At 59.2% G+C, this 71,699-nt stretch overlaps 1 protein-coding gene across 1 annotated transcript; it reads right to left on the bottom strand.

The window, feature by feature from the left end:
- Window positions 1-5,020: 5,020 nt before the first annotated feature.
- Window positions 5,021-33,707, bottom strand: cmtr1 (cap methyltransferase 1). Its single transcript, XM_060855370.1, has 12 exons — window positions 33,433-33,707; window positions 32,534-32,688; window positions 31,653-31,811; window positions 23,295-23,387; window positions 22,670-22,741; window positions 22,117-22,211; window positions 21,528-21,600; window positions 19,360-19,558; window positions 14,511-14,629; window positions 9,821-9,917; window positions 7,359-7,491; window positions 5,021-5,204 (listed from the first exon to the last, which is right to left on the bottom strand). Exons 1-12 carry the CDS (start codon window positions 33,560-33,562, stop codon window positions 5,021-5,023), a joined length of 1,509 nt encoding a protein of 502 aa, XP_060711353.1. The 5' UTR covers window positions 33,563-33,707.
- Window positions 33,708-71,699: the final 37,992 nt, after the last annotated feature.

The following is a 71,699-nucleotide window of genomic DNA, read 5'->3' on the forward strand; positions in this document are numbered from 1 at the left end:
CAGCACAGATTTGTGAAGGGTAGGTCTTGCCTTACAAGTCTTATTGAATTCTTTGAGGAGGTGACCAAGCATGTGGATGAGGGTAGAGCAGTGGATGTAGTGTACATGGATTTTAGTAAGGCATTTGATAAGGTTCCCCATGGTAGGCTTATGCGGAAAGTCAGGAGGCATGGGATAGTGGGAAATTTGGCCAGTTGGATAGAGAACTGGCTAACCGGTCGAAGTCAGAGAGTGGTGGTAGATGGTAAATATTCAGCCTGGAGCCCAGTTACAAGTGGAGTTCCGCAGGGATCAGTTCTGGGTCCTCTGAAGTTTGTAATTTTTATTAATGACTTGGAAGAGGGAGTCGAAGGGTGGGTCAGTCAATTTGCAGATGATACAAAGATTGGTGGAGTTGTGGACAGTGAGGAGGGCTGTTGTCAGCTGCAAAGGGACTTAGATATGATGCAGAGCTGGGCTGAGGAGTGGCAGATGGAGTTCAACCCTGCCAAGTGTGAGATTGTCCATTTTGGAAGGACAAATAAGAATGCGGAATACAGGGTTAACGGTAGAGTTCTTAGTCAGGTGGAGGAGCAGAGGGATCTTGGAGTCTATGTTCATAGATCTTTGAAAGTTGCCACTCAGGTGGACAGAGCTTGTAAGAAGGCCTATGGTGTATTAGCGTTCATTAGCAGAGGGATTGAATTCAAGAGTTGTGAGGTGATGTTGCAGCTGTACAGGACTTTGGTTAGGCCACATTTGGAGTACTGTGTGCAGTTCTGGTCGCCTCATTTTAGGAAAGATGTGGAAGCTTTGGAGAGGGTGCAGAGGAGATTTACCAGGATGTTGCCTGGAATGGAGAATAGGTTGTACAAGGATAGGTTGAGAGTGCTAGGCCTTTTCTCGTTGGAACGGAGAAGGATGAGGGGTGACTTGATAGAGGTTTATAAGATGATCAGGGGAATAGATAGAGTAGACAGTCAGAGACTTTTTCCCCGGGTACAACAAAGTGTTACAAGGGGACATAAATTTAAGGTGAAGGGTGGAAGGTATAGGGGCAATGTCAGGGGTGGGTTATTTACCCAGAGAGTGGTGGGAGCATGGAATGCGCTGCCCGTGGGAGTGGCAGAGTCAGAATCATTGGTGACCTTTAAGCGGCAATTGGATAGGTACATGGATAGGTGCTTAAGCTAGGACAAATGTTCGGCACAACATCGCGAGCCGAAGGGCCTGTTCTGTGCTGTATTGTTCTGTATTCTATGTTCTAGCAGCATTTCTCTCTCATGCAGGACAATGTTAGTTTTCTCCTCGACCTGGTCCTCTTGGGGAACATCCTGGTGAGTGCAAGACGACAGCTTTTATCAAAAAGTATGTTTCGCAGCAAATCTCAGACAGGTAGGAAGTTAGGGTGGAGACAGAGATTTAGGTATATATAAATACATATATATTTTAATACTATTTATGTCAACGCTTGGAGTTTTTGATTTTGAAATAGTGACATTTGGGTTTTTCTGTCTGAAAGAATTAATTATTAAAACAGAAATTGGAAAGAAATTTAGATACTGGAAATCAGAAACCAAAATGGGAATTGCTGGAAAAACGCAGGTCTTCGGTATGGCCACTGGACCTGAAATGTAAACTGATTTCCCTCCACATATGACCTTCTGGGTTTTTCCAGTCGTTTCAGAATTAATAATTCACTCATTTGTTTCCTTAGCTATAGTGACTCTTCTGAGAAAATGTTGAAGAGGGCTTATATTTTATTAACCTCAGGAGGGTTTAGGAATTAATAAAGGGAAACAATTGTGTCTCAAGGCTCCTGGTGGAAGTTTTTTAAGCTTGGAGGGAAGACCCTTATCTCATCATGAGACCTTTTAAGTTTTGGTCATACTGCAAACATTTTTATGTTAATGAGGTTCGAATTGATAATGAGATTACTTTGGAGTTAGGAGTTAGTGATAGTCCTAAACCTGAAATATTTGGATAAAACCCTGACAATGCTCTCTGAAGGGGAGAAAGTTTAAGTTGCGGTCTGTGATAGCTCCAGGAAGTTAATTTCAGACATGCTCCAGGCTGGAATTTGGAGTTAAATTACACCCAACTGTGTGATCGAGAAAGGGGTGGTTTGAGTGCTTTCACGGGGTGTTACTGGGTATTGTAGAGGTTTACTTTGGGGTTTGGGGACTAACTGTTCAAAGTAGGTTGTGTGTTTATTATACTTTATCCTTTTGGTTCATAAACTTCTATTTTATTGTTAAAACTGGTTATGTTTTAATGAGAGACCGCCTCATTAAAATCAAAACAAGGTCTGACAAACCAGATTTCAGACTGGGCTCAGCTAGGATAATAACTAAAAGAACGAAAGTACAAAGGGGTATCGACAGGTTAAATAAGGAGGAAAAGATCAATCCAATCGGGAAGGTGGGAGATTGTTCATTTACACACGATGAGGAAAACAACATGGAATTGAAACGGTGAGAGGTTGAACAGCTCAGATGCAGAGGCATCTCGGTGTTCTTCTGTATGAATTACAGGTTAGTCCACAGCTACAGCAGGTCATCAGGAAAGCTGAAGGAATGTGACAGGATATCAAAAAACAAAGACAAAGAAACTTTACAGCCCAGGTCCAGGCCCTTCGGCCCTCCAAGCCCGAGCCGATCCAAACCCACTGTCTAAACCTGTCGCCCGATCCCTAAGCATCTGTATCCCTCTGCTCCCCACCTCCTCATGCATCTGTCCAGACGCATCTTAAATGAATCTCCCGTGCCTGCCTCTACCACCTCTGCTGGCAACGCGTTCCAGACACTCCCCACCCTCTGTGTGAGGTACTTACCGCGTGTATCCCCCTTAAACTTTCCACCTCTCACCTTGAAAGCGTGACCTCTCGTTATGGATTCCTTCTCCCTGGGAAAAAGCTTATCTCTATCCACCCTGTCTATACCCTTCATGATTCTGTAAACCTAAAGCAGGTCCCCCCTCAATCTCCTTTTTTCTAATGAAAATAATCCTAACCTACTCAACCTCTCTTCATAGCTAGCACCTTCCACACCAGGCAATATCTTCGTAAACCTTCTCTGCACCCTCTCCAAAGCGTCCACATTCTATTGGTAATGTGGCGACCAGAACTGTACACTGTATTCAAAATGCGGCCGAACCAATGTCTTGTACAATTTTAACATGACCTACCAGCCCGTCCAATGAAGGCAAGCACACCATCTGCCTTCTTGATCACTCTATCCACCTGTGCAGCAACCTTCAGGGTACAATGGACCTGCACTCCCAGATCTCTCTGCTCATCAACTTTTCCCAAGGCTCTTCATTTCATTGTATAATTCACTCGAGAATTAGACTTTCCTAAATACATCACCTCACATTTGACTGGATTGAACTCCATCTGTCACGTCTCCACCCAACTCTCCAGTCTGTGTATATATATGGAGAGGGGGAATGGAATACTGAGATTAGATTTCAGTGATGTAGACTATCCCATGGGGAGTACTGGGTACAGTATGGTGTTCTTGTTCTAGGTCGGAGTGGAGAGATTTCAGATCAGATGTACGTAGCCAGTACCTGGAATGCCTGGATTATCCTGTCAGCAAACCCAGACTTGGGGGGGGGGGGGGGGGGGGGGGGGGGAGGAGGAGGAGGAGGAGGAGGAGGGTGGACCCACTCCAGTTTTGAAAGTAAGAAGGGACTAGATTGCAACGTGTGAGGCCTTGAGGGGAGAGATGGAGAGGATGCTTCCTCTTCTGGGCAAATCCACAGCGAGTGGGGTCAGGGTCTAAAATTCAGGGGTCACCCTCCGACAAACAGAAACAAGGAGCGCCCGGTCTCTGTTGGAGAGTTGGTTAGGAACCCTGACCAGCTGCTGGAAGCAATGTCCTCGAATATTTTTGAGATGGAGGTGAATAGATTATGCAGGAGAGATAGGAATGTAGATGTGAGTATCCAATTCAGATCAGCCATGATGTTACTGGATGGTTGTTCAAGATGGAGGCCATACATCTCGTTTTGTTAGGGATCCATGGAGGATTGAGTTATTCTTCAATTATTAGCCTTGATTTTATCGATCAAGTGTGGAATGATATTGTATCCTGTTTCAATGGTTGGCTTGTGGAGGAAGGTAGGGTGCAGGGGTTTCATGGCTGACACTGACGGGTGGAGGAATGCGCTGGGGTGATAAGCTGCTCCTCAGACAGACAGCTGGGTTTTCGAGTGGAATGGAAAGGCAGAACATGCTGTGTTCAGTGTCAGCTGGAAGGAGCAACAGTTTACAACTTGTCACCCATGGTTCTCTGATGTTAAAGGATACTGATAAACTTGAAAGTTCGTAAAATACCCAGGATGATGTTTAATGTCTGGAAGGTGGCAGAGATAACAGATTGTAGAAGGGAAGGTACCGCTTGGGGTGACCAGGTGAGGTATTTCCTGAGGGAGTGATTGGAGGAGATAAGGCTTCATTCCGAGCACACACTCAGATTCTCAATCTCGACAGTGCAAAGGCCCATAAGTTGGCACTGACCCTCCCTCGTCAGCCTGTCAGCCTGCACTCTGCATGGTCAATCCACATTGCTGGCCTGTGGGAGGAGACTGGAGCACTGGGAGGAAACCACACAGACACAGGGAGAATGTGAAAACTCCCGACAGTCACCCAAAGCTGGGATCAAACTTAGGGCCTTGGTGCTGTGAGGCAGCAGCACTGAGCCACCACGTCACCCGATCAACCTGCTACTGTGGGAACGGGTTTGGGATATCTGCCTGAGAGAGGGAGAAAAAGGGGGAGAAAGTGAGGGGAAGAGGGGGAGAGAGAGAGAGAGAGAGACAGGACAGGAGAGAGAGGGGAGAGTTTGAAGAGTGGGTTCATACAGAGGGTAACAACGGTGGGGGAGACAGTTCGGAAGAGAAGGCAAGCTGGACCAACGCACTGGGGAAGGAGAGAGACGTGGGACGGCACAGCGGACAGATTGGAGAACATGGAAACTGGGGCGGGGGTGGTTCAAAGACACAAACACAAGGCTCACCGTGTCAGGGAACGGCCTACCTACCGCTCGTTTGATTGCAGCATGGAATTGTAGAAGCTGCTGTCTGATTTGAGAATGCTGAGGGGGACCACACTGCTCACATCCTGCTCACTGGACTTCAGTAAATTCAGCTTCAGATTGACAGTGAAGAGGTAATCACGCACGGCCTCTGTCCCTGACTTCAGCCCGCGGCACACGACGTACCTGCCAGGGAGTGAGTAAAGGGGTTAGAGCAGACCCTTCCCACCAGCACAAGGCACACCCTCAGAAAGATGAACCTGCTGAGTCCCCGTCCAGACTCCCACCTCTCCGAGAACACACGGATACTTACCCACCAGATAAACAACGGAAGGGGAGAAACGGTTGGGACATCTCCTCTGCGATTGATGTGGCATCGTGGAAATTAAGTCAACAAGTTGAAAAGGGGTTGACCTGCTGATGACCAGAAATCAGGTGGCTTTGCTGAAAAGACGAGGGAAGCTTTGAAAGGGCTAAGGGCTCAGGCCTGGGTCTAGGCCGCCACAGAACAGCTGCACAGGACCGTGGTGAGACTACACCTGGAGGACTCAGCGTAGTTCGGGACTCCTGGTCTCAGGAAACAGGTTACTGCCATAGAGGGATTGGAACAAACATCCCCCAGACCAGCTCCTGGGAAGGCACCCTGGCCTTTGGACAAACGGGGCCTGGATTCTCTCATTTCAATCAACGAGAGGCGGCCATACTGAAATGGACAAGATACTGTAAGGGGGAGGCAGAGTAACTGCAGGTAAGGTGTGTGCCCTGGCCAGCGGCTACAGCTGAAACAAGACGAATACCCCCCCCCAGCTCCGAGATAGGGAGAACTGCATTTCCTGAGAGGGCTGGGGTCGTTTGGAATGGGGCTGGAAAAGCACAGCAGGTCAGGCAGCATCCCAGGAGCAGGGGGATCGAGGCTTCATCAGGGATGAGACTGGGAGCCTCTGGGGTGGAGAGATAAATGGGAGGGGGGGGGGTGGAGGTGGGGGGGGGTGATAGGGGGATGGGGGTGGGGGGGTGATAGGGGGATGGGGGTGGGGGGGGTGATAGGGGGATGGGGGCGGGGGGGGTGATAGGGGGATGGGGGGGGGGGGGTGATAGGGGGATGGGGGTGGGGGGGTGATAGGGGGATGGGGGTGGGGGGGTGATAGGGGGATGGGGGTGGGGGGGTGATAGGGGGATGGGGGTGGGGGGGTGATAGGGGGATGGGGGTGGGGGGGTGATAGGGGGATGGGGTGGGGGGGTGATAGGGGGATGGGGGTGGGGGGGTGATAGGGGGATGGGGGTGGGGGGGTGATAGGGGGATGGGGGTGGGGGGGTGATAGGGGGATGGGGGTGGGGGGGTGATAGGGGGATGGGGGTGGGGGGTGATAGGGGATGGGGGTGGGGGGGTGATAGGGGGATGGGGTGGGGGGGTGATAGGTGGATGGGGGTGGGGGTGATAGGGGGATGGGGGTGATAGGTGGATGGGGGTGGGGGTGATAGGGGGATGGGGGTGGGGGGGTGATAGGGAGATGGGGGTGGGGGGGGGGTGATAGGGGATGGGGTGGGGGTGGGGGTGATAGGGGGATGGGGTGGGGGTGGGGGGTGATAGGGGGATGGGGTGGGGGTGGGGGGTGATAGGGGGATGGGGGGGGGGGGGGTGGGGTGATAGGGAGATGGGGGTGGGGGGGTGATAGGGAGATGGGGGTGGGGGGGTGATAGGGGATGGGGTGGGGGGGTGATAGGGGATGGGGTGGGGGGGGTGATAGGGGATGGGGTGGGGGGGTGATAGGGGATGGGGGTGGGGGGGTGATAGGAGGATGGGGGTGGGGGGGTGATGGGGGGATGGGGGTGGGGGGGTGATAGGGGGATGGGGTGGGGGGGTTGATAGGGGGGGTGGGGGTGGGGGGTGATAGGGGGTGGGGGTGGGAGGGGTGGGGGGGGTGATAGGGGGATGGGGGTGGGGGGGGGTGATAGGTGGATGGGGGGTGGGGGGGTGATAGGGGGATGGGGGTGGGGGGGTGATAGGGGGATGGGGGTGGGGGTGGGGGTGGAGTGGGAAGGCAGATAGACGGGTGGGACAGGTCATTGAGGGAGGTGCTGAGCTGGATGGTTGGGACTGGGGTAAGGGGAGGGGAGGAGTGGGTGGGGGGGGGGAGGAGTGGGTGGGGGGGGGGGGGGGGGGGGGGGGGGGGAGTGGGTAGGGGAGGGGCAGTGAGGAAGCCCACACTGATGCCCTGGGGCTGAAGGGTCCTGAGGTAGAAATCCTTTGGAACTCTCTACCAGAGCAGGGTGGGGGGGATGTGGAAGCTGAGTGTTTGGGCACACAGCCCAGGCCAGGCCAGGCTGGCGGGGACTCACCGTTCAGAGTTGGCAGGGCGGCTGGTGACAGGTTTGAAGAGGGAAACGCGCTGAAAACACAGGTACAGCAGGTAGATCAGGCCCACGCTGAACGGGGTGAACAGGTCAAAGGTCTTACACACAAAATGGCCACCTGCAAATGAACAGGAGAAGAGCGAAGGTCAGGGGAGACCCAGTGAAGGAGACGCCAGCAGGGTACGGTCCTGGGAGCAGGCCGGACCGCAGGGATCACACAGTGAGGCAACGGTCCAGAGTCAGGCTCTCAGATACCATACCCAACACCACCCCCAACACCGTGTCCCGCGCACACTCCCCCACCCCCATCACCGAGTCCCGCGCACACTCCCCCACCCCCCCCAACACCGTGTCCCACAGACACACTCCCCCACCCCCGTCACCGTGTCCCGCGCACACTCCCCCACCCACCCCATCACCGTGTCCCGCGCACACTCCCCCACCCCATCACCGTGTCCCGCGCACACTCCCCCACCCCCAACACCGTGTCCCACAGACACTCCCCCACCCCCAACACCGTGTCCCACAGACACTCCCCCACCCCCATCACCGAGTCCCGCGCACACTCCCCCACCCCCAACACCGTGTCCCACAGACACTCCCCCACCCCCATCACCGAGTCCCGCGCACACTCCCCCACCCCCAACACCGTGTCCCACAGACACTCCCCCACCCCCAACACCGTGTCCCGCACACACTCCCCCACCCCCCAACACCGTGTCCCACAGACACACTCCCCCACCCCCGTCACCGTGTCCCGCGCACACTCCCCCACCCACCCCATCACCGTGTCCCGCGCACACTCCCCCACCCCCGTCACCGTGTCCCGCGCACACTCCCCCACCCCCGTCACCGTGTCCCGCGCACACTCCCCCGTCACCGTGTCCCGCGCACACTCCCCCACCCCCAACACCGTGTCCCGCGCACACTCCCCCACCCCCGACACCGTGTCCCGCGCACACTCCCCCACCCCCAACACCGTGTCCCGCGCACACTCCCCCCACCTCCGTCACCGTGTCCCGCGCACACTCCCCCACCCCCAACACCGTGTCCCGCGCACACTCCCCCACCCCCGTCACCGTGTCCCGCGCACACTCCCCCACCCCCGTCACCGTGTCCCGCAGACACACTCCCCCACCCACCCCAACACCGTGTCCCGCGCACACTCCCCCCACCCCCGTCACCGTGTCCCGCGCACACTCCCCCACCCACCCCATCACCGTGTCCCGCGCACACTCCCCCACCCCCGTCACCGTGTCCCGCGCACACTCCCCCACCCACCCCCGTCACCGTGTCCCGCGCACACTCCCCCACCCCCGACACCGTGTCCCGCGCACACTCCCCCACCCCCGTCACCGTGTCCCGCGCACACTCCCCCGTCACCGTGTCCCGCGCACACTCCCCCACCCACCCCATCACCGTGTCCCGCACACACTCCCCCACCCCCGTCACCGTGTCCCACAGACACACTCCCCCACCCCCGACACCGTGTCCCGCGCACACTCCCCCACCCCCGTCACCGTGTCCCGCGCACACTCCCCCGTCACCGTGTCCCGCGCACACTCCCCCACCCACCCCGACACCGTGTCCCGCAGACACACTCCCCCACCCCCAACACCGTGTCCCGCAGACACACTCCCCCACCCCCCCCCATCACCGTGTCCCGCAGACACACTCCCCCACCCCCGTCACCGTGTCCCACAGACACACTCCCCCACCCCCAACACCGTTTCCCGCACACACTCCCCCAACCCCGTCACCGTGTCCCGCAGACACACTCCCCCACCCCCGTCACCGTGTCCCGCAGACACACTCCCCCACCCCCGTCACCGTGTCCCGCAGACACACTCCCCCACCCCCGTCACCGTGTCCCGCAGACACACTCCCCCACCCCCGTCACCGTGTCCCGCAGACACACTCCCCCACCCCCGTCACCGTGTCCCGCAGACACACTCCCCCACCCCCGTCACCGTGTCCCGCAGACACACTCCCCCACCCCCAACACCGTGTCCCGCAGACACACTCCCCCACCCCCATCACCGTGTCCCGCAGACACACTCCCCCACCCCCGACACCGTGTCCCGCGCACACTCCCCCACCCCCGTCACCGTGTCCCGCGCACACTCCCCCACCCCCGACACCGTGTCCCGCAGACACACTCCCCCACCCCCAACACCGTGTCCCGCGCACACTCCCCCACCCCCAACACCGTGTCCCGCGCACACTCCCCCACCCCCGTCACCGTGTCCCGCGCACACTCCCCCACCCCCGTCACCGTGTCCCGCGCACACTCCCCCAACCCCCGTCACCGTGTCCCGCACACACTCCCCCACCCCCAACACCGTTTCCCGCACACACTCCCCCCACTCCCCCGTCACCGTGTCCCACAGACACCCTCCCCCCTTCACCGTGTCCCACAGACACCCACCCTCCCCCCCCCCCATTACCTGTCCGGATGACACTCAGTCCCATCAGGATCTGACACAGCAGCAGCTGTTTGCTGAGGATCTCCTGCAGATTTTCCTGTCCCTCCACCGAGAAACCCTGGACACAGAACAAGCTCATCAGAGAGACCCGACAGTGAGGGTGTCCCCTGTGTCCAACCCCGTACTGTCCCTGTCCCTGTCCTGGGAGGGTGTGATTGGGACAGTGTAGTGGGAGCTGTACTCTGTATCTGACCCCGTGCTCTCCCTGTCCTGGGAGGGTGTGATGGGGGACAGTGTAGTGGGAGCTTTACCCTGTATCTGACCCCGTGCTGTCCCTGTCCTGGGAGGGTGTGATGGGGGACAGTGTAGTGGGAGCTTTACCCTGTATCTGACCCCGTGCTGTCCCTGTCCTGGGAGGGTGTGATGGGGGACAGTGTAGTGGGAGCTTTACCCTGTATCTGACCCCATGCTGTCCCTGGGAGTGGTTGACAGGCCATGAGTTATATTTTAGTGTCAGTTGGGAAGTGCTGAGGGAGTTTTCCTGTGGGGGGGGGGGGGGGGGGGGGGGGGGGGCGGGACAGCTGTGCTGGGGAGTTCCAGAATAAGGGCTCTCCCTGAAACTGGGTCCCAGTGAACATCTGACAGTCCCGGATTGGTGTATGATAGCCCTGGAATATACCCTCCACAACTTCCTGACCAATACGGTGCACCAATAATATCGTTATTTTGTAGAACATGGGAGCCCTTTTTGAACTGCGTTGACAGATATTTTGGCCAGACTGTTCAGGGCTTGTGTTGGCTCTGGCTGGTTCGGGGACCTCCAGGGAGGAGGAATCCCCTATAAATACAACGTTACAAATCCCACCACACCAGGTTACAGGCCCACAGGTTTCATTAGAAGCACACTAGCTTTCGGAGCGACGCTCCTTCATCACGTGATTGTGGAGCTGCGATCCTAACTAATTTATAGCAAGAATTTAGTGTGATGTAACTGAAATTATACATTGAAAAACTGATTGTTAAGCCTTTCCTCTGTTAGAATACAGTGATAGCTTCACTTTCACGTGTAAGTCACAAAACCTTTTTATTTAAACAAGTTGCATTCTCGGGTTAGCTGTTAGCAATGGTGATAGCTGGACAATATGTTGAAGGTGTTAGCCCCCTGTGTTCTCTGTCAATGCCATGATGTTTAGATTGATTGGAATTGACTCGGAGTTTTACAGGAATGTGTGCAGCTTTTGAGCAAAGTGCAATGTAACTCTGCAAGGACAAATTCACCCCACACAATATCTGTGTGTGTGTGTGTGCGTGTGTGCGCGTGTGCGTGTAGGAGTATCTGTCTGTGTGTGTAGTGCAATGGTGGTCACCTGTAATGTGACATGAACCCAAGGTCCCAGTTGAGGCCCTCCCTATGGGTACCGAACTTAGCTATCAGCATCTGCTCGGCCCCTTCCCTCTGCTGCCTGTCCCGAGGTCCACCTTGGGGGATGGTCACCCGAAGGCCCGAGGCTGAATACCCTGGACCACTGAAGTGTTCCCCAACTGGGAGGGAACCTCCTGTCTGTTGATTGTTGTGCCAATCCCCACGAAGATCACACCTAATCTCTGACATTGGGGTTGTTGTCATATTGTTAAGTGGAATTCACAACTGTTGTAATTCTGTTCGCCGAGCTGGGAATTTGTGTTGCAGACGTTTCGTCCCTGTCTAGGTGACATCCTCAGTGCTTGGGAGCCTCCTGTGAAGCGCTTCTGTGATGTTTCCTCCGGCATTTATAGTGGTTTATCTCTGCCGCTTCCGGTTGTCAGTTCCAGCTGTCCGCTGCAGTGGCCGGTATATTGGGTCCAGGTCGATGTGCTTATTGATAGAATCTGTGGATGAGTGCCATGCCTCTAGGAATTCCCTGGCTGTTCTCTGTTTGGCTTGTCCTATAATAGTAGTGTTGTCCAGTCGAATTCATGTTGCTTGTCATCTGCGTGTGTGGCTACTAAGGATAGCTGGTCGTGTCGTTTCGTGGCTGGTTGGTGTTCATGGATGCGGGTCGTTAGCTGTCTTCCTGTTTGTCCCATGTAGTGTTTTGTGCAGTCCTTGCATGGGATTTTGTACCCTGCATTTAGTTTTGCTCACGCTGGGTATCGGGTCCTTTGTCCTGGTGAGTTGTTGTCTGAGAGTGGCTGTTGGTTTGTGTGCTGTTATGAGTCCTAGTGGTCGCAGTAGGCTGGCTGTCAGTTCGGAAATGCTCCTGATGTATGGGAGTGTGGCTAGTCCTTTGGGTTGTGGCATGTCCTCGTTCCGTTGTCTTTCCCTTAGGCATCTGTTGATGAAATTGCGGGGGTATCCGTTTTTGGTGAATACATTGTATAGGTGTTCCTCTTCCTCTTATCGTAGTTCTGGTGCGCTGCAGTGTGCTGCAGAACTATGAAAGCAACCACCCCAACACACACAAACTAAGTTGCATCAGGACACTGTTCCAAAGAGCCACAACACACTGCAGTACACCAGAACTGCAACCACACAAACCAACAGCCACTCTCAGACAACAACTCACCAGGACAAAGGTCCCGATACCCAGCATGAGCGAAACCAATGTAGTGTACAAAATCCCATGCAAGGACTGCACAAAACACTACATAGGACAAACAGGAAGACAGCTAACGACCCGCATCCATGAACACCAACTAGCCACGAAACGACACGACCAGCTATCCTTAGTAGCCACACACACAGATGACAAGCAACATGAATTCGACTGGGACAACACTACTATTATAGGACAATCCAAACAGAGAACAGCCGGGGAATTCCTAGAGGCATGGCACTCATCCACAGATTCTATCAATAAGCACATTGACCTGGACCCAATATACCGGCCACTGCAGCGGACAGCTGGGACTGACAACCGGAAGTGGCAGAGACAAACCACTATAAACGCCGGACAAAAGATCACAGAAGCGCTTCACAGGAGGCTCCCAAGCACTGAGGATGTCACCTAGACAGAGGACGAAACGTCTGCAACACAAATTCCCAGCTCGGCGAACAGAACCACAACAACAAGCACCCGAGCTACAAATCTTCTCCCAAACTTGGAATTCACTGCGTTGTACTATTTTTGCAATTCTGTAAAAAATTTCAAACATCTTTTTCAATAAAAATAGCTACGTAAGAAAAGAAATAGTCCAAAGTAGTGACAGGGCAGAGGCGAGGGGATGGTCATCATTCAGGGGGCTACTGGACAAGGTAAGGGCCCATGGTGTTAGGGGCAAGGCCCTGGCATGGAGAGAGGGGATTGGCTGACTGGCAGAAGGCAGAGAGTGGGGGATAAAGGATGGCAGCTGGTGGCTGGTGGAGTTCCATGGGGTCAGTGTTGGGACCACAGCTCCTCCCATTATACATGAACGGTCTGGACATGGGAACTGAGGGCAGTGTGGCTATGTTCCCAGGAGAGACACAGCTAGGTGGAGGGACAGGTCAGGGTGAGGGAGCAGGGAGGCTGCAGAAGGACTTGGACAGACCAGGAGAGTGGGCAAGGCAGTGGCAGGTGGGATACAACGTGGGAAAGTGAGAGGCTTTACACTTTGGTCGGAAGAATAGAGCGGTGGACCATTCCCTAAATGGGGAAAGGCTTCAGGAATTGAAAGCACAAAGGTCCTTGGGAATCCTGGTTCAGGATTCTCTTCAGGTTAACAGGCAGCTTCAGTTGGCAGGTAGGAAGGCAAATGTAATGTTAGTGTGAATTCCCAGAGGGATACAATCCAAGAGCAGGGATGTCCCGCTGAGGCTGGACCAGGCTCCGGTCAGACCACATTGGGAATATTGTCAGCAGTTTGGGGTCCCGTATCTAAGGAAGGGTGTGCTGGTGTTGGAGGGAGGAGGGTCCACAGGGGGTTTACACCAATGATCCTGGGGGTGGAGGGTTGGTCACACGAGGGGCAGCTGAGGACACGGGGTCTGTACTCGATGGGGGTCAGAGGGATGGGGGGAGGGGGATCTGATTGAAACTTCCCGGACCCTGAGAGACCTGGATCGAGTGGTCATGGAGATGATGTTTCTGCTGTCGGAGAGACTGGGACCCGAGGGCACAGCCTCAGGGTGAAGGGACGGAGAGGAGGAGGGATTTCTTCAGCCAGAGGGTGGGGGTGGGGGGAATCTGTGGGACACATTGCTGCAGGGGGCTGTGGGAGGACAACTCACTGAGTGTGTCTGTGACAGAGAGAGAGAGAGGGAGAGGGAGAGAGAGAGAGGGAGGGAGGTTCCCGATGAGTAAGGGGGTCATGGGGTACAGGGAGGAGGCAGGGGATGGGGGTGAAGAAAGATATCAGCCATGATAGAATGAAGGAGCAGATCTGATGGGCTGAATGGCCACATTCTGTTTCCATACCAGTCCTGGGTGGTGTCAACTCTATGCGCACTTTTAGTTTCAATCTGTATCTGTCCTGCAACTATCTGTGCTGTCCCTGTCCTGGAGGTGATAGATGGGGGACAGTGTAGAGAGAGCTTTACTCTGTACCTGACCCCGTGCTGTCCCTGTCCTGGAGGTGATAGATGGGGGACAGTGTAGAGAGCTTTACTCTGTACCTGACCCCGTGCTGTCCCTGTCCCTGGGAGGGTGTGATCGGGGACAGTGTAGAGGGAGCTGTACTCAGTATCTGACCCAGTGCTGTCCCTGTCCCTGTCCCTGTCCTGGGAGGGTGAGATGTGATCTTTCAGACATACCCCATCAGCCATGAGGAAGTGAACTCCTTTCCAGTCGGTATTCTCCAAGACAAAGCGACGGAATTCCGTGATATTTTCCGGGCGTGTGACATCACCATCACCATCCACACCACCTTCACCTGAGGAGGGGACAGCCAGAGGGAACAGGGAGTCAGAGACAGGGCATATCACAGAGTGACAGGGAGAGGGAACAGGGTATCTGAGAGACAGGACACATACAGGGTGACAGGGAGAGGGAACAGGGTATCTGAGAGACAGGACACATCACAGGGTGACAGGGAGAGGGAACAGGGTATCTGAGAGACAGAGACAGGACACATCACAGGGTGACAGGGAGAGGGAACAGGGTATCTGAGAGACAGGACACATCACAGGGTGACAGGGAGAGATAACAGGGTGTCTGAGAGACAGGACACATCACAGGGTGACAGGGAGAGGTAACAGGGTATCTGAGAGACAGGACACATCACAGGGTGACAGGGAGAGGGAACAGGGTATCTGAGAGACAGGACACATCACAGGGTGACAGGGAGGGGGAACAGGGTATCTGAGAGACAGGACACATCACAGGGTGACAGGGAGGGGGAACAGGGTATCTGAGAGACAGGACACATCACAGGGTGACAGGGAGGGGTAACAGAGTATCTGAGAGACAGGACACATCACAGGGTGACAGGGAGGGGTAACAGGGTATCTGAGAGACAGGACACATCACAGGGTGACAGGGAGGGGGAACAGAGTATCTGAGAGACAGGACACATCACAGGGTGACAGGGAGGGGTAACAGGGTATCTGAGAGACAGGACACATCACAGGGTGACAGGGAGGGGTAACAGGGTATCTGAGAGACAGGACACATCACAGGGTGACAGGGAGGGGTAACAGGGTATCTGAGAGACAGGACACATCACAGGGTGACAGGGAGGGGTAACAGGGTATCTGAGAGACAGGACACATCACAGGGTGACAGGGAGGGGTAACAGGAGCTCTTCATCAGGAAGCCGGGTGGAAACCCAAACAGACACGGAGAGAATGTGCAAACAAGCTGTCACCATCTATCTCCCTACAGTCTATATCTTCCATATCCTTTTCCACAGTAAATACTGATGCAAAATACTCATTTAGTATCTCCCCCATTTTCTGTGGCTCCACACAGAGGCCGCCTTGCTGATCTCTGAGGGAGGCCTATTTTCTCCCTCGTTACCCTTTTCTCCCTAATGTATTTATAAAATCTCTTTGGATTCTCGTTCACCCTAATTACCAAAGTTATCTCATGTCCCCGTTTTCATCTCCTGATTTCCCTCTTTAGTATCCTCCTCCTGCCTCAGGATTCACCCGATCTCTGCCGTCTCTATCTGACATAAGCTTCCTTCTCTTTCCTCACCAAACCCTCGGTTTCTTTCGTCATTCAGCATTCCCGATACCGGGAAGCCTTGCTTTTCACCCTGACAGAAATCATCTCTCTCCGGACACTTGTTATCCCACTGCTGAAGGCTTCCCATTTTCCAGCTCAATTCTGACAACCTTCCTGACAATCCCGGACTCCCCCCGTTTCTGACATAAACCCAAACAACGGTACAAGCTGTAAATCCAGAACAAAATCGCAAATTACTTGAAAAGCTCAGCAGGTCTGGCACCATGTGTGGAGAGAGATCAGAGTGAAGATTTCAGGTGGAGTGACCCTTCCTCAGGGGTTGCCCACATGTCCTGAACCCCTGAGGAAGGGTCACTAACCTCCCAACATTAAGTCAGAGCTCTCTCCAGCAGTACTGTCACATCGGCTGGGCTTTTCTGGAAACTTCCCTCGTTCCTCCAATGTTTATGTCGTCTGCAGACTATGAACCGGAACACCAACATTTTCACCGGGATCATTTTTTATACTATCCCTACAATGTGGAAACAGGCCCTTCGGCCCAACAAATCCACACCAACCCTCTGGAGGGTAACCCACCCAGACACATTCCCCTTCCCTATTACTCGAGATTTACCCCTGAGTAATGCACATCCCTGGACACGATGTACAATTTAGCACGGCCAGTTACCGAACCTGCACATCCCTGGGCACGATGAGCAATTTAGCACGGCCAGTTACTGAACCTGCACATCCCTGGGCATGATGTACAATTTAGCACGGCCAGTTACCGAACCTGCACATCCCTGGGCACGATGAGCAATTTATCACGGCCAGTTACCGAACCGGCACATCCCTGGACACGATGAGCAATTTAGCACGGCCAGTTACCGAACCTGCACATCCCTGGGCACGATGAGCAATTTAGCACGGCCAGTTACCGAACCTGCACATCCCTGGACTGTGGGAGGCAACTGGAGCACCCGGAGGAAACCCACGCAGACACGGGGACAAGGTGCTAACCACTGAGCCACCGTGCCAGCCCACAGTCTAATATATATGTTACAAACAACACGGGTCCACACAGAACATCAGTGGGCAGAGACCCCCGGTCAGAAAAGCACCCCTCCACAACTACCCTCTGCCTTCTCTGACCCTGCCAATTTTCTGCCACAACTTACTGAGTCAGCACAGAACAGATGGGATTAAACCTCCCGGACCAGCTGACCGTGTCAAAGGCAGGAATAAAGTTTGGGAGAAGATTTGTAGCTCGGGTGCTCGTTGTTGTGGTTCTGTCACCGAGCTGGGAGTTTGTGTTGCAGACGTTTCGTCCCCTGTCTAGGTGACATCCTCAGTGCTTGGGAGCCTCCTGTGAAGCGCTTCTGTGATCTTTCCTCCGGCATTTGTAGTGGTTTGTCTCTGCCGCTTCTGGTTGTCAGTTCCAGCTGTCCGTTGCTGGACAGCTATTACAGGACACTACTATTATAGGACAAGCCAAACAGAGAACGGCCAGGGAATTCCTAGAGGCATGGCACTCATCCACAGATTCAATCAATAAGCACATCGACCTGGACCCAATATACCGGCCACTGCAGCAGCGACCAGAACCACAACAACATTAATGAAGACCGTGACGACAACATCCATTGCCCTCGCCACATCAATCATAGAGAGTTTTGCAAAGGTTTGTAGCTCAGGTTGAGGTTCTGTACGTAGGTTTGCTCACTGAGTTGGAAGGTTCATGCTCAGACGTTTCGTCTCCATACTGGGTAACATCTTCAGTGAGCCTCCGGATGAAGCACTGCTGATGATTCCTGCTTTCTGTTTATATGTTTGGGTTTTGGGTTGGTGATAGACTGGAACTCTTTCAACACACACCGAATTAGACCCCATTTACCATCCCCTGAGAAAAGGGGCAGGAAATGACATCGCCAATCCAAAAAAACCCAAACATATCAATAAAAAGCAGGAATGTTCAGCATTGCTTCACCCGAGGCTCACTGATGATGTCATCAATCATCTTTCTCACTTCCTCAAAAACCTTGATCTAACTTGAGACACGACCACCCCTGCCATCCCGACGCTCCCGCATTCGTCACAGAATACAAGAGAATCCTGTGCGTTAGAATCTTCTCCAAACATTTCCCTGCCACTGAGGGTTGGCCCGCCTGCCTGTATTTCTCAGATTACCTGTTGCCTTTCTTAAACAGAGTAACAAAGCTGTCTATTCCCCGTATTCTAGAAACCACACCTGTGAAAAAAGGGCAGACAGAGAGAGGAGGGGAGCAGGCCGAGGGTGGGTGGGTGGGTGAGGGGGGTGAGCAGGGCGAGGGTGGGTGGTAGGTGAGGGGGGGAGCAGGGCGATGGTGGGTGGTAGGTGAGGAAGGCAGCAAGCCGAGGGTGGGTGGTAGGTGAGGGGGGGAGCAGGGCGAGGGTGGGTGGTAGGTGGGGGGGGGGGGGAGCAGGGCGAGGGTGGGTGGTAGGTGAGGGGGGGAGCAGGGAGAGGATGGGTGGTAGGTGGGGGGGGAGCAGGGCGAGGGTGGGCGGTAGGTGAGGGGGGAGCAGGGCGAGGGTGGGTGAGTGGTGGTGGGGGGAGTAGGGCGAGGGGGGGAGCAGGGCGAGGGTGGGTGGTAGGTGAGGGGGGGAGCAGGGCGAGGGTGGGCGGGAAAGAGGTGGGGAGCAGGCGGAGGGTGGGTGGTAGGCGAGGGGGGGAGCAGGGCGAGGGTGGGTGGTAGGTGAGGGGGGGAGCAGGGCGAGGGTGGGCGGGAAAGAGGTGGGGAGCAGGCGGAGGGTGGGTGGTAGGTGAGGGGGGCGCGCAGGGCGAGGGTGGGTGGTAGGTGAGGGCGGGAGCAGGGCGAGGGTGGGTGGTAGGTGAGGGGGGGGAGCAGGCCGAGGGTGGGTGGGTGGTGAGGGGGGGTGGGAGCAGGGCGAGGGTGGGTGGTAAGTGAGGGGGGGGAGCAGGCCGAGGGTGGGTGGGAGGTGAGGAGGGCAGGGCGAGGGTGGGTGGTAGGTGAGGGGTGTGTAGGGTGAGGGTGGGTGGTAGGTGAGGGGGGGAGCAGGGCGAGGGTGCGTGGGTGGTGAGGAGGGGAGCAGGCCGAGGGTGGGTGGTAGGTGAGGAGGGCAGCAAGCCGCGGGGGGGTGGTAGGTGAGAGGTGGGGGGGGGAGCAGGCCGAGGGTGGGTGGTAGGTGAGGGGGGGGGAGCAGGGCGAGGGTGGGTGGTAGGTGAGGGAGGGGAGCAGGCCGAGGGTGGGTGGGTGGTAGGTGGGGGGGGGGGGGGAGCAGGGCGAGGGTGGGTGGTAGGTGAGGGAGGGGAGCAGGGCGAGGGTGGGTGGGTGGTGAGGGGGGAGCAGGGCGAGGGGGGGGAGCAGGGCGAGGGTGGGTGGTAGGTGAGGGGGACAGCAGTGCGAGGGTGGGTGGTGAGGGTGGGGAGCAGGGCGAGGATCCCCCCTCCTGTTGTGGTGGGGGGGGAAATGGTACTGAGCGATGCCCCGGTCTCACCATAATACGGCTCAAAGAGTTCACTTGATGCAGCAAAGAAGTCCTCCATTTTGAAATCGTTGGGTCCTTTCAGAGTCATCCCGAAGCCCTTGGCATGCCATCGCTTCCTCCAGAGGACGTACTCCGAGAATCCCCCAGGCCCAGCACACACATCCGCAAAGTATAGCAGCTCAGTGTCCTTATCCCGCAGCAAGGGCTTCTGTGGGAACGCAGCACACACACAGTGTCACACTGGGGGGGGGGGGGCACAGAGAGCAGGAGGGGGGCACAGAGGCACGGAAAGGTGGGACCGGGAGGGGGAGGGGGAGTGGGGTTCCGGGCAGGGAGAGGGGGAGGGGGCGGGGGTTGGGGCAGGGAGAGGGGGAGGGGGCGGGGGTTGGGGCGGGGAGAGGGGGAGGGGGAGGGGGAGGGGGTTGGAGCAGGGAGAGGGGGAGGGAGTGGGGGTTGAGGCGGGGAGAGGGGGAGGGGGGGAGGGGGAGGGAGTGGGGGTTGGGGTGGGGAGGGAGTGGGGGTGGGAGCAGGGGGAGGGAGGGGGGAGGGAGTGGGGGTGGGAGAGGGGGGAGGGAGTGGGGGTGGGAGCAGGGGGAGGGAGTGGGGGTGGGAGGGGGGAGGGAGTGGGGGAGGGAGTGGGGGTGGGAGGGGGGGAGGGAGTGGGGGTGGGAGTGGGGGTGGGAGGGGGGAGGGAGTGGGGGTGGGAGGGGGGAGGGAGTGGGGGTGGGAGGGGGGGGAGGGAGTGGGGGTGGGAGGGGGGGAGGGAGTGGGGGTGGGAGGGGGGAGGGGGAGGGAGCAGGGGGAATGGCGTGGCGGTTGCGCTCTGAAAGGTTGTCATTTGAAATAAGCCTGTTGGAGGTCGGCCCAAAGGGTGCGTTTCCACACTGTACATCTCTCTGAGTATGACCATAACCCAGCGCTGTGTGACCTCTGACCTTGCCCACCCCAGCATCCCACATCCCACATCCCACATCCCACATCCCACATCCCACATCCCACATCCCACATCCCACATCCCATCCGGAAAGAGTGAAGTCACAGGTAAACCTGTAACTGACAACAGATGCTAATCTGACTATTCTCGGGAACATTGGGAAGGTGAAGAGGGGACATATCGACAGATTACAAACGCAGGGAAACTGCGGGAAAGTTTTAAAACCTCAATGAACTGCAGAATAATGTAGGAACCGAGGTTGTCCGGGGTGGTGTGCTGTTCACAGTGCCCCTTCTAGCTCAGGGTCACCACAGCTGCAGGAAGCATTGGCTGCTTGAGGAACTCCAGTTCAGCGGATGTAGGGGGAGGGGGACAGTGTCCCCCCCCTCACCGAGCCGGGGTTGGACAGGCATTGTTGGTGATGGTTCTGGAATGACAGGAGTCAGGGATAGTCTCAGAGGACTGGGAAACAGCTAACACAACAGCTCTGTGTAAGGGAGGAGGGAGGCAGAGGACAGGATATTCTGGGCCGGCCTGACCCTGGTCATTAGGAGGATTTTGGAGTCGATTATGAGGAAATCGAGAAAGTAGGGCTGAGTCAGGACGGCTTCATCGAGGGGAGGTCTGGCCTGACTCTCTGAGCAGGGAATGAGAAAGTTAGACAAAGGAGAGCCAGGGCACCTGATCTATTTAGATTTGAGAAGGCATCAAAATAAGATAAGGGTCCATGGTGTTAGGGGCAAGGCCCTGGCGTGGAGAGAGGGGATTGGCTGACTGACAGAAGGCAGAGAGTGGGGGATAAAGGATGGCAGCTGGTGGCTGGTGGAGTTCCATGGGAAGTGTCAGTGTTGGGACCACAGCTCCTCCCATTCCGGTCTGATGGGCTGGGGTGATGCAGCAAACCGCAGTGGGGGGGGGGGGGGGGGAATGAAGAGAGATGGTTGGAGGTGAAGCAAGGGGTACTCAGGCACAGGGTGGAGGGGACTGAGGGTGTGGGAAGATGGGGAAGGGGATTAGAGAAGTGGGAGAGGGGTGTGGAGAGGTGAGGGGGGGGGGGTAGGGGCTTGTGGAGTGGGCTAGGGGAGACAGGCACATCGTCACGGTGAGGCTGCAGACGAGGGGTGGGAGTGCCGGACGGAGATAGACTCAGTGTGCGGCTGACACTGGCTCAGGTCCTGTCACTGTGACTAACAGGCCCGTGAAGGCCAGGTCTTGTGGCCAATGGGAACAGGGCTATACTCACTCCGAGCGAATCCCGCGGGTTGGTGAACATGCTGTCAAACACATGGTCAATGTTGGCCATCTTCATCGCAGCTCTGAAAGAGAACCAACAGCTGGAGTGAGAGAGGGGAAGCCCAGCACTCCCCCACCCCACCCCAGCCCAGCCCCCAGCAGGATTCACCCAGTGACAGGGCCAGCCCATCCTGGCACTGACCTGGCCCATTCATCTCCTTCAGGGGACAGTTTCAGCACATTGGTATTGAGACAACATGGGAACATTCAGTCATCCATGGGATGAGGGGGGAGCACTGGCTAGGCCAGCGTTTACTGTCCACCCCTAACTACCCAGAGGGCAGTTCGGGGTAACCCACATTGCTATGGGGCTGGAGTCACATGTAGGCTAGCAGATTTCCCTCAGTGTCAGACTGGGACGAACCCCAGTGGGGTTAACACCTCACCACGCAGGGGGAGATGGAAATGACCGCCCTGGGTGTCTGGGTCAGACACGTGGCCCTGAGAGCACAGGCAATCGTAGCTTTGCAGGATCCCACCCCTTTCCACCCAGAGACCCTGGACCAAGTCGCTGTTTGCCACAAGCCGAGAGCGGGTACCTGTTCAGGAAGAACACTCCGCGGATGGTCTCGTAAGGGTTGGAGCGAGTCCGGGCCCGGCGCATCTCCTCACCCTCCAACTCATCAAACACACTCTGTAACACACACACACACGGACAGCAGAGTCAGACAGGCACCAGCTACAGGAACACAGACACCTGACCCCCCAACCCCCCCTACACCCGACCCCCACCCCCCCTACACCCGACCCCCACCCCCACACTCAAACCCTCCCCCCCGGGGAAAGGGGCACACTGTCCCCCTCCCCCTACACCTGACCCCCCCCCCCCCCGGGGAGAGGGGCACACTGTCCCCCTCCCCCTACACCTGACCCCCCCCTCCCACCCCAGGGAGAGGGGCACACTGTCCCCCTCCCCCTACACCCAAACCCCCCCCCCCCGGGGAGAGGAGCACACTGTTCCCTCAGACTGACGTCCCTGGGAGAGGGGCAGTGGGAGGTGTCACACTGTCCCCCTCCCCCATCAGACTGCCCCTCCCCGGGGAGAGGGACAGCAGGGGGACACACACTGTCCCCCTCCCCCCTCAGACTGACCTTGCAGCGCAGGACGTTGCTGAGAAGGGTTTGGTCACAGAATTCCGTCTCATCCTCGATTTCCATCTTCCGCTGGGGGGAGGTGGGAAGGTGGGGGTGGGGGTGGGGGGGAGGTGGGGGAAGCGAGGATCAGAGCCGAGAGGATTGAGGGGAGGGGAATGTGCAATGGGGATGGGGAGGGAGAGGGTGGAGGGAGAGGGGGAGAGTTGTGTGTGTGTGGGTGTAGGGAGGGAGAGGGTGGAGGGACGGTAGGAGAGTTGTGTGTGTGGGGGTGTGAGGAGGGAGTGGGTGGAGGGAGAGTTGTGTGTGGGGGTGTGGGGAGGGAGAGGATAGAGGGAGAGAGGGAGAGTTGTGTGTTGGGGGGGTGTGGGGAGGGAGAGGGGGAGAGTTGTGTGGGGAGGGAGAGGGGGAGAGTTGTGTGGTGGGGGGTGTGGGGAGGGTGGATGGAGGGAGAGGGGGAGAGTTGTGTGGGGAGGGAGAGGGTGGAGGGACGGTAGGAGAGTTGCATGTGGAGGCAGGGCAGGGGGATATCAGAAGAGACAGAATGGAAAGGTGAGTTCCACAGTGACTGAATGATCAGTGAATTCTCAAAGTGAGCACAATCCAGGCCACTCCCCGCCTTTACCTTGTCCACAGTCATCCACGATCGCAGCTCTGTCAGCGGCGGAATCTCAGAGGAACATTCTGGAAACCATTCCACCTGCTCATAAGCACTAGGCTGGAACAAAACAGATCTCTTTACAAAGCAGGTACGTCACCATGCCCCCTGACCTCCCCTCCCCCCGTGGTGACCCATCACCAACAATTACAGCCCACCCTGACAGCCCAGGGACCAAGTGGAAACCCACCTGCAGCCTCACCCCAAAAATAACCCTGAGACAAACCAGCCAGATTACCCCCCCCCCCCCCCAACACAGAACACCCAGTTTGGAGAAGGTTTCTAGCTCAGGTGGTAAGATTGCTGACTGAGCTGGTGGCTCTGTTCCCAGACGTTTTGTCACCACGCTGGGGAACATCATCAGTGAGCCTCTGGGGAAGTGCTGGTGTTAGTGACCCACATTCTCTGTCTGTGTCTTGGTCTGTTGTGGTGCTTGATATCGTTTCCAGTTCGGTTTCTCACAGGTTGGTAAATGGGGTCCAAATCGATGGGTTTGTTGATGGCGTTCCGGTTTGAATGCCTCTCGGAATTCCCGTGTGTGTCCCTGTTTAGCCTGCCCCAGGATGGATGGGTCGGACTGGTGTCCCTCTCCATGTGTGGTAGGATACTCACGAGAGCTGGTCGTGTCTTTCGGTGGCCAGTTGGTGTTGGTGTACCCTGGCGGTGTGTTTCCTGTCTGTCTGTCTGTCTGTCTGATGTGGTGTTTGGGACAGTCCCTGCAGGGGATTCGGTCAATGACATTGGTCTTGCTGGTTGTTGGTACAGGGGCCTTGAGGGTCATCAGGAGCTGGTTCAGTGTGGTGGGAGGGGTGACAAAGACGAAGTGTCATCGAGATGTATAGCATGGAAACAAACCCTTCGGTCCATGCCCTTCATGATTTTGTAAACCTCTATAAGGTCACCCCTCAGCCTCCGACGCTCCAGGGAAAACAGCCCCAGCCTATTCAGCCTCTCCCTGTAGCTCAGATCCTCCAACTCTGGCAACATCCTTGTAAATCTTTTCTGAACCCTTTCAAGTTTCACAACATCTTTCTGATAGGAAGGAGACCAGAATTGCCCACAATATTCCAACAGTGGCCTAACCAATGTCCTGTACAGCCGCAACATGACCTCCCAACTCCTGTATTCAATACTCTGACCAATAAAGGAAAGCATACCAAACGCCTTCTTCACTATCCTATCAACCTGCGACTCCACTTTCAAGGAGCTATGAACCTGCTCTCCAAGGTCTCTTTGTTCAGCAACACTCCCTAGGACCTTACCATTAAGTGTATAAGTCCTGCTAAGATTTGCTTTCCCAAAATGCAGCACATCGCATTTATCTGAATTAAACTCCATCTGCCACTTCTCAGCCCATTGGCCCATCTGGTCAAGATCCTGTTGTAATCTGAGGGAACCCTCTTCGCTGTTCACTACCCCTCCAATTTTGGTGTCATCTGCAAACGTACTAACTGTACCTCTTATGTTCACATCCAAATCACTCATAACAAAGGAGAAACTAGCCCTTCCACAACAACTGGACAGGATTACACAAAACAACAACACCGACGATTCAGGGACTTGGATCAAGAACCTGTCAGACATGGAAAAAGCCGTCCTGCTGGGAGGGGTGAACCACAACTTCAGGGACGTGGACAACAGGGACTCGTTGACTGCACTGAGGGACCCCCCCCTCCCCTCCCCCCCATCGAAGACAATGGGCTGACAGAAGAAACCCAGCAGACCATCAGACAAACAGGAGAACACAAATCCAGCACAGAACAGGCCCTTCGGCCCTCAATGTTGCGCCAACCTGTGAACGAATCTAAGCCCATCCTCCTACACTATCCCACCATCATCCATGTGCTTATCCAAGGATTGTTTAAATCTCCCTAATGTGGCTGAGTTGACTACATTAGCAGGTAGTGCATTCCACACCCTTACCACTCTCTGAGTAAAGAACCTGCCTCTGACATCTGTCTTAAATCTACCATCCCTCAGTTTGTAGTTATGCCCCTTGTACAAGCTGACATCATCATCCTAGGAAAAAGACTCTCCCTGTCTCCCCTATCTAATCCCCTGACCATCTTGTATGTCTCTATCAAATCCCCCCTTAACCTTCTTCTCTCCAATGAGAACAGACCCAAGTCTCTCAGCCTTTCCTCATAAGACCTTCCCTCCAGACCAGGCAACATCCTGGTAAATCTCCTCTGCACCTTTTCCAATGCTCCCACATCCTTCCCAAAATATGGCAACCAGAACTGTACACAATATTCCAAGTGTGGCCGCACTAGCATTTTGTATAGTTGCAGCATGATATTGTGGCTCCGGAACTCAATCCCTCTACCAATAAAACCTAACACACCGTATAGCTTCTTAACAGCACTATCCCCCTGGGTGGCAACTTTCAGGGATCTATGTACATGGACCCCAAGATCCCTCTGCACATCCACACTACCAAGAATCTTTCCATCGACCCAGTACTCTGCCTTCCTGTTATTCTTCCCAAAGGCATCACCTCACATTTAGCTGCATTGAACTCCATTTGCCACCTCTCAGCCCGATTCTGCAGTTTATCCAAGTCCCCTGCAACCTGTAAACATTCTTCCACACTGACCACTACTGCACCGACTTTAGCGTCGTCTGCGAATTTACTAATCCATCCACCTATGTTATGCCTGCGTCTAAGTCATTTATAAAAATGACAAACAGCAGTGGTCCCAAAACAGACCCTTGTGGCACACCCACTAGTAACCGGACTCCAGGCTGAATATTTTCCATCAACCACCACTCACTGCTGCCTTTCAGAAAGCCAGTTTCTAATCCAAACTGCTGCATAAAACATAGAAAAGTACAGCACAGAACAGGCCCTTCGGCCCACAACGTTGTGCCGAGATTTAATCCTCATGTAAAATAAAATAACCTAACCTACACACCCCTCAACTCACTGCTCTCCATGTGCATGTCCAGCAGTCGCTTAACTGTCCCCAATGACCCTGCTTCCACCACCACCGCTGGCAACACATTCCATACATTCACAACTCTCTGTGTAAAGAACCTACCTCTGACATCTCCTTTATACCTTCCTCCTAGTATCTTCAAACTATGACCCCTCGTCCCAGTCAATCCTGCCCTGGGGAAAAGTCTCTGGCTATTGACTCTATCCAAGCCTCCCATTACCTTGTCCACCTCGATCAGGTCTCCTCTCTCCCTCCTTCTCTCCAGAGAGAAAAGTCTGAGCTTATTCAACCTTTCTTCATTAGGCAAGCCCTCCAGTCCAGGCAGCATCCTGCTAAACCTTCTTTGCACCCTCTCCAAAGCCTCTGTATCTTGCCTATAGTAGGGCGACCAGAACTGGACACAATATTCCAAGTGGGGTCTCACCAGGGACTTGTAGAGCTGCAGCAAAACCTCGTGGCCCTTAAACTCAATCCCCCTGTTAATGAAAGCCAAAACACCATATGCTTTCTTAACAACCCTATCCACTTGGGTGGCAACTTTGAGGGATCTATGTACTTGCACACCCAGACCCCTCTGTTCCTCCACACTGGCAAGAATTCTGTCTTTAATCCGATATTCAGCATTCAAGTTTGACCTTCCAAAATGTATCACTTCACATTTATCCAGGTTGAACTCCATTAGCCATTTCTCAGCCCAGCTCTGCATCCTGTCTATGTCGCGCTGCAGCCTGCAGTAGCCCTCGATACTATCGACGACACCTCCAACCTTAGTGTCATCTGCAAATTTACTCACCCATCCCTCAATCTCCTCATCCAAGTCATTTATAAAAACTACAAAGAGCAGAGGCCCAAGAACAGAGCCCTGTGGGACCCCACTCAACACTGTCCTCCAGGCAGAATACTTTCCATCTACAACCACTCTCTGCCTTCTGTCAGCCAGCCAATTCTGAATCCAGATAGCCAAATCTCCCTGTATCCCATACTCCCTGACTTTATGAATGAGGGCTGATGAAGGGCTTATGCCCGAAACGACGAATTTCCTGTTCCTTGGATGCTGCCTGACCTGTTGCGCTTTTCCAGCAACACATTTTCAGCTGTGACTTTCTGAATGAGCCTACCATGGGGAACCCTATCAAATGCCTTGCTGAAGTCCATATACACCACATCCACTGCTCGACCTTTGTCGTCCTGCCTTGTCACCTCCTCAAAGAACTCAATAAGATTAGTGAGGCACGACCTGCCCCTCACAAAGCCGTGCTGACTGCCTTTAATCACACTATGCTTTACCAAATCGTCCTAAATCCTATCCCTCAGAATTCTTTCCAAACCTTTGCTGACCACAGCTGTAAGACTGACTGGTCTGTAATTGCCAGGGATTTCCCTATTACCCTTCTTGAAAAGAGGAACAACATTCACCTCCTTCCAATCCTCCGATACGACTCCCCTGGAGAGTGAGGAGGCACATACCCTCACCAGCGGCTTAGCAACCTCCTTTCCCATTTCCCGGAGCAGCCTGGGATAAATCTGGTCTGGCCCTGGGGACTTATCAATCTTAATGTTTTCCAAAATTTTCCAGCACAACAACTTCCTCAGTCCTGATCTGTTCTAACCTGTATCCCAGCTCCTCAAAGTTTTCATTCACAACAAGTTCCCTTTCCTTGGTGAAAACTGAAGCAAATAACTCATTTAGGGCTTCCCCGATCTGCTCAGACTCCACACACAAGTTCCCTCCACTATCCCTGATTGGCCCTACCTGCTCACTGAGTATTCTCTTATTCCTCACATATGAGTTAAAACGTCTTTAGGTTCTCCCTAATCCTTCTTGCCAAGCCTTTTTCGTCTCCCTTCCTGGCTCTCCTCAGTCCATTTCTGAGCTCCTTTTTGGCAAGTCTGTAATCCTCTAAAGCTGTGCGAGATCCTTGCTTCCTCCATCTTCCGTAAGCTGTCTTCTTCCTTTTGCCGAGAAGCTCCTCTGTTCTCATCATCCAAGGTTCCTGAATCTTCCCCCTTCTTACCTGTCTCAGAGGAACAAATTTGTGCATCACTCGCAACAACTGCTCCTTAAATAGTTCCCACATGTCTGCTGTGCCCTTTCTGTAGAACAATTGCTCCCAGTCTGTCCTTCCCAACTCCTGTCTAATAGCGTCATAATTTCCTTTTACCCAATTAAATATCTTCCCTCGGTAACTGCTCCTTTCCCTCTCCATGGCTATGATAAACGTGACGCGTTTGTGATCACTGTCACCAAAGTGTTCTCCCACCGCGAGATCTGACACCCGTAAAGCTCATTGCTGAGCACCAAATCCAAAATGGCCTCTCCCCTCGTCGGCCTGTCTACATACTGAGTAAGGAAACCCTCCTGAACACACCTGACAGAACGGCTCCAGCCAAACCATCTGCACCAAGGAGGTTCCTGTCGATACTGGGAAAGTTGAAATCACCCATACCAACAACCCTGCTACACCTGCATTTTTCCACAATCTGCCTGCCTACGTGATCTTCAATCTCCCTACTGCTATCAGGGGGTCTGTAGAAAACCCCCAATGCGGTGGCTGTTCCTAACCCCCACCCAGACTGACTCAGTAGGCAAACCTCCCTCAACAACCTTCGTTCCTGTAGCTGTGATGCACTCTCTGATTAGCAATGCTACACCCCCTCCTCTTTCCCCACCCTCCCTGATCTTTTTAAATGCTCTAAACCCTGGAACACCCAGCAACCATCCCTGCCCCAGTGAAACCCACGTCTCCGTTATGGCCACAACATCATAGTCCCATGCTCTAAGTTCGTCACTCTTATTTCTGACAAACCAATCAATGGAACATCCACGGGGTCACTAATATCAGGATTCTGTAACACAGAGACTCGAACACACTGCCCCCACCACAATCCAACCCCAGCCTTGGGCCCACTATGTGGGTGACACTTTTGGCATCACAAAACAGAACAAATTGGAGGAACCCTACAATACCATCAAGAACATCCTCACTGACGTCAACATTTCTCCAAAGAGGAGGAGAGCAGCAACACTCTCCCCTTCCTACATGTCAGAGAACTGCAGACCAGCATTTACACACACAGAGCAGATAGCCAATCACAGGAGCAATCATCGAGTAAAAAATGAGGTCTGCAGATGCTGGAGATCACAGCTGCAAATGTGTTGCTGGTCAAAGCACAGCAGGCCAGGCAGCATCTCAGGAATAGAGAATTCGACGTTTCGAGCATAAGCCCTTCATCAGGAATGAGAGAGAGTAGGCAATCATCCCCACACCCACAAACGGAGCTGTATCACAACATGTTTAAACAGGCCACAACACACTGCAGCAGCCAGGGAACCATGAGCAGCAGCAGCGGATTCAACAACAACAGGTTCCCAAGAAACACCGAGATACTGAGGTCTGCAGATGCTGGAGACCAGAGTTGAAAAATGTGGTGCTGGAAAAACACAGCATCCGAGGAGCAGGAGAATCAACGTTTCGGGCATAAGCCCAGTCCACCGATTCTTAAACCACAGAGCCAAACAGGCAGACAGAACACACCCAGAGACTCTCGCCACACCACCATACATCACCACATCCCTGAGATGGTGACCAGTCTACTCCAGCCCCTTGGCATCATCGGAACTCACACCCCTCCCACCACATTGAACCAGCTCCTGATGACCCTCAAGGCCCCTGTACCAACAACCAGCAAGACCAATGTCATTGACCGAATCCCCTGCAGGGACTGTCCCAAACACCACATCAGACAGACAGACAGACAGGAAACACACCACCAGGATACACCGACACCAACTGGCCACCGAAAGACATGACCAGCTCTCGTGAGTATCCTACCACACATGGAGAGGGACACCAGTCCGACCCATCCATCCTGGGGCAGGCTAAACAGGGACACACACGGGAATTCCGAGAGGCATTCAAACCGGAACGCCATCAACAAACCCATCGATTTGGACCCCATTTACCAACCTGTGAGAAACCGAACTGGAAACGATATCAAGCACCACAACAGACCAAGACACAGACAGAGAAAGTGGGTCACTAACACCAGCACTTCCCCAGAGGCTCACTGATGATGTTCCCCAGCGTGGTGACGAAACGTCTGGGAACAGAGCCACCAGCTCAGTCAGCAATCTTACCACCTGAGCGAGAAACCTTCTCTAAAATGGGTGTTCTGTATTGGGGGGGGGGGGTAATCTGGCTGGTTTGTCTCAGGGTTATTTTTGGGGTGAGGCTGGAGGTGGGTTTCCACTTGCTTCCTGGGCTGTCAGGGTGGGAACAGACCCAGCAGCTCTGTCAGCAATCTTACAACACAGTGATCCACAAACACAACACAAAACAGCAACGGGCCCTTTAACCATCCTGTCGGTCCGAACCATGACGCCATTCCACACAGGGTCCATCTGCCTGCACATGGTCCAGATCGCTCTACCTCCCCACCCCATCCATTCCTATCGGCCCAATCATCCCGTCCACATTGTTAATGGACCACCCACCCCGCCCCGGCAGATCATTCCTCACACTGAGCACCTCACACTTTTCCTTCCAACTGACCCACACTCGCTTTCAACCTCACCCCCTGCCCAGAGAGACAGTGATAATCCTGGGATCCACTCTCACCTCACCCCCTGCCCAGAGACAGAGATAATCCTGGGATCCACTCTCACCCCACCCCCTGCCCAGAGACAGAGATAATCCTGGGATCCACTCCCACCCCACCCCCTGCCCAGAGACAGAGATAATCCTGGGATCCACTCTCACCCCACCCCCTGCCCGGAGAGACAGTGATAATCCTGGGATCCACTCTCACCTCACCCCCTGCCCGGAGACAGTGATAATCCTGGGATCCACTCTCACCCCACCCCCTGCTCAGAGAGACAGTGATAATCCTGGGATCCACTCTCACCCCACCCCCTGCCCGGAGACAGTGATAATCCTGGGATCCACTCTCACCCCACCCCCTGCTCAGAGAGACAGTGATAATCCTGGGATCCACTCTCACCTCACCCCCTGCCCAGAGACAGAGATAATCCTGGGATCCACTCTCACCTCACCCCCTGCCCAGAGACAGAGATAATCCTGGGATCCACTCCCACCTCACCCCCTGTCCGGAGACAGTGATAATCCGGGGGGGAGATGGGTAACTTGCCAGACATTGGCTGGTCAGCCCTGAAGTGGAAGATAATTGGCTGTAGGAGTGAAGGTGACACGGTGACTCAGTGGTTAGCACAGCTGCCTCCCAGCGCCAGGGACCTGGGTTCGATCCCAGCCTCGGGCGACTGACAGTGTGGAGTTTGTCCATTCCCCCGTGTCTGCGTGGGTTTCCTCCGGGCGCTCCGGTTTCCCCCACAGTGCCAAGCTGTGCAGGTATGTGACATTGTTCTTACCTCGGTCTCTTCGTGCCAATCCACATCCAGGTCTCCATCAAAGCCTTTGATTTTGAGTCCGAGCCCTCTGCGTCCTCGCTGTAACGAGGCCTCGACGATCTCCTTCCGCCCCTGGCCAAATTTCCCCAGACCTTCCCCTTCACGGTAACCCATCTTCACCTGGACAGGAGAGCACACAGCATTACTCACAGCACACAGTAACTCCCCACTGCCCCAGAACCAGGAGGCCAGGGAAAGGCAGTGGGGGGGATGAGAGAGTGTCTATCCCCGGGGCCAGCACAGTGTCTCCGAGCTCCCCATTACCCCAGGGGGCACCATGTCTATCCCAGCGGGTGGGGGTCACAGTGCCTCCCAGCTCCCTCTACCCCAGGGGACACCATGTCTATCCCAGTGGGTGGGGGACACAGTGCCTCCCAGCTCCCCGTACCCCGGGGGGGGGGGGGGGGGGGGGGGGGGGGGGGGGGGGGGGAGAGACACCATGTATAAACTGGGGAGGGTGCCTCTCAGAGCTCCATTGGATTGAAATCCTGGAATTCCATGTCAAGGGTACAGACCGCTGCTCCCGACCATCCTGTTAGTAACGGATCATCCCGGGACACACACCCTTCAATGGATACAGTGCCCATTGAGAGTGTTCCACAGCTGGAGGAGAGGCAGTGACTGAGCAGCCAGATCCTGGTCTTCAGGGATGGCACACCACAGGCAGACACCGAGTGAAACACCCTGCCATCTCACACAGCCGATCCCCTGACACAGAAAAACCAGCACAGCCAGCCGGGAGCTCCCCGTCACTGTCACCGTCACCGTGGGGATGGAGGGACGGGGGATGGAGGGACGGGGGATGGAGGGACGGGGGATGTCTGTTACATGGGACAGCTTACCATCAGTTTCTGAGAGACGCTGTTGTACATGGAGTACTTGTTGGACAGAGTGTCTGTCGATGGATCAGTCGGGGGCACACATCCATCACTAACAGCCCCAAACACGGGCCGATACCCATCATTGTCACTGTCTGCATCATCACTGCTGTCCCTTTCTGACAGGAAGGGGAGAGGGAGAGGAAACAGAACCAAATTACACTTACAGCTCTTCCCAATCATTACACAGAAACACCCAAACCTCCAGCCTGAGCTACCATTCAATATGATCGTGGCTGACCATCTTCCTATCCCATTCCCACCATCTCCCCATTCCCCTTTCACCACAGGGTCATACCCAGCTCCCTCCTGAATCTGACCAACTGCCCCCAACAGCTTCCTGTGGGAGCGAATTCCACAGGTTCCCAATCTCTGAGTGAAGACGTTCTTCCCCAGCTCAGTCCTGGACGGCTTTCCCCGTTATTGTTACCCTGGGGGCTTCCCCACCCTCGGGAACATTCTTCCTGCAGCTCGCCTGCCCAGTCCCATCAGGATGTTATATGTTTCTATCTGACCTCCCCCCTGTCCTCCTCAATCCCAGTCAGTACAGACCCGCTCCACCCAGTGTCAGTCCTGCCATCCCGGGAATCAGCCTGGTGACCCTTCGCTGGACTCCCCCTCACCCCTGACCCCCGGCCCCTGATCCCCGACCCCCAGTCCACTGCCCCCTCTCCCCTGACCCCTGATCCCTGACCCCTGCCCCCTCTCCCCTAACCTCCGACCCCCGACCCCCAGTCCACTGCCCCCTCTCCCCTGACCCCCGACCCCCGACCCCCAGTCCACTGCCCCCTCTCCCCTGACCACCGGCCCTGGCCCTGACCCCGGCCCCTGCCCCCTGCCCCCTGCCCCCTGCCCTCCCTCACCCCGGCCTCTGTCCGGAGCCGCGGCCTCCTCCTCGGAGGTTGAGCTGAGGTTCAGTCCGAGCTCCTCAATCCTCCTCCGGCTGCAGGGGGGCCCCAGGTCCGGGACAGAGCCCGGGGCTCGCCGCTTCATGGTCGGGGCGGGGTGAGGGTGGGGGGGCTCTCCCCTTGGGGCTGGGGCCGGGACACGGGGCCTGTCACCGCTCTCCCGCTCCCGGGAACAGGCCGCAGGCTCCGGGCAGGGGGAACAGCAGCGCGCATGCGCATGCGCAAGCACCGCCCATTCACCTCTGACCCTCAACGCCCCGCCCATCCATCAAACCCCGCCCCATTCCCTCTCAACGGGACACCTCAGACTACGCCCATTCATTAAACCCCGCCTCCTCTAACCCCGCCCAACTCCCTCTCCACGGGACCCCTCAGACCACGCCCCCCATCAGACCCCGCCCCCTCCAATCCCGCCCCACTCCCTCTCAACAGGACCCCTCAGACCACGCCCACAAATCAAACCACGCCCCCTCTAACCCCGCCCCACTCCCTCTCAACAGGACCCCTCAGACCACGCCCATCCATCAAACGCCTGCTGCCATAGCAACCGCTGCCATAGCAACCACTGCCAGAGCAGCCACTGCCATAACAACCACTGCCATTACAACCGCTGCCATAGCAACCGCAGCCATGGCAACCGGTGCCATTACAACCGCAGCCATGGCAACCGGTGCCATTACAACCGCAGCCATGGCAACCGGTGCGGACTGATTGGCGTGAACATGCCCCATCCCGTGTGGGAACACCATGTACCACACACATGGCAGATACCATGTGGCTTGGCCCATGTTGTCTACCTCACACACTGTGGGCAGGACGCCCCATGACACGGTACATTGTGAGACCGACGGTGGTCATGGATGGACGGACACCATGCAGGAAGGTTCCCACACCTCACGGAGGGCAGCTGTTCACAGCCGGGCGGCGGGAATCCCTCAGGAATGGGATAACGGGTACACTCCTGTCAGGGTGAAAGGGACGGCCGGGCGGCGGGAATCCCTCAGGAATGGGATAACGGGTACACTCCTGTCAGGGTGAAAGGGACGGCCGGACGGCCGGAATCCCTCGGGAACGGGATAACGGGTACACTCCTGTCAGGGTGAAAGGGACGGCCGGGCAGCGGGAATCCCTCAGGAATGGGATAACGAGTACACTCCTGTCAGGGTGAAAGGGACGGACGGGCGGCGGGAATCCCTCGGGAATGGGATAACGAGTACACTCCTGTCAGGGTGAAAGGGACGGCCGGGCGGCGGGAATCCCTCGGGAATGGGATAACGAGTACACTCCTGTCAGGGTGAAAGGGACGGCCGGGCGGCGGGAATCCCTCGGGAATGGGATAACGAGTACACTCCTGTCAGGGTGAAAGGGACGGCCGGGCGGCGGGAATCCCTCGGGAATGGGATAACGGGTACACTCCTGTCAGGGTGAAAGGGACGGCCGGACGGCCGGAATCCCTCGGGAACGGGATAACGGGTACACTCCTGTCAGGGTGAAAGGGACGGCCGGGCGGCGGGAATCCCTCGGGAATGGGATAACGAGTACACTCCTGTCAGGGTGAAAGGGACGGCCGGGCGGCGGGAATCCCTCGGGAATGGGATAACGAGTACACTCCTGTCAGGGTGAAAGGGACGGCCGGGCGGCGGGAATCCCTCGGGAATGGGATAACGGGTACACTCCTGTCAGGGTGAAAGGGACGGCCGGACGGCGGGAATCCCTCGGGAATGGGATATCGGGTACACTCCTGTCAGGGTGAAAGGGACGGCCGGACGGCGGGAATCCCTCGGGAATGGGATAACGGGTACACTCCTGTCAGGGTGAAAGGGACGGCCGGGCGGCGGGAATCCCTCGGGAATGGGATAACGGGTACACTCCTGTCAGGGTGAAAGGGACGGCCGGGCGGCGGGAATCCCTCGGGAATGGGATAACGGGTACACTCCTGTCAGGGTGAAAGGGACGGCCGGGCGGCGGGAATCCCTCGGGAATGGGATAACGGGTACACTCCTGTCAGGGTGAAAGGGACGGCCGGGCGGCGGGAATCCCTCGGGAATGGGATAACGGGTACACTCCTGTCAGGGTGAAAGGGACGGCCGGGCGGCGGGAATCCCTCGGGAATGGGATAACGGGTACACTCCTGTCAGGGTGAAAGGGACGGCCGGGCGGCGGGAATCCTTCGGGAATGGGATAACGAGTACAATCCTGTCAGGGTGAAAGGGACGGCCGGACGGCGGGAATCCCTCGGGAGTGGGATAACGGGTACACTCCTGTCAGGGTGAAAGGGACGGCCGGACGGCGGGAATCCCTCGGGAGTGGGATAACGAGTACACTCCTGTCAGGGTGAAAGGGACGGCCGGACGGCGGGAATCCCTCGGGAGTGGGATAACGAGTACACTCCTGTCAGGGTGAAAGGGACGGCCGGACGGCGGGAATCCCTCGGGAGTGGGATAACGAGTACACTCCTGTCAGGGTGAAAGGGACGGCCGGGCGGCGGGAATCCCTCGGGAGTGGGATAACGAGTACACTCCTGTCAGGGTGAAAGGGACGGCCGGACGGCGGGAATCCCTCGGGAGTGGGATAACGAGTACACTCCTGTCAGGGTGAAAGGGACGGCCGGACGGCGGGAATCCCTTGGGACTGGGATAACGAGTACACTCCTGTCAGGGTGAAAGGGACGGCCGGACGGCGGGAATCCCTCGGGAATGGGATAACGAGTACACTCCTGTCAGGGTGAAAGGGACGGCCGGACGGCGGGAATCCCTCGGGAGTGGGATAACGAGTACACTCCTGTCAGGGTGAAAGGGACGGCCGGACGGCGGGAATCCCTCGGGAGTGGGATAACGAGTACACTCCTGTCAGGGTGAAAGGGACGGCCGGACGGCGGGAATCCCTCGGGAATGGGATAACGAGTACACTCCTGTCAGGGTGAAAGGGACGGCCGGACGGCGGGAATCCCTCGGGACTGGGATAACGAGTACACTCCTGTCAGGGTGAAAGGGACGGCCGGACGGCGGGAATCCCTCGGGACTGGGATAACGAGTACACTCCTGTCAGGGTGAAAGGGACGGCCGGACGGCGGGAATCCCTCGGGAATGGGATAACGGGTACGCTCCTGTCAGGGTGAAAGGGACGGCCGGGCGGCGGGAATCCCTCGGGAATGGGATAACGGGTACGCTCCTGTCAGGGTGGAAGGGACGGCCGGACGGCGGGAATCCCTCGGGAATGGGATAACGGGTACGCTCCTGTCAGGGTGAAAGGGACGGCCGGACGGCGGGAATCCCTCGGGAATGGGATAACGAGTACGCTCCTGTCAGGGTGAAAGGGACGGCCGGACGGCGGGAATCCCTCGGGAATGGGATTACGAGTACACTCCTGTCAGGGTGAAAGGGACGGCCGGACGGCGGGAATCCCTCGGGAATGGGATAACGGGTACACTCCTGTCAGGGTGAAAGGGACGGCCGGACGGCGGGAATCCCTCAGGAATGGGATAACGGGTACACTCCTGTCAGGGTGAAAGGGACGGCCGGACGGCGGGAATCCCTCAGGAATGGGATAACGGGTACACTCCTGTCAGGGTGAAAGGGACGGCCGGGCGGCGGGAATCCCTCAGGAATGGGATAACGGGTACACTCCTGTCAGGGTGAAAGGGACGGCCGGGCAGCGGGAATCCCTCGGGAATGGGATAACGGGTACACTCCTGTCAGGGTGAAAGGGACGGCCGGACAGCGGGAATCCCTCAGGAATGGGATAACGGGTACACTCCTGTCAGGGTGAAAGGGACGGCCGGACGGCGGGAATCCCTCGGGAGTGGGATAACGGGTACACTCCTGTCAGGGTGAAAGGGACGGCCGGGCAGCGGGAATCCCTCAGGAATGGGATAACGGGTACACTCCTGTCAGGGTGAAAGGGACGGCCGGACGGCGGGAATCCCTCGGGAATGGGATAACGGGTACACTCCTGTCAGGGTGAAAGGGACGGCCGGGCAGCGGGAATCCCTCAGGAATGGGATAACGAGTACACTCCTGTCAGGGTGAAAGGGACGGCCGGGCAGCGGGAATCCCTCGGGAATGGGATAACGGGTACACTCCTGTCAGGATGAAAGGGACGGCCGGGCAGCGGGAATCCCTCAGGAATGGGATAACGGGTACACCTGTCAGGGTGAAAGGGACGGCCGGGCAGCGGGAATCCCTCGGGAATGGGATAACGGGTACACTCCTGTCAGGGTGAAAGGGACGGCCGGACGGCGGGAATCCCTCGGGAATGGGATAACGGGTACACTCCTGTCAGGGTGAAAGGGACGGCCGGGCAGCGGGAATCCCTCAGGAATGGGATAACGGGTACACTCCTGTCAGGGTGAAAGGGACGGCCGGACGGCGGGAATCCCTCGGGAATGGGATAACGGGTACACTCCTGTCAGGGTGAAAGGGACGGCCGGGCAGCGGGAATCCCTCAGGAATGGGATAACGAGTACACTCCTGTCAGGGTGAAAGGGACGGCCGGGCAGCGGGAATCCCTCGGGAATGGGATAACGGGTACACTCCTGTCAGGGTGAAAGGGACGGCCGGGCAGCGGGAATCCCTCAGGAATGGGATAACGGGTACACTCCTGTCAGGGTGAAAGGGACGGCCGGGCGGCGGGAATCCCTCAGGAATGGGATAACGGGTACACTCCTGTCAGGGTGAAAGGGACGGCCGGGCAGCGGGAATCCCTCGGGAATGGGATAACGAGTACACTCCTGTCAGGGTGAAAGGGACGGCCGGGCGGCGGGAATCCCTCGGGAATGGGATAACGGGTACACTCCTGTCAGGGTGAAAGGGACGGCTGGACGGCGGGAATCCCTCGGGAATGGGATAACGAGTACGCTCCTGTCAGGGTGAAAGGGACGGCCGGACGGCGGGAATCCCTCAGGAATGGGATAACGGGTACACTCCTGTCAGGGTGAAAGGGACGGCCGGGCAGCGGGAATCCCTCGGGAGTGGGATAACGAGTACACTCCTGTCAGGGTGAAAGGGACGGCCGGTCGGCGGGAATCCCTCGGGAGTGGGATAACGAGTACACTCCTGTCAGGGTGAAAGGGACGGCCGGACGGCGGGAATCCCTCGGGAGTGGGATAACGAGTACACTCCTGTCAGGGTGAAAGGGACGGCCGGACGGCGGGAATCCCTCGGGAGTGGGATAACGAGTACACTCCTGTCAGGGTGAAAGGGACGGCCGGACGGCGGGAATCCCTCGGGAGTGGGATAACGAGTACACTCCTGTCAGGGTGAAAGGGACGGCCGGGCGGCGGGAATCCCTCGGGAGTGGGATAACGAGTACACTCCTGTCAGGGTGAAAGGGACGGCCGGACGGCGGGAATCCCTCGGGAGTGGGATAACGAGTACACTCCTGTCAGGGTGAAAGGGACGGCCGGACGGCGGGAATCCCTCGGGACTGGGATAACGAGTACACTCCTGTCAGGGTGAAAGGGACGGCCGGACGGCGGGAATCCCTCGGGAATGGGATAACGAGTACACTCCTGTCAGGGTGAAAGGGACGGCCGGACGGCGGGAATCCCTCGGGAGTGGGATAACGAGTACACTCCTGTCAGGGTGAAAGGGACGGCCGGACGGCGGGAATCCCTCGGGAGTGGGATAACGAGTACACTCCTGTCAGGGTGAAAGGGACGGCCGGGCGGCGGGAATCCCTCGGGAGTGGGATAACGAGTACACTCCTGTCAGGGTGAAAGGGACGGCCGGACGGCGGGAATCCCTCGGGAATGGGATAACGAGTACACTCCTGTCAGGGTGAAAGGGACGGCCGGACGGCGGGAATCCCTCGGGACTGGGATAACGAGTACACTCCTGTCAGGGTGAAAGGGACGGCCGGACGGCGGGAATCCCTCGGGACTGGGATAACGAGTACACTCCTGTCAGGGTGAAAGGGACGGCCGGACGGCGGGAATCCCTCGGGAATGGGATAACGGGTACACTCCTGTCAGGGTGAAAGGGACGGCCGGGCGGCGGGAATCCCTCGGGAATGGGATAACGGGTACACTCCTGTCAGGGTGAAAGGGACGGCCGGACGGCGGGAATCCCTCGGGAATGGGATAACGGGTACGCTCCTGTCAGGGTGAAAGGGACGGCCGGACGGCGGGAATCCCTCGGGAATGGGATAACGAGTACGCTCCTGTCAGGGTGAAAGGGACGGCCGGACGGCGGGAATCCCTCGGGAATGGGATAACGAGTACACTCCTGTCAGGGTGAAAGGGACGGCCGGACGGCGGGAATCCCTCGGGAATGGGATAACGGGTACACTCCTGTCAGGGTGAAAGGGACGGCCGGACGGCGGGAATCCCTCGGGAATGGGATAACGGGTACACTCCTGTCAGGGTGAAAGGGACGGCCGGACGGCGGGAATCCCTCAGGAATGGGATAACGGGTACACTCCTGTCAGGGTGAAAGGGACGGCCGGGCGGCGGGAATCCCTCGGGAATGGGATAACGGGTACACTCCTGTCAGGGTGAAAGGGACGGCCGGGCGGCGGGAATCCCTCGGGAATGGGATAACGAGTACGCTCCTGTCAGGGTGAAAGGGACGGCCGGGCAGCGGGAATCCCTCCGGAATGGGATAACGAGTACACTCCTGTCAGGGTGAAAGGGACGGCCGGGCGGCCGGAATCCCTCGGGAATGGGATAACGAGTACACTCCTGTCAGGGTGAAAGGGACGGCCGGGCGGCGGGAATCCCTCGGGAGTGGGATAACGAGTACACTCCTGTCAGGGTGAAAGGGACGGCCGGACGGCGGGAATCCCTCGGGAGTGGGATAACGAGTACACTCCTGTCAGGGTGAAAGGGACGGCCGGACGGCGGGAATCCCTCGGGAGTGGGATAACGAGTACACTCCTGTCAGGGTGAAAGGGACGGCCGGACGGCGGGAATCCCTCGGGAGTGGGATAACGAGTACACTCCTGTCAGGGTGAAAGGGACGGCCGGACGGCGGGAATCCCTCGGGAGTGGGATAACGAGTACACTCCTGTCAGGGTGAAAGGGACGGCCGGGCGGCGGGAATCCCTCGGGAGTGGGATAACGAGTACACTCCTGTCAGGGTGAAAGGGACGGCCGGACGGCGGGAATCCCTCGGGAGTGGGATAACGAGTACACTCCTGTCAGGGTGAAAGGGACGGCCGGACGGCGGGAATCCCTCGGGACTGGGATAACGAGTACACTCCTGTCAGGGTGAAAGGGACGGCCGGACGGCGGGAATCCCTCGGGAATGGGATAACGAGTACACTCCTGTCAGGGTGAAAGGGACGGCCGGACGGCGGGAATCCCTCGGGAGTGGGATAACGAGTACACTCCTGTCAGGGTGAAAGGGACGGCCGGACGGCGGGAATCCCTCGGGAGTGGGATAACGAGTACACTCCTGTCAGGGTGAAAGGGACGGCCGGGCGGCGGGAATCCCTCGGGAGTGGGATAACGAGTACACTCCTGTCAGGGTGAAAGGGACGGCCGGACGGCGGGAATCCCTCGGGAATGGGATAACGAGTACACTCCTGTCAGGGTGAAAGGGACGGCCGGGCGGCGGGAATCCCTCGGGACTGGGATAACGAGTACACTCCTGTCAGGGTGAAAGGGACGGCCGGACGGCGGGAATCCCTCGGGAATGGGATAACGGGTACACTCCTGTCAGGGTGAAAGGGACGGCCGGGCGGCGGGAATCCCTCGGGAATGGGATAACGGGTACACTCCTGTCAGGGTGAAAGGGACGGCCGGACGGCGGGAATCCCTCGGGAATGGGATAACGGGTACGCTCCTGTCAGGGTGAAAGGGACGGCCGGACGGCGGGAATCCCTCGGGAATGGGATAACGAGTACGCTCCTGTCAGGGTGAAAGGGACGGCCGGACGGCGGGAATCCCTCAGGAATGGGATTACGAGTACACTCCTGTCAGGGTGAAAGGGACGGCCGGACGGCGGGAATCCCTCGGGAATGGGATAACGGGTACACTCCTGTCAGGGTGAAAGGGACGGCCGGACAGCGGGAATCCCTCAGGAATGGGATAACGGGTACACTCCTGTCAGGGTGAAAGCGACGGCCGGACGGCGGGAATCCCTCTGGAATGGGATAACGGGTACACTCCTGTCAGGGTGAAAGGGACGGCCGGGCAGCGGGAATCCCTCAGGAATGGGATAACGGGTACACTCCTGTCAGGGTGAAAGGGACGGCCGGGCAGCGGGAATCCCTCGGGAATGGGATAACGAGTACACTCCTGTCAGGGTGAAAGGGACGGCCGGGCGGCGGGAATCCCTCGGGAATGGGATAACGGGTACACTCCTGTCAGGGTGAAAGGGACGGCCGGACGGCGGGAATCCCTCAGGAATGGGATAACGGGTACACTCCTGTCAGGGTGAAAGGGACGGCCGGGCGGCGGGAATCCCTCGGGAATGGGATAACGAGTACACTCCTGTCAGGGTGAAAGGGACGGCCGGACAGCGGGAATCCCTCAGGAATGGGATAACGAGTACACTCCTGTCAGGGTGAAAGGGACGGCCGGGCGGCGGGAATCCCTCGGGAATGGGATAACGAGTACACTCCTGTCAGGGTGAAAGGGACGGCCGGACGGCGGGAATCCCTCAGGAATGGGATAACGGGTACACTCCTGTCAGGGTGAAAGGGACGGCCGGGCAGCGGGAATCCCTCGGGAGTGGGATAACGAGTACACTCCTGTCAGGGTGAAAGGGACGGCCGGACGGCGGGAATCCCTCGGGAGTGGGATAACGAGTACACTCCTGTCAGGGTGAAAGGGACGGCCGGACGGCGGGAATCCCTCGGGAGTGGGATAACGAGTACACTCCTGTCAGGGTGAAAGGGACGGCCGGACGGCGGGAATCCCTCGGGAGTGGGATAACGAGTACACTCCTGTCAGGGTGAAAGGGACGGCCGGGCGGCGGGAATCCCTCGGGAGTGGGATAACGAGTACACTCCTGTCAGGGTGAAAGGGACGGCCGGACGGCGGGAATCCCTCGGGAGTGGGATAACGAGTACACTCCTGTCAGGGTGAAAGGGACGGCCGGACGGCGGGAATCCCTCGGGACTGGGATAACGAGTACACTCCTGTCAGGGTGAAAGGGACGGCCGGACGGCGGGAATCCCTCGGGAATGGGATAACGAGTACACTCCTGTCAGGGTGAAAGGGACGGCCGGACGGCGGGAATCCCTCGGGAGTGGGATAACGAGTACACTCCTGTCAGGGTGAAAGGGACGGCCGGACGGCGGGAATCCCTCGGGAGTGGGATAACGAGTACACTCCTGTCAGGGTGAAAGGGACGGCCGGGCGGCGGGAATCCCTCGGGAGTGGGATAACGAGTACACTCCTGTCAGGGTGAAAGGGACGGCCGGACGGCGGGAATCCCTCGGGAATGGGATAACGAGTACACTCCTGTCAGGGTGAAAGGGACGGCCGGACGGCGGGAATCCCTCGGGACTGGGATAACGAGTACACTCCTGTCAGGGTGAAAGGGACGGCCGGACGGCGGGAATCCCTCGGGACTGGGATAACGAGTACACTCCTGTCAGGGTGAAAGGGACGGCCGGACGGCGGGAATCCCTCGGGACTGGGATAACGGGTACACTCCTGTCAGGGTGAAAGGGACGGCCGGGCGGCGGGAATCCCTCGGGAATGGGATAACGGGTACACTCCTGTCAGGGTGAAAGGGACGGCCGGACGGCGGGAATCCCTCGGGAATGGGATAACGGGTACGCTCCTGTCAGGGTGAAAGGGACGGCCGGACGGCGGGAATCCCTCGGGAATGGGATAACGGGTACACTCCTGTCAGGGTGAAAGGGACGGCCGGGCAGCGGGAATCCCTCAGGAATGGGATAACGAGTACACTCCTGTCAGGGTGAAAGGGACGGCCGGGCAGCGGGAATCCCTCGGGAATGGGATAACGGGTACACTCCTGTCAGGGTGAAAGGGACGGCCGGGCAGCGGGAATCCCTCAGGAATGGGATAACGGGTACACCTGTCAGGGTGAAAGGGACGGCCGGGCAGCGGGAATCCCTCGGGAATGGGATAACGGGTACACTCCTGTCAGGGTGAAAGGGACGGCCGGACGGCGGGAATCCCTCGGGAATGGGATAACGGGTACACTCCTGTCAGGGTGAAAGGGACGGCCGGGCAGCGGGAATCCCTCAGGAATGGGATAACGGGTACACTCCTGTCAGGGTGAAAGGGACGGCCGGGCAGCGGGAATCCCTCGGGAATGGGATAACGGGTACACTCCTGTCAGGGTGAAAGGGACGGCCGGACAGCGGGAATCCCTCAGGAATGGGATAACGGGTACACTCCTGTCAGGGTGAAAGGGACGGCCGGACGGCGGGAATCCCTCAGGAATGGGATAACGGGTACACTCCTGTCAGGGTGAAAGGGACGGCCGGGCAGCGGGAATCCCTCAGGAATGGGATAACGGGTACACTCCTGTCAGGGTGAAAGGGACGGCCGGACGGCGGGAATCCCTCGGGAATGGGATAACGGGTACACTCCTGTCAGGGTGAAAGGGACGGCCGGGCAGCGGGAATCCCTCAGGAATGGGATAACGAGTACACTCCTGTCAGGGTGAAAGGGACGGCCGGGCAGCGGGAATCCCTCGGGAATGGGATAACGGGTACACTCCTGTCAGGATGAAAGGGACGGCCGGGCAGCGGGAATCCCTCAGGAATGGGATAACGGGTACACCTGTCAGGGTGAAAGGGACGGCCGGGCAGCGGGAATCCCTCGGGAATGGGATAACGGGTACACTCCTGTCAGGGTGAAAGGGACGGCCGGACGGCGGGAATCCCTCGGGAATGGGATAACGGGTACACTCCTGTCAGGGTGAAAGGGACGGCCGGGCAGCGGGAATCCCTCAGGAATGGGATAACGGGTACACTCCTGTCAGGGTGAAAGGGACGGCCGGACGGCGGGAATCCCTCGGGAATGGGATAACGGGTACACTCCTGTCAGGGTGAAAGGGACGGCCGGGCAGCGGGAATCCCTCAGGAATGGGATAACGAGTACACTCCTGTCAGGGTGAAAGGGACGGCCGGGCAGCGGGAATCCCTCGGGAATGGGATAACGGGTACACTCCTGTCAGGGTGAAAGGGACGGCCGGGCAGCGGGAATCCCTCAGGAATGGGATAAGGAGTACACTCCTGTCAGGGTGAAAGGGACGGCCGGACGGCGGGAATCCCTCGGGAATGGGATAACGAGTACACTCCTGTCAGGGTGAAAGGGACGGCCGGGCGGCGGGAATCCCTCAGGAATGGGATAACGAGTACACTCCTGTCAGGGTGAAAGGGACGGCCGGGCAGCGGGAATCCCTCGGGAATGGGATAACGAGTACACTCCTGTCAGGGTGAAAGGGACGGCCGGGCGGCGGGAATCCCTCGGGAATGGGATAACGGGTACACTCCTGTCAGGGTGAAAGGGACGGCCGGACGGCGGGAATCCCTCAGGAATGGGATAACGGGTACACTCCTGTCAGGGTGAAAGGGACGGCCGGGCAGCGGGAATCCCTCTGGAATGGGATAACGGGTACACTCCTGTCAGGGTGAAAGGGACGGCCGGGCAGCGGGAATCCCTCGGGAATGGGATAACGAGTACACTCCTGTCAGGGTGAAAGGGACGGCCGGGCGGCGGGAATCCCTCGGGAATGGGATAACGGGTACACTCCTGTCAGGGTGAAAGGGACGGCCGGACGGCGGGAATCCCTCAGGAATGGGATAACGGGTACACTCCTGTCAGGGTGAAAGGGACGGCCGGGCGGCCGGAATCCCTCGGGAATGGGATAACGAGTACACTCCTGTCAGGGTGAAAGGGACGGCCGGACAGCGGGAATCCCTCAGGAATGGGATAACGAGTACACTCCTGTCAGGGTGAAAGGGACGGCTGGACGGCGGGAATCCCTCGGGAATGGGATAACGAGTACACTCCTGTCAGGGTGAAAGGGACGGCCGGACGGCGGGAATCCCTCAGGAATGGGATAACGGGTACACTCCTGTCAGGGTGAAAGGGACGGCCGGGCAGCGGGAATCCCTCGGGAGTGGGATAACGAGTACACTCCTGTCAGGGTGAAAGGGACGGCCGGACGGCGGGAATCCCTCGGGAGTGGGATAACGAGTACACTCCTGTCAGGGTGAAAGGGACGGCCGGACGGCGGGAATCCCTCGGGAGTGGGATAACGAGTACACTCCTGTCAGGGTGAAAGGGACGGCCGGACGGCGGGAATCCCTCGGGAGTGGGATAACGAGTACACTCCTGTCAGGGTGAAAGGGACGGCCGGGCGGCGGGAATCCCTCGGGAGTGGGATAACGAGTACACTCCTGTCAGGGTGAAAGGGACGGCCGGGCGGCGGGAATCCCTCGGGAGTGGGATAACGAGTACACTCCTGTCAGGGTGAAAGGGACGGCCGGACGGCGGGAATCCCTCGGGAGTGGGATAACGAGTACACTCCTGTCAGGGTGAAAGGGACGGCCGGACGGCGGGAATCCCTCGGGACTGGGATAACGAGTACACTCCTGTCAGGGTGAAAGGGACGGCCGGACGGCGGGAATCCCTCGGGAGTGGGATAACGAGTACACTCCTGTCAGGGTGAAAGGGACGGCCGGACGGCGGGAATCCCTCGGGAGTGGGATAACGAGTACACTCCTGTCAGGGTGAAAGGGACGGCCGGACGGCGGGAATCCCTCGGGAGTGGGATAACGAGTACACTCCTGTCAGGGTGAAAGGGACGGCCGGGCGGCGGGAATCCCTCGGGAGTGGGATAACGAGTACACTCCTGTCAGGGTGAAAGGGACGGCCGGGCGGCGGGAATCCCTCGGGAGTGGGATAACGAGTACACTCCTGTCAGGGTGAAAGGGACGGCCGGACGGCGGGAATCCCTCGGGAGTGGGATAACGAGTACACTCCTGTCAGGGTGAAAGGGACGGCCGGACGGCGGGAATCCCTCGGGAGTGGGATAACGAGTACACTCCTGTCAGGGTGAAAGGGACGGCCGGACGGCGGGAATCCCTCGGGAGTGGGATAACGAGTACACTCCTGTCAGGGTGAAAGGGACGGCCGGGCGGCGGGAATCCCTCGGGAGTGGGATAACGAGTACACTCCTGTCAGGGTGAAAGGGACGGCCGGGCGGCGGGAATCCCTCGGGAGTGGGATAACGGGTACACTCCTGTCAGGGTGAAAGGGACGGCCGGGCGGCGGGAATCCCTCGGGAATGGGATAACGGGTACACTCCTGTCAGGGTGAAAGGGACGGCCGGACGGCGGGAATCCCTCAGGAATGGGATAACGGGTACACTCCTGTCAGGGTGAAAGGGACGGCCGGGCGGCGGGAATCCCTCGGGAATGGGATAACGAGTACACTCCTGTCAGGGTGAAAGGGACGGCCGGGCGGCGGGAATCCCTCGGGAGTGGGATAACGAGTACACTCCTGTCAGGGTGAAAGGGACGGCCGGGCGGCGGGAATCCCTCGGGAGTGGGATAACGAGTACACTCCTGTCAGGGTGAAAGGGACGGCCGGACGGCGGGAATCCCTCGGGAGTGGGATAACGAGTACACTCCTGTCAGGGTGAAAGGGACGGCCGGACGGCGGGAATCCCTCGGGAGTGGGATAACGAGTACACTCCTGTCAGGGTGAAAGGGACGGCCGGACGGCGGGAATCCCTCGGGAGTGGGATAACGAGTACACTCCTGTCAGGGTGAAAGGGACGGCCGGGCGGCGGGAATCCCTCGGGAGTGGGATAACGTGTACACTCCTGTCAGGGTGAAAGGGACGGCCGGACGGCGGGAATCCCTCGGGAGTGGGATAACGAGTACACTCCTGTCAGGGTGAAAGGGACGGCCGGACGGCGGGAATCCCTCGGGAATGGGATAACGAGTACACTCCTGTCAGGGTGAAAGGGACGGCCGGACGGCGGGAATCCCTCGGGAATGGGATAACGAGTACACTCCTGTCAGGGTGAAAGGGACGGCCGGACGGCGGGAATCCCTCGGGAGTGGGATAACGAGTACACTCCTGTCAGGGTGAAAGGGACGGCCGGACGGCGGGAATCCCTCGGGAGTGGGATAACGAGTACACTCCTGTCAGGGTGAAAGGGACGGCCGGGCGGCGGGAATCCCTCGGGAGTGGGATAACGAGTACACTCCTGTCAGGGTGAAAGGGACGGCCGGACGGCGGGAATCCCTCGGGAATGGGATAACGAGTACACTCCTGTCAGGGTGAAAGGGACGGCCGGACGGCGGGAATCCCTCGGGACTGGGATAACGAGTACACTCCTGTCAGGGTGAAAGGGACGGCCGGACGGCGGGAATCCCTCGGGACTGGGATAACGAGTACACTCCTGTCAGGGTGAAAGGGACGGCCGGACGGCGGGAATCCCTCGGGAATGGGATAACGGGTACACTCCTGTCAGGGTGAAAGGGACGGCCGGGCGGCGGGAATCCCTCGGGAATGGGATAACGGGTACACTCCTGTCAGGGTGAAAGGGACGGCCGGACGGCGGGAATCCCTCGGGAATGGGATAACGAGTACACTCCTGTCAGGGTGAAAGGGACGGCCGGGCGGCGGGAATCCCTCGGGAATGGGATAACGGGTACACTCCTGTCAGGGTGAAAGGGACGGCCGGACGGCGGGAATCCCTCGGGAATGGGATAACGAGTACACTCCTGTCAGGGTGAAAGGGACGGCCGGACGGCGGGAATCCCTCAGGAATGGGATAACGAGTACACTCCTGTCAGGGTGAAAGGGACGGCCGGACGGCGGGAATCCCTCGGGAATGGGATAACGGGTACACTCCTGTCAGGGTGAAAGGGACGGCCGGACAGCGGGAATCCCTCAGGAATGGGATAACGGGTACACTCCTGTCAGGGTGAAAGCGACGGCCGGACGGCGGGAATCCCTCAGGAATGGGATAACGGGTACACTCCTGTCAGGGTGAAAGGGACGGCCGGGCAGCGGGAATCCCTCAGGAATGGGATAACGGGTACACTCCTGTCAGGGTGAAAGGGACGGCCGGGCAGCGGGAATCCCTCGGGAATGGGATAACGAGTACACTCCTGTCAGGGTGAAAGGGACGGCCGGGCGGCGGGAATCCCTCGGGAATGGGATAACGGGTACACTCCTGTCAGGGTGAAAGGGACGGCCGGACGGCGGGAATCCCTCGGGAGTGGGATAACGGGTACACTCCTGTCAGGGTGAAAGGGACGGCCGGACGGCGGGAATCCCTCGGGAGTGGGATAACGAGTACACTCCTGTCAGGGTGAAAGGGACGGCCGGGCGGCGGGAATCCCTCGGGAGTGGGATAACGAGTACACTCCTGTCAGGGTGAAAGGGACGGCCGGGCGGCGGGAATCCCTCGGGAGTGGGATAACGAGTACACTCCTGTCAGGGTGAAAGGGACGGCCGGACGGCGGGAATCCCTCGGGAATGGGATAACGAGTACACTCCTGTCAGGGTGAAAGGGACGGCCGGACGGCGGGAATCCCTCGGGAGTGGGATAACGAGTACACTCCTGTCAGGGTGAAAGGGACGGCTGGACGGCGGAAATCCCTCGGGAATGGGATAACGAGTACGCTCCTGTCAGGGTGAAAGGGACGGCCGGACGGCGGGAATCCCTCAGGAATGGGATAACGGGTACACTCCTGTCAGGGTGAAAGGGACGGCCGGGCGGCGGGAATCCCTCGGGAGTGGGATAACGAGTACACTCCTGTCAGGGTGAAAGGGACGGCCGGACGGCGGGAATCCCTCGGGAGTGGGATAACGAGTACACTCCTGTCAGGGTGAAAGGGACGGCCGGACGGCGGGAATCCCTCGGGAGTGGGATAACGAGTACACTCCTGTCAGGGTGAAAGGGACGGCCGGACAGCGGGAATCCCTCAGGAATGGGATAACGAGTACACTCCTGTCAGGGTGAAAGGGACGGCCGGACGGCGGGAATCCCTCGGGAATGGGATAACGAGTACACTCCTGTCAGGGTGAAAGGGACGGCCGGACGGCGGGAATCCCTCGGGAATGGGATAACGGGTACACTCCTGTCAGGGTGAAAGGGACGGCCGGGCGGCGGGAATCCCTCGGGACTGGGATAACGAGTACACTCCTGTCAGGGTGAAAGGGACGGCCGGACGACGGGAATCCCTCGGGACTGGGATAACGAGTACACTCCTGTCAGGGTGAAAGGGACGGCCGGACGGCGGGAATCCCTCGGGAGTGGGATAACGAGTACACTCCTGTCAGGGTGAAAGGGACGGCCGGACGGCGGGAATCCCTCGGGAGTGGGATAACGAGTACACTCCTGTCAGGGTGAAAGGGACGGCCGGACGGCGGGAATCCCTCGGGAGTGGGATAACGAGTACACTCCTGTCAGGGTGAAAGGGACTGCCGGACGGCGGGAATCCCTCGGGAATGGGATAACGGGTACACTCCTGTCAGGGTGAAAGGGACGGCCGGGCAGCGGGAATCCCTCAGGAATGGGATAACGAGTACACTCCTGTCAGGGTGAAAGGGACGGCCGGGCAGCGGGAATCCCTCGGGAATGGGATAACGGGCACACTCCTGTCAGGATGAAAGGGACGGCCGGGCAGCGGGAATCCCTCAGGAATGGGATAACGGGTACACCTGTCAGGGTGAAAGGGACGGCCGGGCAGCGGGAATCCCTCGGGAATGGGATAACGGGTACACTCCTGTCAGGGTGAAAGGGACGGCCGGACGGCGGGAATCCCTCGGGAATGGGATAACGGGTACACTCCTGTCAGGGTGAAAGGGACGGCCGGGCAGCGGGAATCCCTCAGGAATGGGATAACGGGTACACTCCTGTCAGGGTGAAAGGGACGGCCGGACGGCGGGAATCCCTCTGGAATGGGATAACGGGTACACTCCTGTCAGGGTGAAAGGGACGGCCGGGCAGCGGGAATCCCTCAGGAATGGGATAACGAGTACACTCCTGTCAGGGTGAAAGGGACGGCCGGGCAGCGGGAATCCCTCGGGAATGGGATAATGGGTACACTCCTGTCAGGGTGAAAGGGACGGCCGGGCAGCGGGAATCCCTCAGGAATGGGATAAGGAGTACACTCCTGTCAGGGTGAAAGGGACGGCCGGACGGCGGGAATCCCTCGGGAATGGGATAACGAGTACACTCCTGTCAGGGTGAAAGGGACGGCCGGGCGGCGGGAATCCCTCAGGAATGGGATAACGAGTACACTCCTGTCAGGGTGAAAGGGACGGCCGGGCAGCGGGAATCCCTCGGGAATGGGATAACGAGTACGCTCCTGTCAGGGTGAAAGGGACGGCCGGGCGGCGGGAATCCCTCGGGAATGGGATAACGGGTACACTCCTGTCAGGGTGAAAGGGACGGCCGGACGGCGGGAATCCCTCAGGAATGGGATAACGGGTACACTCCTGTCAGGGTGAAAGGGACGGCCGGGCAGCGGGAATCCCTCAGGAATGGGATAACGGGTACACTCCTGTCAGGGTGAAAGGGACGGCCGGGCAGCGGGAATCCCTCGGGAATGGGATAACGAGTACACTCCTGTCAGGGTGAAAGGGACGGCCGGGCGGCGGGAATCCCTCGGGAATGGGATAACGGGTACACTCCTGTCAGGGTGAAAGGGACGGCCGGACGGCGGGAATCCCTCAGGAATGGGATAACGGGTACACTCCTGTCAGGGTGAAAGGGACGGCCGGGCGGCCGGAATCCCTCGGGAATGGGATAACGAGTACACTCCTGTCAGGGTGAAAGGGACGGCCGGACAGCGGGAATCCCTCAGGAATGGGATAACGAGTACACTCCTGTCAGGGTGAAAGGGACGGCTGGACGGCGGGAATCCCTCGGGAATGGGATAACGAGTACGCTCCTGTCAGGGTGAAAGGGACGGCCGGACGGCGGGAATCCCTCAGGAATGGGATAACGGGTACACTCCTGTCAGGGTGAAAGGGACGGCCGGGCAGCGGGAATCCCTCGGGAGTGGGATAACGAGTACACTCCTGTCAGGGTGAAAGGGACGGCCGGACGGCGGGAATCCCTCGGGAGTGGGATAACGAGTACACTCCTGTCAGGGTGAAAGGGACGGCCGGACGGCGGGAATCCCTCGGGAGTGGGATAACGAGTACACTCCTGTCAGGGTGAAAGGGACGGCCGGACGGCGGGAATCCCTCGGGAGTGGGATAACGAGTACACTCCTGTCAGGGTGAAAGGGACGGCCGGGCGGCGGGAATCCCTCGGGAGTGGGATAACGAGTACACTCCTGTCAGGGTGAAAGGGACGGCCGGGCGGCGGGAATCCCTCGGGAGTGGGATAACGAGTACACTCCTGTCAGGGTGAAAGGGACGGCCGGACGGCGGGAATCCCTCGGGAGTGGGATAACGAGTACACTCCTGTCAGGGTGAAAGGGACGGCCGGACGGCGGGAATCCCTCGGGACTGGGATAACGAGTACACTCCTGTCAGGGTGAAAGGGACGGCCGGACGGCGGGAATCCCTCGGGAGTGGGATAACGAGTACACTCCTGTCAGGGTGAAAGGGACGGCCGGACGGCGGGAATCCCTCGGGAGTGGGATAACGAGTACACTCCTGTCAGGGTGAAAGGGACGGCCGGACGGCGGGAATCCCTCGGGAGTGGGATAACGAGTACACTCCTGTCAGGGTGAAAGGGACGGCCGGGCGGCGGGAATCCCTCGGGAGTGGGATAACGAGTACACTCCTGTCAGGGTGAAAGGGACGGCCGGGCGGCGGGAATCCCTCGGGAGTGGGATAACGAGTACACTCCTGTCAGGGTGAAAGGGACGGCCGGACGGCGGGAATCCCTCGGGAGTGGGATAACGAGTACACTCCTGTCAGGGTGAAAGGGACGGCCGGACGGCGGGAATCCCTCGGGAGTGGGATAACGAGTACACTCCTGTCAGGGTGAAAGGGACGGCCGGACGGCGGGAATCCCTCGGGAGTGGGATAACGAGTACACTCCTGTCAGGGTGAAAGGGACGGCCGGGCGGCGGGAATCCCTCGGGAGTGGGATAACGAGTACACTCCTGTCAGGGTGAAAGGGACGGCCGGGCGGCGGGAATCCCTCGGGAGTGGGATAACGGGTACACTCCTGTCAGGGTGAAAGGGACGGCCGGGCGGCGGGAATCCCTCGGGAATGGGATAACGGGTACACTCCTGTCAGGGTGAAAGGGACGGCCGGACGGCGGGAATCCCTCAGGAATGGGATAACGGGTACACTCCTGTCAGGGTGAAAGGGACGGCCGGGCGGCCGGAATCCCTCGGGAATGGGATAACGAGTACACTCCTGTCAGGGTGAAAGGGACGGCCGGGCGGCGGGAATCCCTCGGGAGTGGGATAACGAGTACACTCCTGTCAGGGTGAAAGGGACGGCCGGACGGCGGGAATCCCTCGGGAGTGGGATAACGAGTACACTCCTGTCAGGGTGAAAGGGACGGCCGGACGGCGGGAATCCCTCGGGAGTGGGATAACGAGTACACTCCTGTCAGGGTGAAAGGGACGGCCGGACGGCGGGAATCCCTCGGGAGTGGGATAACGAGTACACTCCTGTCAGGGTGAAAGGGACGGCCGGACGGCGGGAATCCCTCGGGAGTGGGATAACGAGTACACTCCTGTCAGGGTGAAAGGGACGGCCGGGCGGCGGGAATCCCTCGGGAGTGGGATAACGTGTACACTCCTGTCAGGGTGAAAGGGACGGCCGGACGGCGGGAATCCCTCGGGAGTGGGATAACGAGTACACTCCTGTCAGGGTGAAAGGGACGGCCGGACGGCGGGAATCCCTCGGGACTGGGATAACGAGTACACTCCTGTCAGGGTGAAAGGGACGGCCGGACGGCGGGAATCCCTCGGGAATGGGATAACGAGTACACTCCTGTCAGGGTGAAAGGGACGGCCGGACGGCGGGAATCCCTCGGGAGTGGGATAACGAGTACACTCCTGTCAGGGTGAAAGGGACGGCCGGACGGCGGGAATCCCTCGGGAGTGGGATAACGAGTACACTCCTGTCAGGGTGAAAGGGACGGCCGGGCGGCGGGAATCCCTCGGGAGTGGGATAACGAGTACACTCCTGTCAGGGTGAAAGGGACGGCCGGACGGCGGGAATCCCTCGGGAATGGGATAACGAGTACACTCCTGTCAGGGTGAAAGGGACGGCCGGACGGCGGGAATCCCTCGGGACTGGGATAACGAGTACACTCCTGTCAGGGTGAAAGGGACGGCCGGACGGCGGGAATCCCTCGGGACTGGGATAACGAGTACACTCCTGTCAGGGTGAAAGGGACGGCCGGACGGCGGGAATCCCTCGGGAATGGGATAACGGGTACACTCCTGTCAGGGTGAAAGGGACGGCCGGGCGGCGGGAATCCCTCGGGAATGGGATAACGGGTACACTCCTGTCAGGGTGAAAGGGACGGCCGGACGGCGGGAATCCCTCGGGAATGGGATAACGAGTACGCTCCTGTCAGGGTGAAAGGGACGGCCGGGCGGCGGGAATCCCTCGGGAATGGGATAACGGGTACACTCCTGTCAGGGTGAAAGGGACGGCCGGACGGCGGGAATCCCTCGGGAATGGGATAACGAGTACGCTCCTGTCAGGGTGAAAGGGACGGCCGGACGGCGGGAATCCCTCAGGAATGGGATTACGAGTACACTCCTGTCAGGGTGAAAGGGACGGCCGGACGGCGGGAATCCCTCGGGAATGGGATAACGGGTACACTCCTGTCAGGGTGAAAGGGACGGCCGGACAGCGGGAATCCCTCAGGAATGGGATAACGGGTACACTCCTGTCAGGGTGAAAGCGACGGCCGGACGGCGGGAATCCCTCAGGAATGGGATAACGGGTACACTCCTGTCAGGGTGAAAGGGACGGCCGGGCAGCGGGAATCCCTCAGGAATGGGATAACGGGTACACTCCTGTCAGGGTGAAAGGGACGGCCGGGCAGCGGGAATCCCTCGGGAATGGGATAACGAGTACACTCCTGTCAGGGTGAAAGGGACGGCCGGGCGGCGGGAATCCCTCGGGAATGGGATAACGGGTACACTCCTGTCAGGGTGAAAGGGACGGCCGGACGGCGGGAATCCCTCGGGAGTGGGATAACGGGTACACTCCTGTCAGGGTGAAAGGGACGGCCGGACGGCGGGAATCCCTCGGGAGTGGGATAACGAGTACACTCCTGTCAGGGTGAAAGGGACGGCCGGGCGGCGGGAATCCCTCGGGAGTGGGATAACGAGTACACTCCTGTCAGGGTGAAAGGGACGGCCGGGCGGCGGGAATCCCTCGGGAGTGGGATAACGAGTACACTCCTGTCAGGGTGAAAGGGACGGCCGGACGGCGGGAATCCCTCGGGAATGGGATAACGAGTACACTCCTGTCAGGGTGAAAGGGACGGCCGGACGGCGGGAATCCCTCGGGAGTGGGATAACGAGTACACTCCTGTCAGGGTGAAAGGGACGGCTGGACGGCGGAAATCCCTCGGGAATGGGATAACGAGTACGCTCCTGTCAGGGTGAAAGGGACGGCCGGACGGCGGGAATCCCTCAGGAATGGGATAACGGGTACACTCCTGTCAGGGTGAAAGGGACGGCCGGGCGGCGGGAATCCCTCGGGAGTGGGATAACGAGTACACTCCTGTCAGGGTGAAAGGGACGGCCGGACGGCGGGAATCCCTCGGGAGTGGGATAACGAGTACACTCCTGTCAGGGTGAAAGGGACGGCCGGACGGCGGGAATCCCTCGGGAGTGGGATAACGAGTACACTCCTGTCAGGGTGAAAGGGACGGCCGGACGGCGGGAATCCCTCGGGAATGGGATAACGAGTACACTCCTGTCAGGGTGAAAGGGACGGCCGGACGGCGGGAATCCCTCGGGAATGGGATAACGAGTACACTCCTGTCAGGGTGAAAGGGACGGCCGGACGGCGGGAATCCCTCAGGAATGGGATAACGGGTACACTCCTGTCAGGGTGAAAGGGACGGCCGGGCGGCGGGAATCCCTCGGGACTGGGATAACGAGTACACTCCTGTCAGGGTGAAAGGGACGGCCGGACGGCGGGAATCCCTCGGGACTGGGATAACGAGTACACTCCTGTCAGGGTGAAAGGGACGGCCGGACGGCGGGAATCCCTCGGGAGTGGGATAACGAGTACACTCCTGTCAGGGTGAAAGGGACGGCCGGACGGCGGGAATCCCTCGGGAGTGGGATAACGAGTACACTCCTGTCAGGGTGAAAGGGACGGCCGGACGGCGGGAATCCCTCGGGAGTGGGATAACGAGTACACTCCTGTCAGGGTGAAAGGGACGGCCGGACGGCGGGAATCCCTCGGGAATGGGATAACGAGTACACTCCTGTCAGGGTGAAAGGGACGGCCGGACGGCGGGAATCCCTCGGGAATGGGATAACGAGTACACTCCTGTCAGGGTGAAAGGGACGGCCGGACGGCGGGAATCCCTCGGGAATGGGATAACGAGTACACTCCTGTCAGGGTGAAAGGGACGGCCGGACGGCGGGAATCCCTCGGGAATGGGATAACGAGTACACTCCTGTCAGGGTGAAAGGGACGGCCGGACGGCGGGAATCCCTCGGGAATGGGATAACGAGTACACTCCTGTCAGGGTGAAAGGGACGGCCGGACGGCGGGAATCCCTCGGGAATGGGATAACGGGTACACTCCTGTCAGGGTGAAAGGGACGGCCGGGCGGCGGGAATCCCTCGGGAATGGGATAACGAGTACACTCCTGTCAGGGTGAAAGGGACGGCCGGACGGCGGGAATCCCTCGGGAGTGGGATAACGAGTACACTCCTGTCAGGGTGAAAGGGACGGCCGGACGGCGGGAATCCCTCGGGACTGGGATAACGAGTACTCTCCTGTCAGGGTGAAAGGGACGGCCGGACGGCGGGAATCCCTCGGGAATGGGATAACGAGTACACTCCTGTCAGGGTGAAAGGGACGGCCGGACGGCGGGAATCCCTCGGGAGTGGGATAACGAGTACACTCCTGTCAGGGTGAAAGGGACGGCCGGACGGCGGGAATCCCTCGGGAGTGGGATAACGAGTACACTCCTGTCAGGGTGAAAGGGACGGCCGGGCGGCGGGAATCCCTCGGGAGTGGGATAACGAGTACACTCCTGTCAGGGTGAAAGGGACGGCCGGACGGCGGGAATCCCTCGGGAATGGGATAACGAGTACACTCCTGTCAGGGTGAAAGGGACGGCCGGACGGCGGGAATCCCTCGGGACTGGGATAACGAGTACACTCCTGTCAGGGTGAAAGGGACGGCCGGACGGCGGGAATCCCTCGGGAATGGGATAACGAGTACACTCCTGTCAGGGTGAAAGGGACGGCCGGACGGCGGGAATCCCTCGGGAATGGGATAACGGGTACACTCCTGTCAGGGTGAAAGGGACGGCCGGGCGGCGGGAATCCCTCGGGAATGGGATAACGGGTACACTCCTGTCAGGGTGAAAGGGACGGCCGGACGGCGGGAATCCCTCGGGAATGGGATAACGGGTACACTCCTGTCAGGGTGAAAGGGACGGCCGGACGGCGGGAATCCCTCGGGAATGGGATAACGGGTACACTCCTGTCAGGGTGAAAGGGACGGCCGGACGGCGGGAATCCCTCGGGAATGGGATAACGAGTACACTCCTGTCAGGGTGAAAGGGACGGCCGGACGGCGGGAATCCCTCAGGAATGGGATAACGAGTACACTCCTGTCAGGGTGAAAGGGACGGCCGGACGGCGGGAATCCCTCGGGAATGGGATAACGGGTACACTCCTGTCAGGGTGAAAGGGACGGCCGGACAGCGGGAATCCCTCAGGAATGGGATAACGGGTACACTCCTGTCAGGGTGAAAGGGACGGCCGGACGGCGGGAATCCCTCAGGAATGGGATAACGGGTACACTCCTGTCAGGGTGAAAGGGACGGCCGGGCAGCGGGAATCCCTCAGGAATGGGATAACGGGTACACTCCTGTCAGGGTGAAAGGGACGGCCGGGCAGCGGGAATCCCTCGGGAATGGGATAACGAGTACACTCCTGTCAGGGTGAAAGGGACGGCCGGGCGGCGGGAATCCCTCGGGAATGGGATAACGGGTACACTCCTGTCAGGGTGAAAGGGACGGCCGGACGGCGGGAATCCCTCAGGAATGGGATAACGGGTACACTCCTGTCAGGGTGAAAGGGACGGCCGGGCGGCGGGAATCCCTCGGGAATGGGATAACGAGTACACTCCTGTCAGGGTGAAAGGGACGGCCGGACAGCGGGAATCCCTCAGGAATGGGATAACGAGTACACTCCTGTCAGGGTGAAAGGGACGGCCGGACGGCGGGAATCCCTCAGGAATGGGATAACGGGTACACTCCTGTCAGGGTGAAAGGGACGGCCGGGCAGCGGGAATCCCTCGGGAGTGGGATAACGAGTACACTCCTGTCAGGGTGAAAGGGACGGCCGGACGGCGGGAATCCCTCGGGAGTGGGATAACGAGTACACTCCTGTCAGGGTGAAAGGGACGGCCGGACGGCGGGAATCCCTCGGGAGTGGGATAACGAGTACACTCCTGTCAGGGTGAAAGGGACGGCCGGACGGCGGGAATCCCTCGGGAGTGGGATAACGAGTACACTCCTGTCAGGGTGAAAGGGACGGCCGGACGGCGGGAATCCCTCGGGAGTGGGATAACGAGTACACTCCTGTCAGGGTGAAAGGGACGGCCGGACGGCGGGAATCCCTCGGGAGTGGGATAACGAGTACACTCCTGTCAGGGTGAAAGGGACGGCCGGGCGGCGGGAATCCCTCGGGAGTGGGATAACGAGTACACTCCTGTCAGGGTGAAAGGGACGGCCGGGCGGCGGGAATCCCTCGGGAGTGGGATAACGAGTACACTCCTGTCAGGGTGAAAGGGACGGCCGGACGGCGGGAATCCCTCGGGACTGGGATAACGAGTACACTCCTGTCAGGGTGAAAGGGACGGCCGGACGGCGGGAATCCCTCGGGAATGGGATAACGTGTACACTCCTGTCAGGGTGAAAGGGACGGCCGGACGGCGGGAATCCCTCGGGAGTGGGATAACGAGTACACTCCTGTCAGGGTGAAAGGGACGGCCGGACGGCGGGAATCCCTCGGGAATGGGATAACGAGTACGCTCCTGTCAGGGTGAAAGGGACGGCCGGACGGCGGGAATCCCTCAGGAATGGGATAACGGGTACACTCCTGTCAGGGTGAAAGGGACGGCCGGGCAGCGGGAATCCCTCGGGAGTGGGATAACGAGTACACTCCTGTCAGGGTGAAAGGGACGGCCGGACGGCGGGAATCCCTCGGGAGTGGGATAACGAGTACACTCCTGTCAGGGTGAAAGGGACGGCCGGTCGGCGGGAATCCCTCGGGAGTGGGATAACGAGTACACTCCTGTCAGGGTGAAAGGGACGGCCGGACGGCGGGAATCCCTCGGGAGTGGGATAACGAGTACACTCCTGTCAGGGTGAAAGGGACGGCCGGGCGGCGGGAATCCCTCGGGAGTGGGATAACGAGTACACTCCTGTCAGGGTGAAAGGGACGGCCGCTCGGCGGGAATCCCTCGGGAGTGGGATAACGAGTACACTCCTGTCAGGGTGAAAGGGACGGCCGGACGGCGGGAATCCCTCGGGAGTGGGATAACGAGTACACTCCTGTCAGGGTGAAAGGGACGGCCGGACGGCGGGAATCCCTCGGGAATGGGATAACGAGTACACTCCTGTCAGGGTGAAAGGGACGGCCGGACGGCGGGAATCCCTCGGGAGTGGGATAACGAGTACACTCCTGTCAGGGTGAAAGGGACGGCCGGACGGCGGGAATCCCTCGGGAGTGGGATAACGAGTACACTCCTGTCAGGGTGAAAGGGACGGCCGGGCGGCGGGAATCCCTCGGGAGTGGGATAACGAGTACACTCCTGTCAGGGTGAAAGGGACGGCCGGACGGCGGGAATCCCTCGGGAATGGGATAACGAGTACACTCCTGTCAGGGTGAAAGGGACGGCCGGACGGCGGGAATCCCTCGGGACTGGGATAACGAGTACACTCCTGTCAGGGTGAAAGGGACGGCCGGACGGCGGGAATCCCTCGGGACTGGGATAACGAGTACACTCCTGTCAGGGTGAAAGGGACGGCCGGACGGCGGGAATCCCTCGGGACTGGGATAACGGGTACACTCCTGTCAGGGTGAAAGGGACGGCCGGACGGCGGGAATCCCTCGGGAATGGGATAACGGGTACACTCCTGTCAGGGTGAAAGGGACGGCCGGACGGCGGGAATCCCTCGGGAATGGGATAACGGGTACACTCCTGTCAGGGTGAAAGGGACGGCCGGGCAGCGGGAATCCCTCAGGAATGGGATAACGGGTACACTCCTGTCAGGGTGAAAGGGACGGCCGGACGGCGGGAATCCCTCGGGAATGGGATAACGGGTACACTCCTGTCAGGGTGAAAGGGACGGCCGGGCAGCGGGAATCCCTCAGGAATGGGATAACGAGTACACTCCTGTCAGGGTGAAAGGGACGGCCGGGCAGCGGGAATCCCTCGGGAATGGGATAACGGGTACACTCCTGTCAGGGTGAAAGGGACGGCCGGGCAGCGGGAATCCCTCAGGAATGGGATAAGGAGTACACTCCTGTCAGGGTGAAAGGGACGGCCGGACGGCGGGAATCCCTCGGGAATGGGATAACGAGTACACTCCTGTCAGGGTGAAAGGGACGGCCGGGCGGCGGGAATCCCTCAGGAATGGGATAACGAGTACACTCCTGTCAGGGTGAAAGGGACGGCCGGGCAGCGGGAATCCCTCGGGAATGGGATAACGAGTACGCTCCTGTCAGGGTGAAAGGGACGGCCGGGCGGCGGGAATCCCTCGGGAATGGGATAACGGGTACACTCCTGTCAGGGTGAAAGGGACGGCCGGACGGCGGGAATCCCTCAGGAATGGGATAACGGGTACACTCCTGTCAGGGTGAAAGGGACGGCCGGGCAGCGGGAATCCCTCAGGAATGGGATAACGGGTACACTCCTGTCAGGGTGAAAGGGACGGCCGGGCAGCGGGAATCCCTCGGGAATGGGATAACGAGTACACTCCTGTCAGGGTGAAAGGGACGGCCGGGCGGCGGGAATCCCTCGGGAATGGGATAACGGGTACACTCCTGTCAGGGTGAAAGGGACGGCCGGACGGCGGGAATCCCTCAGGAATGGGATAACGGGTACACTCCTGTCAGGGTGAAAGGGACGGCCGGGCGGCGGGAATCCCTCGGGAATGGGATAACGAGTACACTCCTGTCAGGGTGAAAGGGACGGCCGGACAGCGGGAATCCCTCAGGAATGGGATAACGAGTACACTCCTGTCAGGGTGAAAGGGACGGCTGGACGGCGGGAATCCCTCGGGAATGGGATAACGAGTACACTCCTGTCAGGGTGAAAGGGACGGCCGGACGGCGGGAATCCCTCGGGAGTGGGATAACGAGTACACTCCTGTCAGGGTGAAAGGGACGGCCGGACGGCGGGAATCCCTCGGGAGTGGGATAACGAGTACACTCCTGTCAGGGTGAAAGGGACGGCCGGGCGGCGGGAATCCCTCGGGAGTGGGATAACGAGTACACTCCTGTCAGGGTGAAAGGGACGGCCGGGCAGCGGGAATCCCTCGGGAGTGGGATAACGAGTACACTCCTGTCAGGGTGAAAGGGACGGCCGGACGGCGGGAATCCCTCGGGAGTGGGATAACGAGTACACTCCTGTCAGGGTGAAAGGGACGGCCGGACGGCGGGAATCCCTCGGGAGTGGGATAACGAGTACACTCCTGTCAGGGTGAAAGGGACGGCCGGACGGCGGGAATCCCTCGGGAGTGGGATAACGAGTACACTCCTGTCAGGGTGAAAGGGACGGCCGGGCGGCGGGAATCCCTCGGGAGTGGGATAACGAGTACACTCCTGTCAGGGTGAAAGGGACGGCCGGACGGCGGGAATCCCTCGGGAGTGGGATAACGAGTACACTCCTGTCAGGGTGAAAGGGACGGCCGGACGGCGGGAATCCCTCGGGACTGGGATAACGAGTACACTCCTGTCAGGGTGAAAGGGACGGCCGGACGGCGGGAATCCCTCGGGAATGGGATAACGAGTACACTCCTGTCAGGGTGAAAGGGACGGCCGGACGGCGGGAATCCCTCGGGAGTGGGATAACGAGTACACTCCTGTCAGGGTGAAAGGGACGGCCGGACGGCGGGAATCCCTCGGGAGTGGGATAACGAGTACACTCCTGTCAGGGTGAAAGGGACGGCCGGGCGGCGGGAATCCCTCGGGAGTGGGATAACGAGTACACTCCTGTCAGGGTGAAAGGGACGGCCGGACGGCGGGAATCCCTCGGGAATGGGATAACGAGTACACTCCTGTCAGGGTGAAAGGGACGGCCGGACGGCGGGAATCCCTCGGGACTGGGATAACGAGTACACTCCTGTCAGGGTGAAAGGGACGGCCGGACGGCGGGAATCCCTCGGGACTGGGATAACGAGTACACTCCTGTCAGGGTGAAAGGGACGGCCGGACGGCGGGAATCCCTCGGGACTGGGATAACGGGTACACTCCTGTCAGGGTGAAAGGGACGGCCGGGCGGCGGGAATCCCTCGGGAATGGGATAACGGGTACACTCCTGTCAGGGTGAAAGGGACGGCCGGACGGCGGGAATCCCTCGGGAATGGGATAACGGGTACGCTCCTGTCAGGGTGAAAGGGACGGCCGGACGGCGGGAATCCCTCGGGAATGGGATAACGAGTACACTCCTGTCAGGGTGAAAGGGACGGCCGGACGGCGGGAATCCCTCGGGAATGGGATAACGAGTACACTCCTGTCAGGGTGAAAGGGACGGCCGGACGGCGGGAATCCCTCGGGAATGGGATAACGGGTACGCTCCTGTCAGGGTGAAAGGGACGGCCGGGCGGCCGGAATCCCTCGGGAATGGGATAACGAGTACACTCCTGTCAGGGTGAAAGGCACGGCCGGACGGCGGGAATCCCTCGGGAGTGGGATAACGAGTACACTCCTGTCAGGGTGAAAGGGACGGCCGGACGGCGGGAATCCCTCGGGACTGGGATAACGAGTACACTCCTGTCAGGGTGAAAGGGACGGCCGGACGGCGGGAATCCCTCGGGAATGGGATAACGAGTACACTCCTGTCAGGGTGAAAGGGACGGCCGGACGGCGGGAATCCCTCGGGAGTGGGATAACGAGTACACTCCTGTCAGGGTGAAAGGGACGGCCGGACGGCGGGAATCCCTCGGGAGTGGGATAACGAGTACACTCCTGTCAGGGTGAAAGGGACGGCCGGGCGGCGGGAATCCCTCGGGAGTGGGATAACGAGTACACTCCTGTCAGGGTGAAAGGGACGGCCGGTCGGCGGGAATCCCTCGGGAATGGGATAACGAGTACACTCCTGTCAGGGTGAAAGGGACGGCCGGACGGCGGGAATCCCTCGGGACTGGGATAACGAGTACACTCCTGTCAGGGTGAAAGGGACGGCCGGACGGCGGGAATCCCTCGGGACTGGGATAACGGGTACACTCCTGTCAGGGTGAAAGGGACGGCCGGACGGCGGGAATCCCTCGGGAATGGGATAACGGGTACACTCCTGTCAGGGTGAAAGGGACGGCCGGGCGGCGGGAATCCCTCGGGAATGGGATAACGGGTACACTCCTGTCAGGGTGAAAGGGACGGCCGGACGGCGGGAATCCCTCGGGAATGGGATAACGGGTACGCTCCTGTCAGGGTGAAAGGGACGGCCGGACGGCGGGAATCCCTCGGGAATGGGATAACGAGTACGCCCCTGTCAGGGTGAAAGGGACGGCCGGACGGCGGGAATCCCTCAGGAATGGGATTACGAGTACACTCCTGTCAGGGTGAAAGGGACGGCCGGACGGCGGGAATCCCTCGGGAATGGGATAACGGGTACACTCCTGTCAGGGTGAAAGGGACGGCCGGACAGCGGGAATCCCTCAGGAATGGGATAACGGGTACACTCCTGTCAGGGTGAAAGGGACGGCCGGACGGCGGGAATCCCTCAGGAATGGGATAACGGGTACACTCCTGTCAGGGTGAAAGGGACGGCCGGGCAGCGGGAATCCCTCAGGAATGGGATAACGGGTACACTCCTGTCAGGGTGAAAGGGACGGCCGGGCAGCGGGAATCCCTCGGGAATGGGATAACGAGTACACTCCTGTCAGGGTGAAAGGGACGGCCGGGCGGCGGGAATCCCTCGGGAATGGGATAACGGGTACACTCCTGTCAGGGTGAAAGGGACGGCCGGACGGCGGGAATCCCTCAGGAATGGGATAACGGGTACACTCCTGTCAGGGTGAAAGGGACGGCCGGGCGGCGGGAATCCCTCGGGAATGGGATAACGAGTACACTCCTGTCAGGGTGAAAGGGACGGCCGGACAGCGGGAATCCCTCAGGAATGGGATAACGAGTACACTCCTGTCAGGGTGAAAGGGACGGCCGGACGGCGGGAATCCCTCGGGAATGGGATAACGAGTACGCTCCTGTCAGGGTGAAAGGGACGGCCGGACGGCGGGAATCCCTCAGGAATGGGATAACGGGTACACTCCTGTCAGGGTGAAAGGGACGGCCGGGCAGCGGGAATCCCTCGGGAGTGGGATAACGAGTACACTCCTGTCAGGGTGAAAGGGACGGCCGGACGGCGGGAATCCCTCGGGAGTGGGATAACGAGTACACTCCTGTCAGGGTGAAAGGGACGGCCGGACGGCGGGAATCCCTCGGGAGTGGGATAACGAGTACACTCCTGTCAGGGTGAAAGGGACGGCCGGACGGCGGGAATCCCTCGGGAGTGGGATAACGAGTACACTCCTGTCAGGGTGAAAGGGACGGCCGGGCGGCGGGAATCCCTCGGGAGTGGGATAACGAGTACACTCCTGTCAGGGTGAAAGGGACGGCCGGACGGCGGGAATCCCTCGGGAGTGGGATAACGAGTACACTCCTGTCAGGGTGAAAGGGACGGCCGGACGGCGGGAATCCCTCGGGACTGGGATAACGAGTACACTCCTGTCAGGGTGAAAGGGACGGCCGGACGGCGGGAATCCCTCGGGAATGGGATAACGAGTACACTCCTGTCAGGGTGAAAGGGACGGCCGGACGGCGGGAATCCCTCAGGAGTGGGATAACGAGTACACTCCTGTCAGGGTGAAAGGGACGGCCGGACGGCGGGAATCCCTCGGGAGTGGGATAACGAGTACACTCCTGTCAGGGTGAAAGGGACGGCCGGGCGGCGGGAATCCCTCGGGAGTGGGATAACGAGTACACTCCTGTCAGGGTGAAAGGGACGGCCGGACGGCGGGAATCCCTCGGGAATGGGATAACGAGTACACTCCTGTCAGGGTGAAAGGGACGGCCGGACGGCGGGAATCCCTCGGGACTGGGATAACGAGTACACTCCTGTCAGGGTGAAAGGGACGGCCGGACGGCGGGAATCCCTCGGGACTGGGATAACGAGTACACTCCTGTCAGGGTGAAAGGGACGGCCGGACGGCGGGAATCCCTCGGGACTGGGATAACGGGTACACTCCTGTCAGGGTGAAAGGGACGGCCGGACGGCGGGAATCCCTCGGGAATGGGATAACGGGTACGCTCCTGTCAGGGTGAAAGGGACGGCCGGACGGCGGGAATCCCTCGGGAATGGGATAACGAGTACGCTCCTGTCAGGGTGAAAGGGACGGCCGGACGGCGGGAATCCCTCAGGAATGGGATAACGGGTACACTCCTGTCAGGGTGAAAGGGACGGCCGGACGGCGGGAATCCCTCGGGAATGGGATAACGGGTACACTCCTGTCAGGATGAAAGGGACGGCCGGGCAGCGGGAATCCCTCAGGAATGGGATAACGGGTACACCTGTCAGGGTGAAAGGGACGGCCGGGCAGCGGGAATCCCTCGGGAATGGGATAACGGGTACGCTTCTGTCAGGGTGAAAGGGACGGCCGGACGGCGGGAATCCCTCGGGAATGGGATAACGGGTACACTCCTGTCAGGGTGAAAGGGACGGCCGGGCAGCGGGAATCCCTCAGGAATGGGATAACGGGTACACTCCTGTCAGGGTGAAAGGGACGGCCGGACGGCGGGAATCCCTCGGGAATGGGATAACGGGTACACTCCTGTCAGGGTGAAAGGGACGGCCGGGCAGCGGGAATCCCTCAGGAATGGGATAACGGGTACACTCCTGTCAGGGTGAAAGGGACGGCCGGGCAGCGGGAATCCCTCGGGAATGGGATAACGGGTACACTCCTGTCAGGATGAAAGGGACGGCCGGGCAGCGGGAATCCCTCAGGAATGGGATAACGGGTACACCTGTCAGGGTGAAAGGGACGGCCGGGCAGCGGGAATCCCTCGGGAATGGGATAACGGGTACACTCCTGTCAGGGTGAAAGGGACGGCCGGACGGCGGGAATCCCTCGGGAATGGGATAACGAGTACACTCCTGTCAGGGTGAAAGGGACGGCCGGGCAGCGGGAATCCCTCAGGAATGGGATAACGGGTACACTCCTGTCAGGGTGAAAGGGACGGCCGGGCAGCGGGAATCCCTCGGGAATGGGATAACGGGTACACTCCTGTCAGGGTGAAAGGGACGGCCGGACAGCGGGAATCCCTCGGGAATGGGATAACGGGTACACTCCTGTCAGGGTGAAAGGGACGGCCGGACGGCGGGAATCCCTCGGGAATGGGATAACGGGTACACTCCTGTCAGGGTGAAAGGGACGGCCGGGCGGCGGGAATCCCTCAGGAATGGGATAACGGGTACACTCCTGTCAGGGTGAAAGGGACGGCCGGACGGCGGGAATCCCTCGGGAATGGGATAACGGGTACACTCCTGTCAGGGTGAAAGGGACGGCCGGGCAGCGGGAATCCCTCGGGAATGGGATAACGGGTACACTCCTGTCAGGGTGAAAGGGACGGCCGGGCAGCGGGAATCCCTCAGGAATGGGATAACGAGTACACTCCTGTCAGGGTGAAAGGGACGGCCGGGCAGCGGGAATCCCTCGGGAATGGGATAACGGGTACATTCCTGTCAGGATGAAAGGGACGGCCGGGCAGCGGGAATCCCTCAGGAATGGGATAACGGGTACACCTGTCAGGGTGAAAGGGACGGCCGGACGGCGGGAATCCCTCGGGAATGGGATAACGGGTACACTCCTGTCAGGGTGAAAGGGACGGCCGGGCAGCGGGAATCCCTCAGGAATGGGATAACGGGTACACTCCTGTCAGGGTGAAAGGGACGGCCGGACGGCGGGAATCCCTCGGGAATGGGATAACGGGTACACTCCTGTCAGGGTGAAAGGGACGGCCGGGCAGCGGGAATCCCTCAGGAATGGGATAACGAGTACACTCCTGTCAGGGTGAAAGGGACGGCCGGGCAGCGGGAATCCCTCGGGAATGGGATAATGGGTACACTCCTGTCAGGGTGAAAGGGACGGCCGGGCAGCGGGAATCCCTCAGGAATGGGATAAGGAGTACACTCCTGTCAGGGTGAAAGGGACGGCCGGACGGCGGGAATCCCTCGGGAATGGGATAACGAGTACACTCCTGTCAGGGTGAAAGGGACGGCCGGGCGGCGGGAATCCCTCAGGAATGGGATAACGAGTACACTCCTGTCAGGGTGAAAGGGACGGCCGGGCAGCGGGAATCCCTCGGGAATGGGATAACGAGTACGCTCCTGTCAGGGTGAAAGGGCCGGCCGGGTGGCGGGAATCCCTCGGGAATGGGATAACGGGTACACTCCTGTCAGGGTGAAAGGGACGGCCGGACGGCGGGAATCCCTCAGGAATGGGATAACGGGTACACTCCTGTCAGGGTGAAAGGGACGGCCGGGCAGCGGGAATCCCTCAGGAATGGGATAACGGGTACACTCCTGTCAGGGTGAAAGGGACGGCCGGGCAGCGGGAATCCCTCGGGAATGGGATAACGAGTACACTCCTGTCAGGGTGAAAGGGACGGCCGGGCGGCGGGAATCCCTCGGGAATGGGATAACGGGTACACTCCTGTCAGGGTGAAAGGGACGGCCGGACGGCGGGAATCCCTCAGGAATGGGATAACGGGTACACTCCTGTCAGGGTGAAAGGGACGGCCGGGCGGCCGGAATCCCTCGGGAATGGGATAACGAGTACACTCCTGTCAGGGTGAAAGGGACGGCCGGACAGCGGGAATCCCTCAGGAATGGGATAACGAGTACACTCCTGTCAGGGTGAAAGGGACGGCCGGACGGCGGGAATCCCTCGGGAATGGGATAACGAGTACGCTCCTGTCAGGGTGAAAGGGACGGCCGGACGGCGGGAATCCCTCAGGAATGGGATAACGGGTACACTCCTGTCAGGGTGAAAGGGACGGCCGGGCAGCGGGAATCCCTCGGGAGTGGGATAACGAGTACACTCCTGTCAGGGTGAAAGGGACGGCCGGACGGCGGGAATCCCTCGGGAGTGGGATAACGAGTACACTCCTGTCAGGGTGAAAGGGACGGCCGGACGGCGGGAATCCCTCGGGAGTGGGATAACGAGTACACTCCTGTCAGGGTGAAAGGGACGGCCGGACGGCGGGAATCCCTCGGGAGTGGGATAACGAGTACACTCCTGTCAGGGTGAAAGGGACGGCCGGGCGGCGGGAATCCCTCGGGAGTGGGATAACGAGTACACTCCTGTCAGGGTGAAAGGGACGGCCGGGCGGCGGGAATCCCTCGGGAGTGGGATAACGAGTACACTCCTGTCAGGGTGAAAGGGACGGCCGGGCGGCGGGAATCCCTCGGGAGTGGGATAACGAGTACACTCCTGTCAGGGTGAAAGGGACGGCCGGACGGCGGGAATCCCTCGGGACTGGGATAACGAGTACACTCCTGTCAGGGTGAAAGGGACGGCCGGACGGCGGGAATCCCTCGGGAATGGGATAACGAGTACACTCCTGTCAGGGTGAAAGGGACGGCCGGACGGCGGGAATCCCTCGGGAGTGGGATAACGAGTACACTCCTGTCAGGGTGAAAGGGACGGCCGGACGGCGGGAATCCCTCGGGAGTGGGATAACGAGTACACTCCTGTCAGGGTGAAAGGGACGGCCGGGCGGCGGGAATCCCTCGGGAGTGGGATAACGAGTACACTCCTGTCAGGGTGAAAGGGACGGCCGGGCGGCGGGAATCCCTCGGGAGTGGGATAACGAGTACACTCCTGTCAGGGTGAAAGGGACGGCCGGACGGCGGGAATCCCTCGGGAGTGGGATAACGAGTACACTCCTGTCAGGGTGAAAGGGACGGCCGGACGGCGGGAATCCCTCGGGAGTGGGATAACGAGTACACTCCTGTCAGGGTGAAAGGGACGGCCGGACGGCGGGAATCCCTCGGGAGTGGGATAACGAGTACACTCCTGTCAGGGTGAAAGGGACGGCCGGGCGGCGGGAATCCCTCGGGAGTGGGATAACGAGTACACTCCTGTCAGGGTGAAAGGGACGGCCGGACGGCGGGAATCCCTCGGGAGTGGGATAACGAGTACACTCCTGTCAGGGTGAAAGGGACGGCCGGACGGCGGGAATCCCTCGGGAGTGGGATAACGAGTACACTCCTGTCAGGGTGAAAGGGACGGCCGGACGGCGGGAATCCCTCGGGAATGGGATAACGAGTACACTCCTGTCAGGGTGAAAGGGACGGCCGGACGGCGGGAATCCCTCGGGAGTGGGATAACGAGTACACTCCTGTCAGGGTGAAAGGGACGGCCGGACGGCGGGAATCCCTCGGGAGTGGGATAACGAGTACACTCCTGTCAGGGTGAAAGGGACGGCCGGGCGGCGGGAATCCCTCGGGAGTGGGATAACGAGTACACTCCTGTCAGGGTGAAAGGGACGGCCGGACGGCGGGAATCCCTCGGGAATGGGATAACGAGTACACTCCTGTCAGGGTGAAAGGGACGGCCGGACGGCGGGAATCCCTCGGGACTGGGATAACGAGTACACTCCTGTCAGGGTGAAAGGGACGGCCGGACGGCGGGAATCCCTCGGGACTGGGATAACGAGTACACTCCTGTCAGGGTGAAAGGGACGGCCGGACGGCGGGAATCCCTCGGGACTGGGATAACGGGTACACTCCTGTCAGGGTGAAAGGGACGGCCGGGCGGCGGGAATCCCTCGGGAATGGGATAACGGGTACGCTCCTGTCAGGGTGAAAGGGACGGCCGGACGGCGGGAATCCCTCGGGAATGGGATAACGGGTACGCTCCTGTCAGGGTGAAAGGGACGGCCGGACGGCGGGAATCCCTCGGGAATGGGATAACGAGTACGCTCCTGTCAGGGTGAAAGGGACGGCCGGACGGCGGGAATCCCTCGGGAATGGGATAACGAGTACACTCCTGTCAGGGTGAAAGGGACGGCCGGACGGCGGGAATCCCTCGGGAATGGGATAACGGGTACGCTCCTGTCAGGGTGAAAGGGACGGCCGGGCGGCCGGAATCCCTCGGGAATGGGATAACGAGTACACTCCTGTCAGGGTGAAAGGGACGGCCGGACGGCGGGAATCCCTCGGGAATGGGATAACGGGTACACTCCTGTCAGGGTGAAAGGGACGGCCGAGCGGCGGGAATCCCTCGGGAATGGGATAACGGGTACACTCCTGTCAGGGTGAGAGGGACGGCCGGACGGCGGGAATCCCTCGGGAATGGGATAACGGGTACACTCCTGTCAGGGTGAGAGGGACGGCCGGACGGCGGGAATCCCTCGGGAATGGGATAACGGGTACACTCCTGTCAGGGTGAGAGGGACGGCCGGACGGCGGGAATCCCTCGGGAATGGGATAACGGGTACACTCCTGTCAGGGTGAAAGGGACGGCCGGACGGCGGGAATCCCTCGGGAATGGGATAACGGTTACACTCCTGTCAGGGTGAAAGGGACGGCCGGACGGCGGGAATCCCTCGGGAATGGGATAACGGGTACACTCCTGTCAGGGTGAAAGGGACGGCCGGACGGCGGGAATCCCTCGGGAATGGGATAACGGGTACACTCCTGTCAGGGTGAAAGGGACGGCCGGGCGGCGGGAATCCCTCGGGAATGGGATAACGGGTACACTCCTGTCAGGGTGAAAGGGACCGCCGGGCGGCGGGAATCCCTCGGGAATGGGATAACGAGTACACTCCTGTCAGGGTGAGAGGGACTGCCGGACGGCGGCAATCCCTCCGGAATGGGATAACGGGTACACTCCTGTCAGGGTGAGAGGGACGGCCGGACGGCGGGAATCCCTCAGGAATGGGATAACGGGTACACTCCTGTCAGGGTGAAAGGGACGGCCGGACGGCGTGAATCCCTCAGGAATGGGATAACGAGTACACTCCTGTCAGGGTGAAAGGGACGGCCGGACGGCGGGAATCCCTCAGGAATGGGATAACGGGTACACTCCTGTCAGGGTGAAAGGGACGGCCGGACGGCGGGAATCCCTCGGGAGTGGGATAACGAGTACACTCCTGTCAGGGTGAAAGGGACGGCCGGACGGCGGGAATCCCTCGGGAGTGGGATAACGAGTACACTCCTGTCAGGGTGAAAGGGACGGCCGGACGGCGGGAATCCCTCGGGAGTGGGATAACGAGTACACTCCTGTCAAGGTGAAAGGGACGGCCGGACGGCGGGAATCCCTCGGGAGTGGGATAACGAGTACACTCCTGTCAGGGTGAAAGGGACGGCCGGGCGGCGGGAATCCCTCGGGAGTGGGATAACGAGTACACTCCTGTCAGGGTGAAAGGGACGGCCGGGCGGCGGGAATCCCTCGGGAGTGGGATAACGAGTACACTCCTGTCAGGGTGAAAGGGACGGCCGGACGGCGGGAATCCCTCGGGAGTGGGATAACGAGTACACTCCTGTCAGGGTGAAAGGGACGGCCGGACGGCGGGAATCCCTCGGGACTGGGATAACGGGTACACTCCTGTCAGGGTGAAAGGGACGGCCGGACGGCGGGAATCCCTCGGGACTGGGATAACGGGTACACTCCTGTCAGGGTGAAAGGGACGGCCGGGCGGCGGGAATCCCTCGGGAGTGGGATAACGAGTACACTCCTGTCAGGGTGAAAGGGACGGCCGGGCGGCGGGAATCCCTCGGGAATGGGATAACGGGTACACTCCTGTCAGGGTGAAAGGGACGGCCGGGCGGCGGGAATCCCTCGGGAATGGGATAACGGGTACACTCCTGTCAGGGTGAAAGGGACGGCCGGGCGGC

This window comes from Hemiscyllium ocellatum, chromosome 3 (assembly GCF_020745735.1).
Source record: "Hemiscyllium ocellatum isolate sHemOce1 chromosome 3, sHemOce1.pat.X.cur, whole genome shotgun sequence".
Lineage (NCBI taxonomy): Eukaryota > Metazoa > Chordata > Chondrichthyes > Orectolobiformes > Hemiscylliidae > Hemiscyllium > Hemiscyllium ocellatum.

What these genes read in the sequence shown, in the direction of transcription:
- cmtr1 (XM_060855370.1), bottom strand. Translation starts at nt 33,562, where the DNA reads ATGAAGCGGCGAGCCCCGGGCTCTGTCCCGGACCTGGGGCCCCCCTGC. An exon ending in ACCCGCGGGATTCGCTCGGA is followed by an intron (nt 19,559 to 21,527) that starts GTGAGTATAGCC and finishes GCGTTCCCACAG; the next exon opens with AAGCCCTTGCTGCGGGATAA. An exon ending in ACTTCCTCATGGCTGATGGG is followed by an intron (nt 9,918 to 14,510) that starts GTATGTCTGAAA and finishes TTCTGTGTCCAG; the next exon opens with GGTTTCTCGGTGGAGGGACA.